Here is a 71,708-nt window from a genome sequence, read left to right as displayed (position 1 = left end):
TTTACCATACCTTAACGATTAATTAGAACCCACAACTGTCCTTGACTACCCAGCCAGTGTTGCTATCTCTCTAATGTTCTCATGAATGCTTTTCTGCAGTTTATTGGTTTGAATAAGGATCCACATAAGGTGCACACATACGTGGCAAGTGCTCCCTGGAGTCTCTAATTCTGTAGGCCATCTCCTCCCCACCCCCCTGCCTCCCTCCTTTTCCTCTGTGCCAGGAAAGATGGCCCCATCATAATTTAAACTCAAATGAAGGTCCTATTACTTCAAGTCATCATATGAAAATTCTTGAGTGATATGTTTAAACACCTGCCCACCCCTGGCCCACAGGCAGAATCTCTTATTCCGAGGATACCCAGAGTACTTGTTTCCTGTTTTGTGCAGCGTTTGTGTAATCTACGAAAACAAACTTACCAATGCCTTTCTGAAGCATGAAAGAGTTAAGGGAACAATCTTCGCACTTACATCTGTGTCACCAAGCATTAAATGCCATCCACTTAATATCACTGACTGCAGAAATATTCTGATTGTTTTTTCTATATGGTGCAATATATGGGAAAACTGGCTCAGAGCAGCATCTGACAATAAGACCCAAACTTCCTGTCATACAAGTGACCTTCCTTGGCATTTTTGACATTTGTGCCCGTCTTTACCTATGGGCCCCGTTTGGGGTCTTAGCAGACCATTACTACCAGTTTCGTTTATTTTAGGTACTCAGGGTCTAACATGACATTTTAAAAAAACACTTCTCCTCATGGAAAATTTTGAACATATACAAAAATGAGAGTGATATAAAAACTTTATGCACCCATGATCCAGTTTCAACAACTATCCAAGTTTTCTTGTTCTTTGCACACAACTTCAAATCAGTGTGGAGAGCCCCATATGGGGTGACCAGGTTGTTAGAGAGTCTACCGGACACTAGTATTTCCCCCTTAGTTTTGCTCATTCTGTGAAAGAACGGAATGGGGCAACTGCGGACAGCTGGCTCTCTGGTCAGAACATCCTACAGAGAGGGGGTGAGAGTGGGAAGTGTTTAGAGAGGGGGAGAAAGAGCTGCCAGGACTGGTTGAAATACTTTAAAAGTTTGGGTAGTACTGTCTTTTCACTCCTAATTACTAAGGGATATGTTTACCTAACCTAACAGTTTTTTAAAAAGTCAAACCGAACAGTGGACCTTCAGATACTTTGCTACGGTCAGTTTTATACAGGTGATATACTGTTACCATAAGTTTTGCATTAAGACTTTGAAGTTCATGGCCAGGTCTACCTCTGGCCTGGAGTTTGAGCTTTGAGCCAACCCACAATGCACCTCATCACAGGCAGTTGCCTTGAATATCTTTCAGTGAAAAAAGGTGCTTTGATTTGGAGAAATCATTTAGCTGTAATAGATTTTTTTCTCCTCCAAGAACCAAAGTGATTGTGGGGGAAAAAGGACATTCATAAACATAAGCTAATTCTGCACACTTTCATGCTGCAACAACTGGGAGAAATAGTTCTTTCCAATTAAAATACAAAAGTAAGACAGCTCCAAATTGAGTCTTCAGAATGGTGGGGTGTCGGCTGGGGGGGTCATAGGAGGAAGGTTGAGTGTTAGGAAGATTTGAGGATGGGATCCAAGATTGGGGCAGAAGTAGTGCTGCTTGCATTACCCCAAAATAAAGAAAGCTGAAGGTCTTACTTTTAGGCCAATCATGTCTTGCTTTGCCCCTTTAAACAGAGTAGGGGAGGGGCGGGGGGAAGGACCAGAAGCAAGATTCTAATCCAGGGGTCGGGAACCTTTTTGGCTGAGAGAGCCATGAACGCCACATATTTTAAAATGTAATTCCATGAGAGCCATACAATGGCCCATGTACGTTACGCATTATCCAGTAAAAATTTGGTGTTGTCCCAGAGGACAGCTGTGATTGGCTCCAGCCACCCGCAACCATGAACATGAGTGGTAGGAAATGAATGGATTGTAATACATGAGAATGTTTTATATTTTTAACTTTATTTTTTTTAATTAAAGATTTGTCTGCGAGCCAGATGCAGCCATCAAAAGAGCCACATCTGGCTCATGAGCCATAGGTTCCCGACCCCTGTTCTAACCAATGGGGCTGGTTATAGACCCGGCCTCGGTGTGGTGGGATGCTGGCCATGCAGGTGCCCTCTGCCCAGCATGTAGCACAACTTCAGGCTCCCAGAAGGAAGCATCAACAAACATGGAGGCACATGAGCTGGGAATGGAGGAACCCCTCCAAATCCAGGTTCCCAACACTAACCTGGCAAGCAGACTTCCCAAGGAAAGCAGTCAAGCCTGCTGGGGTAACTCTTGTGCATGCAAGTCCTCTCCATTTCTTTTCATGATCTGTCCTCCAGACTTCTTAGAGGAGGTGATGCCAGATGTGGTGGTTGACCTCATAGGACCTCCGGGGAGAGATGTCCAGGAGGCACACAATTCTAAAGATGGAGGGAGAGTGGTCTGCCTCTGCACATTTGGAATCTGCCCACCTATAGCCCTGGTTACAGCAGCAATAGCAAAGGATGTGTGCTTGCACCATACGTGCTCCTGTTACTTAAAAGAGACAAATTATTTTCCAAAATGGTTGCTTCATTTTACCTTCCCTGCAGTCTTACACGGGTCTATATGCTCCCTATTGTCTCCAACATCTAGTTTTTATAGTTAGCTGTTCTAGACAGTGTGCAGTGTACCTCATGATGGTTTTAATTTGCATTTTTCAGGTGACCTCTGAGATTGAACATACCGCCAGAAGATTCCACTCTGAAGGCCTCTATGAGGGAAGCTGAGGGCAGCAGGGCCATAGTGTGGGTGGCCAAAGGCTCCTCCCAGCATCTAGGTCTCAGATTACATTCTCAGGCCGGGGTGTAGGCCTTTCCCACTGTTTCTTTGGTAAAGGTATGAACTTGGAGCCTAACAAATAACTGGGTTTAAACCCCCAGGTCAGTACCACTTGCATGCTGGGATCTTGCACACTCAAGTGTCCTCATCTATAAAATGAGAACCATGTGTTTTGTAGGGGTGTCACAAAGATTAATTCAGACGTTGGTCAAGTAGGCAGCTTGGTATCTGGCACATATGAGTTCAGCAATGGAAATAAATAGTAAATACCATTGGTTTTGTTATGAGAACTAAACAGACACTAGAGATCATCTTTATTTTCTTTGAGGAAATGGAGGCTAAGGATTAGTTAAAAGAAGTGTTCAAAAAACCCTGCCAATTAAGAGTTGGAATAAAACCCAAATCTCCTCATTCCCCTGCCTGCTGCATCCTCATCCCTACCACCCCCACCCCCCCCCCACCCCCCGCTACCTGCCTCAAACTTTTAATCCCTCACAGAAACATTGGTAGCAGGCCAAGAGCAGTGAAAACCGTCTTTGAAACACTGAGGGCACAGACAGTACTCACACTGGCACAAATCTCAACCCGAAGCTTAGTCGAGGATTCTCAGGTGGGGAATAGGCTCCTACGGTTTTGTCTCTGCTCATTTAATTTTTCAAAACAAAACAAAACAAAACAGGAAGACTCATGTGTTAACTTCACAGTGCACTTTGTTCCCATTACACACATTCTCTCCTTCCATCCCCCAGTTGAAGGACTGGAAGAGGGAGCTGAAGACGAAGACACAGCAGACAAGGCTGTGGACTCCAGTTTTGTGTTTTGGGAAACCTTTATTCCCACTATTTGCTTCCGTGAGAACTGTGAGGTCGGTTGGCAATGGGGGAAGGTCACATGAGGAACCAGTTCCGGGGACTTTGGCCAAAACCACCCACACCCATGACCGCCAAAAGAAACGGCCCAGGAGCACTTTGAAAAAATCTGTCAGTCAATGAAATTTTGCCATGACCACCACCCTACTGACGCTATAAATTACCCCGGGTGAGGGAAGCTGTGCGACTTCCCTGGCCCGTCTTGCGGACCAGTGAACCTCGCCCAGGATGTGCTCTAAATAAAACATTTTGCTTGTGCACACTTGGTGGCTACGTCTTTCTTTCTTCCACGGCGGAAAATACCTAACACTCAGAGCTATATTCAACACTGCACAATTTGGATCAGCTATACCCCGTGTTTGTCATATGCAGCCAGTTTATTAATAAATCTCCTCTTATTAATAAAACTCCTCAAAAATTAATTTGGACTTGGTGTCTCTACGTAAACCTGGCGGAACGCTACTTTACAACATTTGGGGGCTCATCCGGCATCTGGTGTTCCATGTCACCGGGTAGAGACACCCAGATCGGCTGATCTCTCCGGAGGGTTGCCTGACCCTGCTAAGATCTCAAGGAGAGGCGCCACCTGAGACGTTCCAGGGCTCCCCGTCTTCCTGTGGTGTTCGGACAACTCTTTGGCAGACACCCCAATCTCAAAATTTGACAATTCAGCGGAGAAATCAAGGAGGTAGGTAAAGCAACTATTTTGCTTTACTGAATTCTAGCTTTTTGTTCTGAATTCTAGCTTTTCTGTTTGGAACTAATCAATTTGGACTATTGCGTAGAGGACCGGACGCAGTTGCACTCTCGCAATAGGCTCTCCAAAACCGAGACGTCAGTGGAGAGTTTTGGGTCCTGTCTCGGGCTTTTCTGGGACACGTCTGGTTGTGCTCTAGGAAGACAATTAGTGGGGACTGATTCCTGCCTCGGTCTTCTAGGGACATCTAGTTGTGCTCTCAGAATAAGATATTAGTGAGGACATTTGGTGGTGCTCTCAGGAAGAGACCTGAGTAGGCACTGAGCGAATCAGTCCTGTCTTGGACTTCCAGGGACACTTTTGTGCTTGTTGAGATCTCATTCTTTGCTTTCATTGTTTCTGTCTAAAACCCCTGAGTAATTGATGTGTGAGTAAGGATCTCTGATGCCTGAGCCTAAGCTCCTGTGAAGAACGTGGCTGGGCGAGCACCTGAGAGGCCCCTGATGGGGGAACCCCTTCCTTTGTCTATTGAACTGTGTGCCTAAAAGTCAAGTATAAATGTAAATTAGTAAATTGTCTGTTTTTTAAGTTCTCTTTGTTGGTCAGGAAAATCTCTGGTATAATTTTAATTGGAATAAGTAAAACACACTCATTTAAATTTCTTGATTTGTGTGATTGTATGTGAAGTCTTTGTTTAATGTCTAAATGTGTCTGTTTTTAAGGCCTGAATTAAGTTCTTGCATGGAAAAATAGGAAATTTCTGACTTAAAACCAGAGGGCAAAAGTGAAGGGAAATTTGTAAACTTCATATGAGCTAGTGGCTGTTCGCTGGTGCCCACAAATTCATAGAAGTAAAAATTCATGGAAGTATTAAAAATTCTTAAATGGTGAATTATTCATACTGTAGATTCTCTTTGTTCATCCGAGAAATCCCTCATGACATTTCATGGTATGGGCCTTTTTCCCCGGACTCACTAAATCTCTTTTTTTTTGGATTCAAGACCTCTGGTTTCAGGGCACTCTGTCTGACTTCTCCCCTGAAGAAATTGTTCTCTTCTGTTAGCTCCTGCCTCTTGTCTTGTGTAATAATTGACACCTCTGTAGTCAAACATCCTTTATTCTGAGTACTAATTATTATCTGTCTTATCTTTCTTGCCTTTATTGGTGTGCTGATCCCTGCATTCTCCCAGACAGTTTCAATTTTGTAAATCAGTGCCCTAGCTGTTAAATATGGGAGAAGGGCCCAGTACACGGAAGACCCCCTTAGGTTTCTCCTAAAGCACTTTCAAGAAGCCTATGGAGACAACCGTGGGTACGGGATTAAACGGTCAAAAAGAAGACTTTGCACTCTCTGTGAATCAGAATAGCCCACCTTCGGGGTTGGATGGCCATCGGCTGGGACTTTTAATCCCTGGGTGGTAAAGGCAGTCTGGAATATCATGACTGAGGATCCAGGCCACCCTGACCAGTTCCCTTACATTGATCAATGGCTAAACTTAACAATGAACCTGCCACAATGGCTAAAAGCATGCTCAATACAGAAAGGGAGTTACATCTTCCTAGTCCGGCCAGATTTACATGTAGGACAAAAAGGGGATTTGAGAGAAAGGACGAGGACTTCGTTAAGAAAGAATCAGTGCACATATTGCAAAATGGAGAGGGCTGAGGAATGCGCTCTAGGAAATGTTTCTTCAGCCTCTAGGAAAAAAGGGCAGCAAGTGAGCGATTTGAGTGAGAGAAGAGTAAAAGGCCGGGCCAGGACATGCCATGTGCGGAACGACGGGGTAGGGCTGTGGCCGCAGAGAGGCGAGCGCAGGCCTGCTCCCCCCCTTTGCGCTTGGCCAGGCTGGGGTTCAGCCTGCCTTGGGTTGTGCAAGAAGGGCCAGGTAGAAATGTTTAGAAAATAACAAACCACAGGTGTAGACCTTGTTAATTATTAGTTTCTTGAAATGAATTACAGCTCCACGAAAGAGAATGAGTGATAGGATTATAAGGGATGGGATTGTCAGGGACAGGCCCTCCGCTGCCTCTCCCCTTCCCCTCCCCTAAGACTTGAAAGTCATAGGCCCTCCATAGGAACTCTGGTCGGCAAACTGTGGCTCGTGAGCCACATGCGTATCTTTGGCCCCTTAAGTGTGGCTTTTCCACAAAATACCACGTGTGGGCGATACCTCGATAAGGAATGTACCTACTTATATAGTTTAAGTTTAAAAATTTGGCTCTCAGACGACGTCAGAGAAATGGCGTTGTAAGGAGTGATACCGATAAATCTCCCACAAAATTCAACAAGATCTTCAACCAAAGACAGAAATACCTATCCTTGGAGCCTCCAGAAGTTCCACACTAAACGTGAAGGTATGATTGAGCGAAAAATTGACTAAATATATAATCAACCCCGAAGGCAATAAGGAGGAAGAAACACTCCACCTTCTTCACTAACCTAAATAAGGGCTGCTTTCATTGGGAACTGAGAGTATAGGAACTAAGGCGGGCATAGGGTGTGAATAGAACCAGACTGTGGCACAAACATCCGAACCAGGCTGTGGCACGGACATCCAAGCCGAGGAAAACCTGTGCTTGTGGCAACCCAGTCAACACAAGCTAATGCTTGCGCCAAACCCAGACAAAGAAAGGCACTTGAAACAGCCATCCACCCCGATCTCTTGGTCGGCACACGCAGATAGTAGCGACAGATTCCTCCTAGAGCCCCAGGAGTGGGCTCCCGTGTTACTGGACAGAGGGGCAGGGTCAGAGGCCTTTCTGTGGGCTGAAACCGGAGTCTCGGGGATGCCCCTGCACCCCGAAAAGCAGCGCATGGGGAGTGAGTTGGAGCGAAATTTCCTACGCTCGAACTTTTCTGTACTGGCGGGGCACCTCACTCAGAGTGAGAGGCAGCTGGCCTGATCTCCTGGTCTGTGAGTGCAGAAAGTGGGCGAGAGATTCCCCCGGGAGTGGGTGCCCATGTTTCCAGACAGAGGGGCAGAGTCAGAGGTCTTTCTGTTGGCCGAAACCAGAGTCTTGAGGTCGCCCATGTGCCCCAAAAAGCAGCACGCATGGGGAGTGAGTGGGAGAGAAATTTCCTACACTGGAACTTTTCCGTGCGGGCGGGGCGCCTCACCAGGAGTGAAAGGCGGCTGGCCGGATATCCTGGTTGGTGAGCGCAGATAGTGAGCAAGAGATTCCCCTGGGAGTGGGCGCCCGTGTTCCTGGACAGAGGGGCAGAGTCAGAGGTCTTTGTGTGGACCGAAGCCCCGCCTGATTATACTAATGGCTCTGACTGATTGAGCCTTACCCAGAGCCCTGTGCTGAGTGGGAATAGAGTGGGGATTTTCCAGCTGTTTGAGCCTCTTACTCCAGGCAGAGGCAGCAGCAACCCCATAGCTGGATCATCAGGCTACTAATTGAGGAAGGAAAGACTAGGAGAGAGGCTCTGGGAACACGAACTCTCTCATTGGCAGAGCCTGCAAATGCTAATGAGCTTCGACTGCCAACGAGACTGAAGCCCAATATATGACATCATCATAGAGACTTATCAACTGCAAACCTATACCTAAGCGTGCCACAGGGGTAGAACCCGGGGTACAGAGTCACTGACCAGGAAGAGGGAGAGAAAAGAAAAAGCAAGAAGATAACCTCTCAAAATCAAGAATAATCCACAGACTTTATAATCTATCCCATTTTATTATATTTGTTCGTTTGTTTCTCTTCTTGTCTTGATTATTTTCTTCCTCTTCCAATTTGGTCATTTAATTCTCTGCTGGTCTTACTCTCTCCTCTCCTTGAAGTACACTACCCATAAGTGTTACATCTCCCATTATCTTTTCTTTCTTCTTCCTTTCTCTATGAGGGTTGCACTCCAAAACCCTTAACTCTCTCTCTCTCACTCCTTTTATTCTTTTTTCTTCTTTTTGTGTTTTCCTCTTTCTTTTTTTTCTCCCTCTATATTAGTTTCTTCTTTTCTCCTTTACTTTTCCTCTCATTCAATCCTCAATCACGAACAAATTACTTTATCTGGGACTCAAATTTTTCTTTGTGGCGCTTTGGGGTTTTTTTACTTCACTTTTTTAACTCACTAGCAGTGATTCCAACCCTGGCTCTCCATTTTATCTAGTTCTTGCTCCACTAAATACAGTAGTAATTTTTAAATTTTTTCCCCCTTTTCCTGTTTCCCTCTTATTCCTCTCATCATATCTCTTAGTCAACCATCACCTAAAAGCAAATCATTTTATTCTTGACCCAAATTTTTTCCTTTTTTGCATTTTTTGGGTCCATACCCCCTTTTTTGCCCCTTTATCACTTCTCCCCAACACAGACCCTCCATTATAGGTAGTTTTTGTTCTATTTAGCACGATATAATTCACTGTTCACCGCAAGATTTTCTCAAGAAGGAGGGGAGAGGAGAGGAGAAGAAAAAAAAGTGTGTGGGGGGGAATAATAATTTTTTAAATTCTTTCTTATTTTTATTTTTTTAACTTTTCTTTATTAATTCTCATTAATACTATCAACAAAACCACCCTCAGATGCCATTAAGGAAAAGGAAATAGAATATCATGGATACAAAAGACAGAGAGGTATAGCACAGATAGATGAGGAAAAATCTATGGAGAAAAATATTAATATATTGGAAACCTTGGAGCTAAATGACAGAGAATTTCAAATAGAAATCCTAAAAATACTCAGAGATATACAAGAAAACACAGAAAGGCAATTTAGGGAGCTCAAACATCTCAATGAACACAAAGAACATATTACCAAGGAAACTGAAACTATAAAAACAAATAAGAGATGAAAAACTCAATTCACAAGCTGAAAAACGAGGTAACAAGCTTAGCTAATAGAACAGGCCAGATAGAAGGTAGGATTAGTGAAATAGAAGACAAGCAACTTGAGGCACAACAGAGAGAAGAAAGAGACTCAAAAATTAATAAAAAAAGAGAAAGCCCTACAGGAATTGTCTGACTCCATCAAAAAGAATAACATAAGAATAATAGGTATATCAGAGGAGAAGAGAGAGAAAATGGTATGGAGAACATATTCAAACAAATAATAGATTGAGAACTTCCCAAGCCTGTGGAAAGAACTAAAGCCTCAAATTCAAGAAGCAAACAGAACTCCGAGTTTTCTTAACCCCAACAAACCTACTCCAAGGCACATCATAATGAAATTGGCACAAACCAACAACAAAGAAAAAATTCTCAAGGCAGCCAGGGAAAAGAAGAATACAACATATAAAGGAAGGCCCATTAGATTATCATCAGATTTCTCAACAGAAACTCTACAAGCTAGAAGAGAGTGGACCCCAATATTTAAAGTCCTGAAAGAGAGGAACTTTCAGCCACGAATACTATACCCATCAAAGCTATCCTTCAAATATGAAGGAGAAATAAAAACATTCACAGATACAGAAAAGATGAGGGAATTTATCATCAGAAAACCCCCACTCCAGGAATTACTAAAGGGGGTTCTCCAATCAGATACAAAGAACAAAAAAAAAACAGAGCCACAAGTAAAAGCTCCAAGAAGAACACAATAAAACCAAATTTAAACTGTGACAACAACAAAAAGAAAGAGGGGGAGAAGATGGAGATTAACAGTAGCAAAGGACGATGGAGTGCAAAAGTACTCACAAAATAGTTTGCTACAATGAACAGGGTAGGAACCCTTTTCATTACTTAAAGGTAACCACCATTGAAAAAACCACCACAAAAGCACATGATTTAAAAAAGATAGCAACAGAGGAAAGATGTATGGAATACAACAAAACAAAAACAAAGATAGAAAAACAAAAGAGAAGAATCAAACAAGACACAAAACTGACAGAAAGCAATGTATAAAATGGCAATAGAGAACTCACAAGTGTCAATAATTACACTAAATGTAAACGAACTAACCTCACCAATAAAAAGGCACAGATTAGCAGAATGGATTAAAAAAGAAAATCCAACTGTATGCTGCCTACAAGAAACTCATCTAAGCAACAATGATAAAAACAAATTCAAAATGAAAGGCTGGAAAACAATACTCTAAGCAAATAACATAAAAAATGGCAGGTGTAGCAATACTCATATCTGATAATGCTGAGTACAATACAGCAAAAGTAATCAGAGACAAAAATGGTCATTTCATAATGATTAAGGGGATGCTGAATCAAGAAGACATAACAATTCTTAATATATATGCACCAAACCAAGGAGAACCAAAATATATAAGACAGCTACTTATTGACCTTAAAACAAAAACTGACAAAAATACAATCATACTTGGAGACCTCAATACACCGCTGACGGCTCTAGATCGGTCATCCAAACAGAGAATCAATAAAGATATATTGGCCTTAAACAAAACACTAGAGCACCTGGATATGATAGACATCTACAGGACATTTCATCCCAAAGTGACAGAGTATACATTTTTCTCCAGTGTACACGGATCATTCTCAAGAATTGACCATATGTTGGGCCACAAAAATAACATCAGCAAATCCAGAAAAATCGAAGTTGTTACCAAGCATATTTTCTGATGAATTCAACTGCAAAAAAGAGGAAAATATCCCCACAAAAATGTGGAAACTAAACAACGTACTTTTAAAAAATGAATGGGTCAAAGAAGAAATAAGCGCAGAGATCAAAAGATATATACAGACAAATGAAAATGACAATACAACATATCAGAATCTATGGGATGCAGCAAAAGCAGTGATAAGAAGGAAGTTCATATCACTTCAGGCCTATATAAACAAACAAGAGAGAGCCCAAGTGAACCACTTAACTTCACACCTTAAGGAACTGGAAAAAGAACAACAAAGACAACCCAAAACCAGCCGAAGAAAGGAGATAATAAAAATCAGAGCAGAAATAAATGAAATAGAGAACAGAAAAACTATAGAAAAAATTAATAGAACAAGGAGCTGGTTCTTTGAAAAGATCAACAAAATTGACAAACCCTTGGCAAGACTTACCAAGGAAAAAAGAGAAAGAACTCATATAAACAAAATCCAAAATGAAAGAGGAGAAATCACCACGGACACCGTAGATATACAAAGAGTTACTGTAGAATACTATGAAAAACTTTATGCCACTAAATTCAACAATCTAGAAGAAATGGATAAATTCCTAGAACAATACAACCTTCCTAGACTGAGTCAAGAGGAAGCAGAAAGCCTAAACAGACCAATTAGTAGGGAAGAAATAGAAAAAACTATTAAAAATCTCCCCCAAAATAAAAGTCCAGGCCCGGACGGTTATACTAGTGAATTCTATCAAACATTCAAAGAAGACTTGGTCCCTATTCTACTCAAAGTCTTCCAAAAAATTGAAGAAGAAGCAATACTCCCAAACACATTTTATGAAGCCAACATAACCTTCATACCAAAACCTGGCAAGGACGGCACAAAAAAAAGAAAACTACACACCAATATCTCTAATGAATACAGATGCTAAAACACTAAACAAAATACTAGCAAATCGAATACAACAACATATTAAAAAAATAGTACACCATGATCAAATGGGATTCATCCCAGAATCTCAAGGATGGTTCAACATACGTAAAACAGTTCACGTAATACACCATATCAACAAAACAAAGAACAAAAACCACATGATCTTATCAATAGATGCAGAAAAGGCTTTCGATAAAATACAACACAATTTTATGTTTCAGACTCTCAACAAAATGGGTATAGAAGGAAAATATCTCAACATGATAAAGGCCATATATGATAAACCATCACCTAACATCATATTAAATGGCACAGAACTGAAGGCTTTCCCCCTTAAATCAGGAACAAGACAGGGTTGTCCACTCTCTCCACTCTTATTTAATGTGGTGCTGGAAGTTTTAGCCAGAGCAATCCGACAAGGCAAAGAAATAAAAGGCATCCATAATGGAAAAGAAGAAGTAAAGGTATCACTTTTTGCAGATGATATGATCCTATACATCGAAAATTCCAAAGAATCTACAAAAAGACTACTAGAAACAATAAGCCAATACAGTACGGTCGCAGGATACAAAATTAACATACAAAAGTCCATAGCCTTTCTATATGCCAACAATGAAACATTTGAGAATGAACTAAAAAAAAAAATAATCCCCTTCACGATTGCAACGAAAAAAAATAAAATACCTAGGAATCAACATAACAAAGAATGTAAAGGACCTATATAATGAAAACTACAAACCATTGTTAAGGGAAATCGAAAAAGATACAATGAGATGGAAGAATATTCCTTGTTCTTGTATAGGAAGAATAAATATAATCAAGATGGCTATATTATCCAAAGCAATATACAAATTTAATGCAATTCCCATCAAAATTCCAATGACATTTTTTAAAGAAATGAAACAAAAAATCATCAGATTTATATGGAACTATATAAAAAACCCCGAATAGCCAAAGCAATCCTAAAGAAAAAGAACAAAGCTGGGGGCATTACAATACCTGACTTCAAACTCTATTATAGAGCCATGACAATCAAAACAGCATGGTATTGGCAGAAAAATAGACACTCAGACAAATGGAACAGAATAGAAAGTCCAGAAATAAAACCACATATATATGGTCAAATAATTTTTGATAAAGAGGCCAACAACACACAATGGAGAAAAGAAAGCCTCTTCAACAGTGGTGCTGGGAAAACTGGAAAGCCACATGCAAAAGAATGAAACTCAACTACAGTTTGTCCCCTTGTACTAAAATTAATTCAAAATGGATCAAAGACCTAAATATAAGACCTGAAACAATAAAGTACATAGAAGTAGACATAGGTTCTAAACTCATGGACCTTGGTTTTAAAGAGTATTTTATGAATTTGACTTCAAAGGCAAGGGAAGTGAAGGCAAAAATAAATGAATGGGACTACATCAAGACTAAGAAGTTTTTGCTCAGCAAGAGAAACTGACAACAAAATAGATAGTCAACTAAATGGGAAATGATATTTTCAAACAACAGTTCAGATAAGGTCCTAATATCCAAAATATACAAAGAACTCATAAAACTCAACAACAAACAATCCAATAAAAAAATGGGAAGAGGACATGAACAGACACTTCTCTCAGGATGAAATACAAATGGCCAACAGATATATGAAAAGATGCTCATCTTCATTAGTTATTAGAGAAATGCAAATCAAAACTGCAATGAGATACCACCTCACACCTGTTAGATTAACTATTATTAACAAGAGGTAATAGCAAATGTTGGAAAGGCTGTGGAGAAAAAGGAACCCTCATTCACTGTTGGTGGGAGTGTAAAGTAGTACAACCATTATGGAAGAAAGAGTGGTGGTTCCTCAAAAACTGAAAATAGAACTATCTTATGACCCAGCAATCCCTCTACTGGGTATATACCCCCAAAACTCAGAGACATTGATACGTAAAGACACATGCAGCCCCATGTTCATTGCAGCATTGTTCACAGTGTCCAAGACATGGAAACAATCAAAAAGCCCTTCAATAGAAGACTGGATAAAGAAGATATGGCACATATATACAGCAAAAGGCTGAATTCTCCCCCCTCCACCTCCATATTGGCTATGAAGCTGAGTATTTGCACTCATCTGATACCCGCACTTCACTTGCTTGCTTAAGTTGCTGGAAGCAATTTACGTGCCCTTCCTATTACTCTTTGTTTGTTCTAATGTTGATTGATTTCGCTTATGCATGGTGGGGGGATTCCTGTTTATGCCTTAAGAGAGTTTCTGTTTTTGCCTCAGATGTGTGACTTTGTATCAAAGACTTCCTTATTTGCATATGGCTATATAATAGAGCAAACTGGGGGCTATGTCTCTCTCTCTCTCTGATATTGCTGTCAGCATTGAAGAGGCCTCCCAATCCCATCCTCTTTTTTCAAGTCTATTTTCTTCATTCCTCACAGTTCTCCCTCAAGAACCAGAATTTCTAGCTGCGCTGGTCCGCGCATGTGCCCCTAGGTTACAGTGTTTTGATAAATAAGCTTTACTAATTGCTGTGTAATTAAAGTGCAAGACTAGTGGCTTAAAAACGTTATGATCTGCCATTAATATCTGTCAACACTTTCTTAGCACTATTGAAATAAATTTGTTATTCAAGCTGATATAAGACTGCACAAGGTGATTACAACTGCCGATCCAAATTTCTGACGATATATTAAAAATCAAAAACCTGCTACTACAGGGGGGGGGGGGGGGATAGAGGAACCTGGCAAATGGAAAGCAAAACTAGAAGACTTTTTTTTTTCCTTTTTGGAACATTTTTCACTATATCTTTTTATACTTAACACTTTTTAAAATTTTTTATTAATTTTAATGGGGTGACATTGATCAACCAGGACATACAGGTTCAGAGAAAACATTTCCAGGCCTCCTCGACACTTGATCATGCTGCAAACCCATCACCCAAAATCAAACTGTCCTCCGTCACCCTCCATCCGCCCCCCTCGTGCCCCTCTCCTCACCTCTCCCTCACTTTTTCTCCTTCCCCCACAACCACCACACTCTTGTACATGTTCCTGAGTCTCATTTTTATGTCCCACCTATGTAAACAATCATAGTTCTTAGTTTTCTCTGATTTACTTATTTCACTCAGTACAATGCTATCAAGGTCCATCCATGTTGCTGTAAATGATCCAATGTCATCATTTCTTATGGCTGAGTACTATTCCATAGTATATATGTACCATATCCTCTCCATCCAATAATTTATTGAAGGACTTTTTGGTTGTTTCCATGTCTTGGCCACTGTGAACACTGCTGCAATGAACATGGGGCTGCATGTGTATTTACGTACCAGTGTTTTTGAGTTTTGGGGATATATTCCCAGTAGAGGACTTGCTGGGTCATAAGGTAGTTCTATTTTTAATTTTTTTTTAAACATTTTTGTGTTTACAGTTTCTCCTTGTCAGGGTAGGAAGATCTCCTGAGACTTCATCTTAATGGGACACGCAGCTGTTAGCCCGTTCCTTTGGCTGAGGCTGCCTCCCAGAGGCTCCCTGTGAGGGAGCCTTCTGCTGTAGATGGTCTCCTAGGAAGACTGCCTATCAAGGAGCCATTGCTTCCTCTCGCAGTGCAATCCCAGGGTGGTTCCCAGGTTCCTGGTCACCTGCTACTTAGGAATTTCTAAACTCACCTTGTACAGAGCCAGGGAAGCTACAATCTGATTTGAATCTAGAATCTCTCCTTCAGGCATTTTGCACCAATGAAACCTATCCAAGAAGTGATGACATCTAGCATGATGAGAGAATTAATTAAAGAAAGACTCTAAATGAGGACTTGGAGAATTGAATATTTTTAATTTTTGAGGAACCACCATACTTTCTTCCATAATGGTTGTACTACTTTACATTCCCATCAGCAGTGGATGAGGGTTCCTTTTTCTTTTTTTTTCATTTTTCTGAAGCTGGAAACAGGGAGAGACAGTCAGACAGACTCCCGCATGCGCCCGACCGGGATCCACCCGGCACGCCCACCAGGGGCGATGCTCTGCCCACCAGGGGGCGATGCTCTGCCCATCCTGGGCGTCGCCATGTTGCGACCAGAGCCACTCTAGCGCCTGGGGCAGAGGCCACAGAGCCATCCCCAGCCCTTGGGCAATCTCTGCTCCAATGGAGCCTTGGCTGCGGGAGGGGAAGAGAGAGACAGAGAGGAAAGTGCGGCGGAGGGGTGGAGAAGCAAATAGGCGCTTCTCCTGTGTGCCCTGGCCGGGAATCGAACCCGGTTCCTCCGCACGCTAGGCTGACGCTCTACCGCTGAGCCAACCGGCCAGGGCCGAGGGTTCCTTTTTCTCCGCAGCTTCTTCAACACTTGTTATTACCTGTCTTGTTGATAATAGCTAATCTAACAGGTGTGAAGTGATAGGTATCTCATTGTAGTTTTGATTTGCATCTCTCCAATAGCTAATGAAGATGAGCATCCTTTCATATATCCGTAACACTTTTCAAACCATATAAATGTACAGTATTAACTATTCCAAATGTAAATAAAAACTTCCATTGTTCAACATCATAATTAAATGATGATGAAGTCATTATAATAAAGCATTTCTGTGAGGATTTCTTTTGAAACTGGCCTCTGCTTTTTAATTTTTTTTATTATCACTTGGCTGGGTTGGCGCTTCAGCGAGACCTCCCACGCAGCAGGTGGCGCTGCACGCACCGTTGGCACTTCCCCTCAACACCTTTCTTAGCAAGGGCGGGTGACGGTAGGGTGGTGTGTGTTCTTTTTCCACGGGTGGCCATGCTGAATCCTGACCCCAGGTGCGGACGATTGTTTTAACCCCGTGGGAACTCTGACCTCGAGAAGGGTTAGAGAATAAAATGGAGTTCTCTGTGCATTCTTCCGCGCGAGCTGGTGTGGCGGTGGCAGCGCGGAAAACGTAGGCTGGGGGAAAACTCATGCCGGGCGGCAGGCGGGGCCGTGGACAGCCCCGGGGCGGACGAGGTCCTGGACGGGACGTGAGCCGGCGACCGGAGGAGGCGACTGAGCAGCACACCCGGGCAGTGAGGAGGCGCGGGAGAACCAGCGGGGTCTGAGCCGACAGGTACACTGCAGAGCCGGGCGGGCCAGCGAGCGGGCGGACAACTGCAGGGCGCAGCCATGATCATATCAGCCGGTGAGTGCCGCCGCGGCGGGCGCCAGAAGGGACGAGCCGCGGCGCCGGCTTTTAGCTGAGTCAGGGCCGGTGACTGGGCACCTCCCGCCGGCGCGCCGGCCTGTTTAGCCGCTCACTGCCCGGGGCCCCCTGCCGGGCCACGGGCTGACAGTCCGGGCGGGCCTCTCTGCGGGCCCCGGGTCGCCCTCCGGCTCGGGGGAACCGTGCCAGGTCTCCCACCTCGGCATCCCTCCCTCCATACCCCCATGGCTGCACCTGGGGGGGGGGGCTTCCTGGGCCCTTCTCCGACCCTGAGGTTAGAATCTCTTCATTTCAACCCTCCCGACGGGGGCCACGGGGGCCCAGTTTTCCTCTGCCCGCCCGGGATCGGGATGGGACGACCCCCGCCCCCGGTGCCACCGGCCGGACGGGACAATGAGGGGTCAGTCCCGCGCACATGGCCTCGGTCCTGACTCCGGCCGTTCTCCGCAGAGGAAACCTGCGCTTCGATTGGAGGCTGGTCGGCTCTGGCCGAAGGGGTTCAGGGGGATCGCCCAGCGATCTTCCTGGACTGTGTCGCTTTCTCTCCTACCTAAGGCGCCTGCACATTCTGCTCCATCTTTCTAGATGCCTCTTCCTCATGTTTCTCAGTCATTAGCTGCAGCTCCAATGTTAGTCTTTCCTGATCATTTTATTACAACATGCTGCCTCTCTCCCCCTTAGCTGCCCCCTCCCTTCATCACAGCCCTGTAATTACTTTGTTTACTTGTCTTTCTCTCTGGTAGAATTTTGAGGGGGAGACTATTGTTTTCGTAATTCTTGAAACATTGCCTGTCAGATGGCAGAAGTTCAAAAGTACATGTTGAATAAGGAAATCAGTCCCTAGGGAATTTGTGTTGAGGCTGAAAAAGCCTTGGTGGGAATATAATACAGAGGATTTAAACCTATCAAATATGGCAGGAGTAATGGTTTTTAGGCTCTATCCTGAGATGCTGGTGATAGAGTGAGGTGTATTTGTTACTATCATTTGTTACGTTTACTGGATTATGTATCACTCTCTGCCTCAAATCTTCTGTCATCTTGTTTCCTGTTCCTTGACTCACCTTTTTTAAGGATCTGTCCCAGGTACTAACCAGGCCAGCGACATGGTTCTGATTTGGGTTAGTCTGTTAATTCTTTCATTTACCCATTAGGCACTGAACACACAGCAGTGAATAAGAGGTCAACATATACGTATGTTAAGTTTTTCAAGAGGCTTGACAAAGAAAGGGAGTGGAGAGATCGAGATAGGTGTTTGCTGGAGGGAGATGTGTGACAGAGTGGAATTTTGTTGGTTTGTTTTAGTTTTAACAACATAGGCACATAAAGAAAAAGTATGATAAAAAGCTTTAAAACAATAGTCTCCCCTTCCTTATTACCAGAGGCGACCATTTTCAATTTTGAAGCTGTTTTTTTCTGGAACATACCTCTATATTTGTAAATAATATCCAAATATTGTTACAAATTGATGCAACAGTTTTAGATTACAAGATTTTTTTTAGCATGCTTGACCTTCCCTGTTCCCCCTACCACCATCTAAAGCAGAGTGCTCTGCTGTTTTTAAGATGGGAAGTGTGTGTGAATGGACTGTACAGTATTTGATTTAGTTGTTCCATGAACAGTGGTTTTGTTTCTAAGCCAGGACAACTTTGTAACAAATTAATTAAAAGTGAAACCAAACAGGAGAGTATAGAAAAATTTATCACTTCTTTTGGTAAAATCAATTCAAAACACATTATTGGTTGATGATAGGAAATGGGGTAGCCTTTTCCATGTTTTGATGAAGTGTCTTGCTATTTCCGGTCTGTGCCACATTTAAAGCATCCTTTAATAGTTTATCAGCTATTCTGCATCACGACTTTGCAGCCCCTCCCCACCACCCCCTATTGGTTTCACTCTTTAACGTGTCTTCTCTCCATACTGTTGGTTCAGTCTCTGTTCTGGACTTGCCATACCAACCTAGAGTACCACGAAGCTCTTTTTATCTGCTTTTATGCTTTTAGAATAGTAGTATCCCCTAGTTAGAACCATAGTATTGTTTTATTTGCTAAATTGTATATGCTTTCATGTAAAACTAAGACTGCTGGAGCTGTTTGGCAAGCCTACACTGATCAGTTAGAAATGGCTGTATTTCCTAAGTTGCCTTTACACTTTTTAATTAAATCACAATTTCAACTGAAGAACCATTTTAAGACCTACATGGTGGCCCTGGCCGATGGTTCAGTGGATAGAGCATCAGCCTGGCATATGAATGTCCTGGGTTTGATTCTTGGTCAGGACACACAGAAGAAGTGACCATCTGTTTCTCCCCTCCCCTCCCCCTTCTCTCCTTCTTCTCCTCCCACAGCCAGTGGCTCGGTTGGTTTGAGCGTGTCCTGAGGCACTGAGGATAGCTCCATTGGAGTGCATCAGCTTCAGATGCTAAAAAATAGCTTGGTTCTCCAGCATCAGCTTCAGATGGGAGTTGCCGGGTGGATCCTGGTCCTGGAGCTTGCGGGAGTCTGCCTCACTATTCTCCCCTATCTAAAAAAATTAAAAGACCTACATGGTATCAAAGAGACAATTTGGTTTCCTTTATAGTCCAAAGACAGTTCCCATATCTTTTTTCTAATACTATCTTTTGACCTATGACTGTATTTCAAGGAGAGCATTCTTTTAGAGAGAAGACAGTTTCCTTTACTTTTCAGTGTTAGTGCTTAAACCTCCAGGTCATATGGGGAACACTGTGCTTGGGTAGTTCAAGTCCGAATAAATAAGATTGCTCGTCTAGCAAAGCCTAGGTTACTTATTCCTTAATATAGGCATCTTGAAATAGTTAAAATGTTTTACTAATAAGTTAATGACTAATACTCCTTTCTTAAGTATATAACTGTATAACTGTTGTTATGTTTTGTGAATAATTTTATTCTAAATTGTATGGGAAAGTTTTCTGTTTTGATCAGTAAATTAGGCCTTTGATTTTCTTTTTTTTTTTTTAAACACTTTATTTAATTTAATTTATTTTTATTTTATTTATTCATTTTTAGAAAGGAGAGAGAGAGTGAGGGAGAGAGAAGAGAGAGACAGAGAGAGAAGGAGGGAGGAGCTGGAAGCATCAACTCCCATATGTGCCTTGACCAGGCAAGCCCAGGGTTTCGAACCGGTGACCTCAGCATTTCCAGGTCAAAGCTTTATCCACTGCGCCACCACAGGTCAGGCTAGGCCTTTGATTTTCAAACTATAGTGAGCATCAATATCACAAGGAAGGGTTGCGGCCCCATTGTTGGACCCCGTCCCCACAATTCCTGATTCAGTAGATCTGGGATTGGGCCAAAATGTTGCATTTTTAGCCAGTTCCCAAGTAATGCTAATTTTATTGGTCCAGTGGTCACACTTTGAAAACAACTGAATTAGGCAAAAAATGTTCTATATGCAGGGTTTGATAAGTTAATTCTTAAACTTTGAAATGTAAACCTTTACAGTTATAAAGAAAAATAATCCTTCCTTTAATGAAGTCACCCCTCAAAAGAATAATTATTTTCAACTATCATATGTTTTTTTTTTTGTTTTTTTTTTTTGTTTTTTTTTTTTTAATTTTTCTGAAGCTGGAAACGGGGAGAGACAGTCAGACAGACTCCCGCATGCGCCGGACCGGGATCTACCCGGCACGCCCACCAGGGGAGACGCTCTGTCCACCAGGGGGCGATGCTCTGCCCCTCCGGGGGGTCGCTCCGCAGCGACCAGAGCCACTCCAGCGCCTGGGGCAGAGGCCAAGGAGCCATCCCCAGCGCCCGGGCCATCCCTGCTCCAATGGAGCCTTGGCTGTGGGAGGGGAAGAGAGAGACAGAGAGGAAGGGGGGGGGGTGGAGAAGCAAATGGGCGCCTCTCCTATGTGCCCTGGCCGGGAATCGAACCCGGGTCCCCTGCACACCAGGCCAACGCTCTACCGCTGAGCCAACCGGCCAGGGCCTATCATATGTTTTTGAATAATTCAGTTTCTCCCAGCATATGGTTCATAATTATGATCTAGCTTTTGTCTTATTTCTCTTCTGGATGAAGAAGAACTATAGCTTAAGGTATGAGTTGAAGAAAAATTAACTGGGCTTAGTATGAATACTGTGAAGCTGTTTGAACTTAGTGCTGTCTGTATATCGTCCATCATTTAAAATTGCCATCCTGCCTAGCCTGTACCCAGTCATTGAAATCTAGCTCCAGAAGACAGTGTGTCGAGACCAGTGATTGGTTTTCCCTAAAGTTTAACACAGCTAAGGCACGTAAACCTCAGTGTGGCTCCTGAACAACCCCACCCCTTAGTTTGTCAACAGCACAGAAACTTGTTGCTTCTGTAATACATATTATAAAATTATTTTTATTTAACAGAAGTTTGCAGTATACTTCAAGTAGCTCGAGAGACCTGAATTCATTTATATTCAAACTAGCAACTTAAGTCAGTTTTGTACATTCAAAAAAGAAAGTATTCATGGTATTAAGGAATTGCATGATATGGTCATCTGATGTTTGATGGTTGAAAACAAAGGAAATGTCTAAAGCCAAGAGAAAATATAAGTCAGTTGGTAAATTTTTATATTTGTCATAGATTAAAAGTTTTAGTAAATGTGACAGTTTGGCTCTTGATTTGTTGGAAACTATTTTTTAAGGAAGTGTAATGGTGAGTCTGCCTCAAAATTGAATTTTGGTTTTAACTTCTATAGGAATTTGCACTACACAAATTGAATGCTGTTGTCAATTACTTCTGGGCAGAAATTTCTGAGTCTGTAGACAAAATGTAAGAGAGTACTTTATTTCTATAAATTGGTATAAAGTATATCAACTTATCTGTAGATGTGGGTCATGTGGTTTATAAATTCATTTAGAAACTTACTGCTACTAAATTGAGGCTTGACTATATAAAGTTGGAACTTGGAAGGAAAACCACAGTTTGAACTAGGCCTATACTTGCTATTCTTTCAGAGAAGTTTTGTATGAAATGAAGGTTTCCGGGAGTTGGCAGTTTGCAGCCTTAGTGGCATCTAAAGTATTTTATCACCTGGGGGCTTTTGAGAAGTCTCTGAGTTATGCACTTAGAACGGGTGACCTCTTCGATGTCAATGATAACTCTGAATATGTGGAGACTATTATAGGTTATTACCTTCTGTCTAAGCTTGACATTGTCAGCTTCTTTCTTGCTCTAGTGCATATAGCATCCTTTTTCCTGAATTACTTTTTGATATTGCCAAATTTTATTTTAAATGGAAGTTCGTATCTTTCTATAATAGTTTTACACAGGCTGAATTTTTAGATCTAATTTCTAATTCTGAGACTTACTATTTTTTGTCAAAATGAACAGTAACATTAATAACAGTAATAATGAGAGCACCTCACAAAACATTTTAGGAATGAATCTAAGAAATGACTCAGAAACAGCTAACTTAATCAACACAAAGATAGTTCTCTCAGTGATTATGGTTATCTCTAGCCCAGTGAGCATACTGTAATATTAAAAAATTAAATCAGGTTATTATGAATAACAAATTAATTACATATAACAATTTATAGAGTTGGTTCTAACACAGGAAACCATTATTGCATTGTCTCCATTGTAGTAGGCACTGAGCCAGTCCTGCTTCGTACTGTGGTTTCTTCCACAGCTGCTGTGGGGGACAGGATCTAGCCCCATTTTACAAGTGAGAAAGCTTGGGTTTCAAGAAGGTAAACTGATAGATATATGAATTTACCAGAATTTCCAACTGCCCTTTGGTTGTTCTGCCTGGCTGTCTGACTTCACCCTTACTTACTGGACAATCGCCCCTGAGGCAGAAGAGTTCCAGGAAGCTGGTCAGCCACCTCAAGAAGGAGTTTTCCAGGAAGTCAAAACCGTAAAAGGGAACATACCAGAACTTCTGACTCAGTATCCCCTCAGGCTCTCCCAAACCCTATAGAATTCACCTTATAGTCTGTACCGGTGCCCTTCTCCCCAGAGAAGTGTCCGGCAGGGTTCCTTTCTTCCTTTCAATAAAGCCTGTTACTCTGGTCTTTTCCAACTCCCATGGATTCCAACATAAACATACAAGGCTGGCCTGACCTGTGGTGGCGCAGTGGATAAAGCGTTGACCTGGAAATGCTGAGGTTGTCGGTTTGAAACCCTGGGCTTGCCTGGTCAAGGCACATATGGGAGTTGATGCTTCCAGCTCCTCCCCCCTTCTCTCTCTGTTTCTCTCTCTCCCTCTCTCTCTCCTCTCTAAAAATGAATAAATAAATAAAAAAAACATACAAGGCTATTAAATGAGAGGGTCAGAATTTAAAACCCAGGCTTACTTCAAGATCCATACTGTTTCTACTATTAGCCATTGTTTTCTCATTTGTCACTTTATTTTAAGAGGATACACACAGGAAAGGCTTCTGGTACTCGGATCTCAGCGATTTTCAACCTTTTTTATCTGATGGCACACATAAATGAATTACAATTGTGCGGCGCACCAAAAATAAAATATTTTTTGCCAATCTGACAAAAAAAATAGGTATAATTTTGATTGACTTACAAAAATAATAATCATAATAAAAATAATTAGCCACCCTTATTACTCCAAAGTGACATTTAAAAAAAATCAGGTGCCTGTAAGGATTTCTGGTGCAGAGAATTAACCAGTTAGATGCAACCTTATTATGCAACGTGGCCAATAAGATGCACCCCTATTATGACCTGTATATAATATTTATGGTTCAAGACAGGGCACTCACACCAGAGAGCTAGTGTTGTGTTGGCTAGTGTAAATTTTTTTATTTGACCATCTAAGGGAAAAGAAGTCAGTGCCCTTGCCTAAATAGGTTTGCATATTTTAAAAATTCTTGGAGCACACCACTTGAAAATCACTGCTGTATCTTGTAAATTGAAACAACTTTGTAAGATTTTGTTCACGGGTTTTGTAGCTTTAAAACATATTTGAGGCCCTGGCCGGTTGGCTCAGCGGTAGAGCGTCAGCCTGGCATGCGGGGGACCTGGGTTCAATTCCCGGCCAGGGCACATAGGAGAAGCGCCCATTTGCTTCTCCACCCCCCCCCCCTCCTTCCTCTCTGTCTCTCTCTTCCCCTCCCGCAGCCAAGGCTCCATTGGAGCAAAGATGGCCCCGGCGCTAGAGTGGCTCTGGTCGTGGCAGAGTGACCTCCCGGAGGGGCAGAGCATTGCCCCCTGGTGGGCGTGCCGGGTGGATCCCGGTCGGGCGCATGCGGGAGTCTGTCTGACTGTCTCTCCCTGTTTCCAGCTTCAGAAAAATACAAAAAAAAAAACCCAAAAAACAAACCATATTTGAAAACTTCTGATCTAGTCGATGAAAGAAGGTACTGCATGCCCTTCAGACATGTCTCTATGAAGAGGGAGTTTTAGATCATAGTTACAGGGAGCCTAAGAGTGTGTTCCCTCTGTAGAGTAGTGTAGAGTGGCTGTTTTTTTGAATATTTCCTGATTAAGAGGAAAACGGCATTATTCACCTGAACCCTTAAAAGGAGGAAGTAGGTATTCTCTTTTAGAAGTTGACAAATGACAAGGTGGTCCAAAGGGGTGCCTTCAAATGTCCCTGAAGTTCTAAGGAGGATTGTATTTTCACATTTTTTAAAGTTTTTGCCGTGATGATGTAAACAGATTGCAAATAACTTGACTGCTGTTGGATGCTCATTGAATTAGGGTTTCCATTTGTGGATCCTATGCAGAAACAGATGGTTTTAAAGAATAGACCATACATGTCATTTAAACTAGAGCACTTTTGCTACATTAAGTTCGAGGTGAGGAGTTATGTACACTTATCTCTTTTCTCTCATTTGAAGGATTTTTCTGATGGACGTTGATAATTCTTTCCAGCAGTGCTCCGCAAGTACTTGCAGGGCTGTCATTTTATCAGTCATGGTTTTAAACAGGACTGTTGGTCTGTAAATGGCTGTGAGGTGGTAGATGCCTTCCCTGTCTCTAAACGTTATCACCTTCGCTTGTAGAAAGTGATTGTTGATCATTGCAGGCAAGTTCTGTTTGCTTGTTGTTATGTGCACGTTCCTATAATACGTATCCTTCTAGTATTATAGGGACTGTTAAAATGGGTTATTTTAAGTGTCAGGGATGTGTGAGAGGATATACAAAACAAAAACTGGAAAAGGTTTTCTGTTGTCTTAATATCATAAATAGCACATCCAGAAAATTCAAGGCTAGTAAATCTTTTCCCAGTTATAGTAAGACTTCAGGTTCTGGGATATAGTTATGACATAAACCTGCCAAGAGAGAACACAGATTTAAAACTGGGATGTACATTTTTTCCCTCTCAGTTATAATCTAAGGAAAACTCCCTAAATTCTATAATTCTGAGGTTCTTTAATGGGGTAGGGATAATGTTTTCTCACCTAACTACATTTGGTTCAAAAAGCTTATATTAGGGCCTGGTAAAGATTTTCTGCATCCAGAATTGTTTAAGATCTACTTTATGACTGCCACTTTTTTTTTTGTTTGGTTTTTTTTTTTACAGAGACAGAGAGAGAGTCAGAGAGAGGGATAGACAGGGACAGACAGACAGGAACGGAGAGATGAGAAGCATCAATCAGTTTTTCGTTGCGCATTGCAACACCTTAGTTGTTCATTGATTGCTTTCTCATCTGTGCCTTGACCGTGGGCCTTCAGCAGACCGAGTAACCCCTTGCTCGAGCCAGCGACCTTAGGTCCAAGCTAGTGAGCTCTTTTTGCTAAAACCAGATGAGCCTGCGCTCAAGCTGGCGACCTTGGGGTCTCGAACCTGGGTCTTCCTCATCCAAGTCTGATGCTCTATCCACTGTGCCACTGCCTGGTCAGGCCACTTTATTCTAACTGTACCTGAACCATACAGTTCTACCTGAATGGACCCCAAATGTGGTATATTCCAGTTTATAAAAGTCCTATGCTGCCCCCAAAACATAAATCCATTCATTTATTCACATATTCAGGCATTAATAATTTATTATGTACTGTATAGGGGTGCTGAGAACATACAAGTAAATCTGATATGGTCATCTGGAGATTTATTTTTTACATACAGAAAACATGCATAAATTTGATTTAAAAATATAGATTCTTTATGAGGGTTCTGGAGAAATGGGTACAATAGGAAATATCTCTATATTTATATACTTCTAACACATGTATGAATTTGTGTGTATATATATGTATGTGTGTGTGAGAGAGAGATTAAGGAATTGGCTTATACGATTGTATAAGCTTGCAAGTTCGAAATCTTTAGGGCAAGCCTTCAGGCTGGTGACTCTGGGAAAAATTGATATGGCAGTCTTCAATCCAAAGGGACCTCAGTTTCTTCTTTTAAGACTTGCATCTTATCGGATGAGGCCCTTCCACATTTTTAAGGTAATCTGCTTTACTCAGTCTATTGGCCTAAATGTTAATCATATCTAAAAAAGTACCTGCACAGCAACATCTGGACTGATGTTTGCCCAAACAGCTAAGCACCATAGCTTGACCAGGTGATAAATAAAGTTAACCATCACAGATACAGGTGAACTCAGTATTTGTTTTTGTTTAGTTTTAGTTTCATGATGATAAGATATGATTCAGAATGAGTTACATTTTATTAGATTGTGAATTATTTTAGAAGGATGCACAAATTCCTTATAGTCAATACTTAATACAGGTAATAAAGTCTGATTAACAAAATTAAGAACTTAAAACTGTCATTTAAATAAGAAAATTTGTAATTAATAGAAAATAATCTCAGACTTACCATTTTAGATGGCCCCTTGAATTCATTATCCTCTTAACCTTGCTTCTGCCATTTCATTTCCTGGAATTTTAACTTCTCCATAAGGTGCCTGTTACAAAACTAATCCCTGGTAACTGCTGAACTGTCACTTATTTAGTAGCCTATCAGATTTTGCAAACATAATTGTGATGTGCTGTGAGGATCACATGAGGACACAAGCTATCATTTAAAGAAATAAAATGGCAAGTTAGAAGCAGAGTGATGAATATGGTATCTTCGTTTTATTTACATGTCATGACTTTCTAGCTAGATGGGAAGGTCTGGATCCTTATATCTACAGTGAGTCACGTCGTGTTTTATAACCAGCTGAAGTCCAATTCTGCAAGAGAAATTTAAAACTTTGGAGTCAGATAGACCTGATTTTAAAACTAGCCATAGCTTTTCACTGCCTTTGTGATCTTGGAAGAATACTCTATAAGCACTAGGTTCTTTATGTGTAAAATGAAGAGACCACTATATCTCATAAAGATTAAATATATGAAAACTCCTTCTGTTGAGTAGGTGCCAAATAAATAGCTAGCTACTTTATTAAGAAAATTTGCTAATTGTGTTTGGACTGTCTTTTTTTCCTCAAAGTATCCTTAAGATAATAACTTATCATGCTTCTGCCGTCCAACCTCAAACCTTGCTCCCTGCTTCCTTCTCTGTCTCTTCTCTTCTCTTTTCCATTCCTCTTTCCCTCCTTCCCTCTTTATCTCTAATTTAGGAATAGCCTTCATTTGTAATCTAAATAGACTACCAGATCACAGAGGAATTCTAGTTTGTATAAATCTTGGCTTAAGTGTATATTCCTGTCAGTATCAGTTATTTCCAAATCACAACTTTTATATAACTCTACCAGTGTTTGTAACAGGGAGTGCTGTAAACAAACTTAAGTGTTAATTTAAATTCACTTAATTTTAATGTAGACATAAACAGGGGTGTTTACAAATTTAACAAGTGGAAGAGTAAGACTATTCCTTCACTGGAGTTAGATACCATTGATACAGCCATATTTAATCTTTTGTGAACCTGGATTGATTTAGCACAATCCAGATTATTTATTAAACAGTTGGAGTATACTTCCATTATTATTTAGCAGATTCATTTGACTAAGTTCTTTTTTATTTTTTTTTTGGGGGGGGTTGTTGTTTTTTTGTTATTAATACTGATGGTATTGAGTCCTGTCCCAATCTAGGGAAAAGCTGAGTGAATAATCAGAAGAAAGAAAAACTATTTATGTACATTTCAGTGGTTCTAGGTAAATCTCCAGGTTTATTTTTTGTTGCTGTTGTTGTTTTTGGAATAGGTATCAAACAGTGCTAGTTATATTAACTGCGTCCCTGCTACAGGTTCTGATTTAGCATGTGACATAGAGCTGGGGGCGTCTGAAAGGCACAGCACACTGCACTGTTCCATGTTTCCATCCTAACCAGGGCTGGAATGGCTGGGCTGCCATGGAAATGTAGTGATGACGCTGAATTTGTCAAGATAGAAGTGGAATTACAATATTACAAACTGGAACACCAGTTATGTTTCTCAGGATCTTTAGAACTTATTTTTACAGGGAGATTTTAGTATTTATTTTCTCTAGGCTGCTCATAACATCTGTTAGAATTTTTTAAGTCAAAGCGCAAAAACACAATGACATTTCATTTCAAATACAGTGTTTATATGAGTAATCGTATTAGCCTTCAAGTATTTTTTATCTTTAGAACACAAATGATACAATACTTAAACCTATTTTAGATAGCATTGAAGAAACTATACATAATTTATATACATGGATTTTTCTTATGTCATTTTTTTTTTCTTTTTCTTTTTTTTTCGAAGCTAGAAACGGTGAGGCAGTCAGACAGACTCCCATGTGCACCCGACCGGGATCCACTCGGCACGCCCACCAGGGGGCGATGCTCTGCCCCTCTGGGGCTTCGCTCTGTTGCATCCAGAGCCATTCTAGCGCCTGAGGCAGAGGCCACAGAGCCATCCTCAGCGCCCGGGCCAACTTTGCTCCAATGGAGCCATGGCTGCGGGAGGGGAAGAGAGAGATAGAGAAGAAGGAGAGGGGGAGGGGTGGAGAAGCAGATGGGCGCCTCTCCTGTGTGCCCTGGCTGGGAATTGAACCCGGGACTCCTGCACGCCAGGCTGACGCTCTACCACCGAGCCAACCGGCCAGGGCCTTATGTCATTTTTTGATGCTCAGAATAAATATAATTACTTAATTTTGGTTTTGCTTGGTAATGTACATTTGGCATTTTATTGAGTAGTTACAGTGTCAGGCATGATACTAAATGGTGTTAATGTATTATTTTATTTCATCTTTAGGACAGCTCTGTAGGCATATACTAATAACTCGATGGGTGAGGAAATGGAAGATTTGAGTAGTTAATTAACTAACACAAGTTTACACATTCAGTTGAGTGTCCTAGTTGGAATTTATTTTCAGATATATCTGCCTCCACAGCCTTTGCTGTTACCCTCTAATAAAATTTGCTTTATGCTTTTCTTGCGCAAGGGTTGGTTAAAAATTAAAATTTGACATATCAGAATAATATTCAATAAATTAGATTTGTTTTTGGTAAACTTTTGAAGCCCTTAATGTTAAATTGTGTGAAGTCTTGCTTTTAAACAAGTAAAGATGTAGCAACATAAATTGTCATTAATTTATGAAGAATTTGACCATTTCCTCTTTTAGCTTTTTTTGAAAATTATTTCATTTACCCATGCCATGTTAGTCATATAATTATAAGAATGTACTAAAATCTCCTAAGCCAATAAGAAATAAGATATTATAGGTAAAGACAATAGATTCTGGTGTAAAGAGTACTGAATGATGAATTGGAAAACTTGGGTTCTAGTTGCCCTTGTCTACAGTTAGTTTGCTTTCCTGTTGAATGGGAGAGCTAGACAATACCAACATTTCCAAAAAGTGTATTATGATGCACAAGTTTTATGAAATGATTTATGTGGGATGAGGTGAGGGAGTTCTATGCCTAAGTCATTCTGTGAATCACAGTAAGCTCCCTCCTCATTCTCAGATTAGCAAAGTGTATATTAGCCACATATTAAGACTTCTAGTAGAAGCATGCATTTGGTATACTATTTCCTGTACTTAAGTGAGCCTTTTTATTTTTTTTGTGGCAGACAGAAAGAGAGTCAGAGAGAGGGACAGATAGGGACAGACAGACAGGAAGGGAGAGATGAGAAGCATCAATTCTTTGTTTTGGCACCTTAGTTCATTGATTGCTTTCTCATATATGCCTTGATGGGGGGTGGGGGAAGCTACAGCAGACCGAGCGATTCCTTGCTCAAGCCAGCAACCCTGAGCTCAAGCTAGTGACCATGGGGTCGTGTTTATGATCCCATATTCAAGCCAGCTCACTCCTTGCTCAAGCTAGTTAGCCTGTACTTTTTTTTTTTTAATTTTTAGAGAAGAGGGTGAGAGAGAGAGAGAGAGAGAAGGAGGCGGGAGGAGCAGGAAGCATCAACTCCCATATGTGCCTTGACCAGGCAAGCCCAGGGTTTTGAACCGGCGACCTCAGCGTTTCCAGGTCGATGCTTTATCCACTGCGCCACCACAGGTCAGGCAAGTTAGCCTGTACTTAAGCCAGGAGACCTCAGGGTTTTGAACCTGGGTCCTCTGTGTCCCAATTCAATGCTCTTGTTACCATCAAATTATATGAAAAAAGTATCTTTATAAACCTCACAGTTTCCAAAATAACATTTTGGTTATTTACATCTGACTTCTTATTTTTTAGTGACCAAAAAAGTTGTAAAGAAAGATGCCAAAAAAGTTGTTGCAAAGTCCAACCAAAGAAGAGGCACCACCACCTAAAGGTATTATAATTAATTGATCAAAATATGGTCTTACTACATTATCCTTGATTAAATTTTTTATCCCAAATAGTGGAGGGTGGAAGAAGGTAAGAGTTTTAATGCACAAAATGGTAGCTCTTCCTTCACTTACTTTTCACCCTCTTCTTTGACTCAGTCCCCATTTTCTCTTTCTCAGCTTTCTATTTCTCCCCTATCCTCCCGTGTCTGCCCACAAACCCCATTGGCAACACCAGAGAATTCTTGTTATCTCTGAATGGTATACTGTATAAAGAAGGCCTTGCCCTCTAGTCCAGCAGCTGGTCTTGATCAAATGACACCAATAAAAGGTCAAGGGTTGATGTGAATTTCAGGTGGCTGCTCTATCCCAATTCAGCATCCTTCCTGGTTCATCTAAGGAAATGTCAATATTTGCAGGAAAAAAGAATTCTTTTTTAAGAGGGATCAATTCAATTATTTGAATTTTTATGTATCTTGGAATGTTTTTAGGAAAAGGGGAATGAAATGTCAGCAAATGGGCAAATTTATTTACCCACTGGGGTAAATTTATTTACTCATTGACAGCAACCTCCAAAAAAGAATGAGAATCAAGGATCCCAGGGTACCAATCACTGAGACTTTTTTTCTGAGAGATCCTTGTGAAATATTATGGAATAAAAGAGAGCTCAAAAAACACGTCTATTTCCTGAATTTTACAGTTGATCATTGAAAAAAATTAAACATGCACTAATGTTTACCATTAGACATATTGAATAGTCTTATGTTTCATGTTAATTTAAATTATTTTAAATCAACCTAAAATAAAATAAAATTTCAGATAACCTATCCTGCATTTTCTTTTTTTTCTTTTTCTTTTTTTTTGCATTTTTCTGAAGCTGGAAACAAGGAGAGACAGTCAGACTCCCACATGCGCCCCACCGGGATCCACCCGGCACGCCCACCAGGGGGCGATGCTCTGCCCCTCCGGGTGTCGCTCTGTTGCGACCAGAGCCACCCCAGCGCCTGGGACAGAGGCCAAGGAGCCATCCCCAGCGCCCGGGCCATCTTTGCTCCAATGGAGCCTCGGCTGCGGGAGGGGAAGAAAGAGACAGAGAGGAAGGAGAGGGGGAGGGTTGGAGAAGCAGATGGGCGCTTCTCCTGTGTGCCCTGGCCGGGAATCGAACCCAGGACTTCTGCTCGCCAGGCCGACGCTCTACCACTGAGCCAACCTGCCAGGGCAATCCTGCATTTTCATTAGTATGGCATTGCATAACATTTCTGGTGAGCTAAATTTGGAAATGATGAAAGCACTTTGTATATTAGTAGTAGTCACAGATTATACAAATGACTAACAAGGTTGCACTGGTTTAGTAAGCATTAAAAAATGCATGATATGAAAATAAACATAAGTTTTATTCTTTTTAAATCTCAAAGGTTGTTGAGAAGCCCCTGCCTCCTACTGCCTTAATTTCAGCAAAAGGCAAAGAAAAATAAGTATTTTTATTCTATTTACTTCTAAGATTGGCATCTCTGTTAGGTATTCTTATTTTTACATAATAGGCTTCCAGCTAAAGTCGTAGAGTTTCCTCCACTGTATTAAAACTAGCATTAGAAATGATGGCTATTTCATATTGCTCCAATCCCAGGTAAAGAAACCCGGGCAGATGTTTGTGCAGACCCAGTGTCATAGACACAGGAAAGGAAGTGGTGAGGGCTAGAAGGGGAGGGGAGTTATCTCTTATTGATTTAATTGCAGCTAACACAAATGTTTAGGATCATATAAATAATATAGGCCTTCAAAAGTTTCTAAAAGTTAGGTCCTGGCCGGTTGGCTCAGTGGTAGAGCGTCGGCCTGACAAGCAGGAGTCCTGGGTTCGATTCCCGGCCAGGGAACACAGGAGAAGCGCCCATCTGCTTCTCTACCCCTCTCCCCCCTTCCTCTCTGTCTCTCTCTTCCCCTCCTGCAGCCAAGGCTCCATTGGAGCAAAGTTGGCCCAGGCACTGAGGATGACTCTGTGGCCTCTGCCTCAGGCGCTAGAATGGCTCTGGTTGCAACAGAGCGTCACCCCAGATGGGTAGAGCATTGCCCCCTGGTGGGCGTGCTGGGTGGATCCCGGTCGGGCGCATGTGGGAGTCTGTCTGACTGCCTCCCCGTTTCCAGCTTCAGAAAAATAAAAAAAAAAACCCAAAAACTATATATACATAAATATATATACTCACACAATTATGTATATATATATGTATATGTATACACATGAACACATACACACTTTTATTTAATGTGTATGCCTTCAATGGGACATTTAGTCCCCATTCCCTATTGGCCTTTATCCACCTGCTCTGGACAGCACATTGAAAAGAAGCAGTTGGCTGATGGGACTGCAAATTAGTACAACCATTATGGAAGAAAGTATGGTGGTTTCTAAAAAAAATTAAGAATAGAACTACTACAGTATATGACCCAGCAATTCCTCTACTGGGTATCTACCCAAAAAACTCAGAAATATTGGTATGTAAAGACACATGCAGCCCCATGTTCATTGCAGGACTATTCACAGTGGCCAAGACATGGAAACAACCAAAGTGTCCCTTAGTAGAGGATTGGATAAAGAAGATGTGATACATATATACAATGGAATACTACTCAGTCATAAGAAATGAAGACATAGTGACATTTACCACAACATGGATGGAACTTGAGAACATTATACTGAGTGAAATAAGTAAATCAGAGAAAGCTAAGAACTGTATGATTTTACATATAGGTGGGATATAAAACTGAGACTCATAGACATAGACAAAAGTGCAGTGGTTACCAGGGGATAGGAGGTATGGGGGAGGGGGTAGAGGGAAGGGTGTAAAGAGGGACAAATATAAGGTGGTGGAAAATGATTTAACTGGCCCTGGCCGGCTGGCTTAGTGGTAGAGTGTCAGCCCAGCATGTGGAAGTTCTGGGTTTGATTCCTGGCCAGGGCACACAGGAGAAGCGCCCATCTGCTTCTCCACCCCTCTCCCTCTCCTTCCTCTCTGTCTCTCTCTTCCCCTCCCGCAGGCAAGGCTCCTTTGGAGCAAAGTTGGCCCAGGCGCTGAGGATGGCTCCATGGCCTCCGCCTCAGGTGCTAGAATGATTCTGGTTGCAATGGAGCAATGCCCCAGATGGGCAGAGCATTGCCTTAGTGGGCTTGCTGGGATCCCAGGTGAGCACATGCAGGAGTCTCTTTGCCTCTCCACTTCTCACTTCAGAAAAAAAAAAATGATTTGACTTTGGGTGATAAGGTATACAACATAATCAACAGTTCAAATGCTATAGAAATGTTTACCTGAAACCTATGTACTTTAATTAATTGATCAATGTCACCATGTTAAAGTTAATTTTCTAAATAAAATTTAAAAATTAAAAATAATAATAAAAAATAAAATGTTAAGAGAGAAAAAAAAAGAAGCTGTTGGCCCTAGCTGATGGATCAGCCCAGTGTGTGGATGTCTTGGGTTTGACTCCCAATCAGGGTACACATCAGAAGTGACCATCTGTTTCTCTTCCCTCTCCCCCTTCTCTCCCTCTTCACCTCCTGCAGCCAGTGGCTCGATTGGTTCAAGCTTGGCCCTGGGTGCCTAGGATAGCCTGGCTGGTCTGAGTGCATCAGCCTCAGGAGCTAAAAATAGCTCGGTACTCAAGCATCAACCCTAGATGGGTTGCCAGGTGGATCCTGGTTGGGGCATATGCAGGAGTCTGTCTCTCTATCTCCACTCCTCTCACCTAAAAAAAGAAATGAAAAAAAAGCAGTCACTGAGGTTTTATCCCAGAGAGGCCAATTCCAAGGCCTGGGGGTGGTCTTGGAATCTCTGAGGTTGGGGTTTTGGGTTGGGTTGGAGCTGAGTTTGGTTGGGACGGAGGGATTAGCATTTAGAACCAAGACACTGAGGATCACTATGCTGGCCAAGGCTCCTGTCTCTAGCAGCTTGTGCCTCAGGAGTCCGGAAGAGTAGGGAGCAGGGCCAGCACAGCCATAGAACATTCTTCAAGCCCATCATGGCCTTCCTGGAGAGTCAAGGGTAAGAGGTTCATGAAGAGGGCTGGCCATCAGGTCCTTAGAAGGGAGTTGGAAGGGCAAGCCCAAAGGAGATATAATCACGGACCCTCCCAGTTTCAAGCCACCTGCTGGGTTGGGTAAATGCAGCCTTCATCCCTCTGATGCTCAGAGTCCTCTTTTCACACCCTGCCCACTTGCCATGATGGGAGACCACAGTCCCTGCCTTTCCTATGCCCCCATCCCACCCTGACTCTTCCCATGCTGACATTTTTTCTTTTTTATTAAAGAGTAGCTTGCATACAATAACTATTAGGATATTGGTGTGAAGCTATAAAACATTGACAAGGACATTTAATATGCTTGCTTGATGCCTGTTGTAGCAATAGGCCAGCTTAATCTCCCTGATAAAAAAGAGCCTCAGAGATACCTAGCTGGACTTACCAGCCAAATGCATAACGCCAACTATGTAGACCACCACCATCACCCCTGATGTCAGCACTGGGTGGATTGGGGAGAAAAGAGATTTCTGCATAGCGCAGACAAAATCAGAGGAATGGCTGTTCCTGGTGGCTCTCCTGTTGTGGGTCTGTGGGCTGGGTGTTTTTTACAATCCTGTGAGAAGAAACCAAGAGCTCTGTGCATGAGGCTGCACAAGGTTGGAAGCTCCAGGATGAACTGCAGACCAAGCGCCAATGATTGCGTGAACTGGAGCGAGTTCTGGAGAAGGAGGCTGACCAGGTTCGAGAGCTACAGTGTTAGATGCAGGCTGAGCGCCAGTGGCACCTGGAACAGGAATGGTTTCTAGAGGAGGAGTTATAGATTCATGAGCTCCAGTTTGCCCTGGAAGCAGAATGTTGGCACCGGCAGTTGTTGAAGAAACAGCTGCGGCTTCAAGAGCTCAAGCTTTAACTTCAGGCTAAGAACTGGCAGCCCCAGGAGCTGAAACAGTCGCTGAAGGAGCATCCATGCTGACAGAGTGTCTCTGAGTAGACAGGAGCAGGTGTTTCCAATTCCTCCTCTTCTGAGCTGAAGCTGCCATCTGCAGGCTCAGAGCCCGCCAGTGGTCACCCAAAAGGTAAAAACCCAGCAGCCAAGAGCACCCCAGGGGCAGACACAGTCTCCTCCACAGGTAATGGGGCACTCTGTGGTCCAGCCCTACATCCAGGCAGAACTGATGGAGTTGGGGGTGAAATCCAGGCAGAAACCCATGGAGCTGCTGGCAGCTGGTTACTGAGGTTGTGGGACGTGGGGGTGGATGGCATCATGCTCTCCAGAACAGAGATGGAGAACTGGCCGCCATTACCACACACTCTTCTTGAGGCAGCGTCTTCAGAACTGCCATGACAACCCAGGAAACCATACCCTATTAGAATGGGTGATGGCTGCCATTCAGATGGTCTGGCAGAATGCTGGGGACTTGCCAGGAGCAGTGAGTCAGTGGCTGTGCTATAGTGAACTGCCCTGGGTCCTTTAGAAAGTAAATATGAAGAATGCTGCTTTCAACCCGGGGTCCTGTGGACCAGATGAGGAAGTGTTTACAGCTGGGATATGGAATCTTGTCCTCTGCAGCGCCCCATCAGCCCTTTTTGGGTCACTAGTGGCTATCCTAGGCCCCTATGTGGGACAGCCTATCAACATGGTTACACAGATGGTAGCAGACTTGGGGGAGCTGGAGGCAGCACGGGATCACAAAGCTGTGAGGTCTGCTGCCCGTGCTGCCCCCATGACTAACAAGGGAAACGGGCCTGTGAAAGTTACCTGAACACAGATGTGGGTGGATTTAATTGCAGCTGGGGCAGATAGGGAGAAATTAGATGGCAAACCTAATAAAGTTCTTCTGGAGCTTTGGCAGCAGCTTAAACCAGGACAGAGGTTCCAGCCACTGAGGTGAAGAGCCCCAGCAGCTAGCAGTAAAATGGTTGCTGTGTGGGTGGCACGATTGCAAGATTATATGATGGAGACTGCTGAAGGAGAGGAGGACCCCAAGACCTGCTGTTCCAGTTTGAGTAGGGGGGAGGCTGAGGGAGCTGTCTAATAGGGACAGGCGGGGACTGGAGGCCCCATGTGGAACTGGCTATCCACTGGTCCCCTTCCAATGTACAATGGGTGTTGGCCTTGGTGGATACAGATGCAGAATGTTCCCTCCTCTATGGGAACCCAGAGCGGTTTGCTGAGACCCCAGTGGCCATGACGGTTATGGGGGCCAAACTGTTCAAGTGAAACCAATACCTATTCCATCAGGGATAGGAAGACTGCCTCCTAAGCCATGTAAGGTATATGTATCCCCTATTCCTGAATCTATTTTTGGGGTAGATGTCTTACAAGGACTGTGGTTGGAACCTACAGCCGGGGAGTTCCACCTGCAAGTCCAGGTTGTGAAGGCAGTGTTGTGGGGACACGCATCACATTCCCCTTTGCAATTACCTGTTCCACGGTGTGTGACTAGCGCAAAGCAGTACCACCTGCCAGGTGATTATGAAACAGTCACAGGGACAATCCTCGAACTAGAAAGGTGAGGACCATCCAGCCAGCACACAGCCCTTACAACTCCCCAGTGTGGCCTGTGCGCAAACCAGACGGAACTTGGAGAATGACAGTAGATTACAGAGAACTTAATAAAGTTGTTCCCCTTTGCATGCTGCTGTTCCCTTGATAGCTAACATGATGGATTGGTTAAGACATGAGATGGGGACATAACACTTTGTAGCAGATTTGGCTAATGCCTTTTTCTCTATTGATATAGCTGCAGAGAGTCAAAACCAATTTGCCTTCACTTGGAAAGGGCGGCAATGGACATTTACAGTATTACCCCAGGGCTATTTGCATAGCCCCACCTTGTGCCATGGGCTGGTGGGTGCTGACCGGGCTAAATGGAAACAGCCAGAGGCAGTTCATATGTATCATTATATTGATGACATTATGCTAACTAGTGACTCTTCCAGAACTGGAGCAGTTCCCACCCTGCTATCCCATATGAAAACGTGTGGCTGGGCAGTCAACATGGGCAAATTACAAGGACCTGGGTTATCTGTTAAGTTCTTGGGGGTTGTCTAGTTGGGTAAGTAAAAGGTTATCGCCCTGGCTGGTTGTCTCAGTGGTAGAGCATCGGCCTGGCGTGCAGGAGTCCTGGGTTCAATTCCTGGCCAGGGCACACAGAAGAAGCGCCCATCTGCTTCTCCACCCCTCCCCCTCTCCTTCCTCTCTGTCCCTCTCTTCCCCTCCCCGCAGTCAAGGCTCCATTGGGGCAAAGTTGGCCCGGGCACTGAGGATGGCTCTGTGGCCTCTGCCTCAGGCGCTAGAATGGCTCTAGTCACAACAGAACGATGCCCCGGATGGGCAGAGCATCGCCCCCTGGTGGGCATGCCAGGTGGATCCCAGTCGGGCACATGCGGGAGTCTGACTGCCTCCCCGTTTCCAACTTCAGAAACACACACACACACACACACACACAAAGGGTTATCCGTGACGTGGTTATAGATAAGATCCAAGCATACCCTGTGCCGGCACCGATAAAGCAGTTACATTCCTAGGTCTGTTGGAGTATTGGGGAGCATTCATACCCCATTTGGCTCAGTTACTGCACCCCTTATATCATCTTATTTGGAAGGGGGTTCGCTGGGATTGGACTGAGCAAGCACAAGGTGCATTTGCAGCAGCTAAGAGAGCTGTCAAGGTGGCACAGGCCTTGAATGTGTTTGATCCTGCCTGGCTCTGTGAGCTTGATGTCCATGTAATCTCTGAAGTGTTTGGATGAGGCTTGTGGCAATGGACAGAGCGCCTACGACAACCTATTGGGTTTTGGTCCCAATTGTGGAAAGGTGCTGAAGTCCATTACTCATTAGTGTGTACGCTGCTCTCCTAGACAGTGAGAGTATTACAACCACAACACCAGTTAAGGTCAAGACCACATTCCTGGGCCTGACCTGTGGTGGCGCAGTGGATAAAGCGTCGACCTGGAAATGCTGAGGTCGCTGGTTCGGGACCCTGGGCTTGCCTGGTCAAGGCACATATGGGAGTTGATGCTTCCAGCACCTCCCCCCTGTCTCTCTCCCTCTCTCCTCTCTAAAATGAATAAAATAAAATTTAAAAAAAAATTTAAAATTTTAAGCCTGACCTGTGGTGGCACAGTGGATAAAGCATCAACCTGGAAATGCTGAGGTCGCCGGTTTGAAACCCTGGGCTTACCTGGTCAAGGCACATATGGGAGTTGATGCTTCCAGCTTCTCCCCCCCTTCTCTCTCTGTCTCTCTCCCTCTCCTCTCTAAAATGAATAATTAAAAAATTAAAAAAACAAAACAACAAGACCACATTCCCTGTTGCAGGATGGGTGAGAGATTGGGCAACCTCGTAGTGCTATGGCCCAAACCTCCGTCCTGGCCAAGTAGAGTGTATACTTGCAATAATGCTGTGCTGTTAGCACCAGCCAATTGAGGGCAGAACTGCAGGAAGTCTTGGGTCCAGTTACTTAAGTGACCTTAGAGTCAGGTGCAGCTGGGGCTTAGGGGCAGAACCTGAAGTCAGTCCCTACCAGGAAGGGTGAATGCCCACCCCTGAGGATGCCTGGTATCCTGATGGTTCCAGCAGGGGCCAACCTGCCAAGTGGACGGCCATAGCCTTCCATCCGGCCACTGAGACTATTTGGATAGACACAGGCACAGGCCAAAGCAGCCAATGGGTGGAATTAAGGGCCATATGGCTAGTTGCCCATAATGAACCTTTACCTCTGGTCATCTGTACTGACAGCTGGGCTATCTATCATGGACTGACCCTTTGGATTGCTACTTGGCACACTAACCAGTGGATGGTAATGCACCATTCGCTATGGGGCCAGGCCATGTGGCAGGATTTATGGGAAATAGGACACCAGAAGCAGGTGACAGTATATCATGTCATGGGGCATGCCCCTCTAACCCATTCTGGGAATGATGAGACCTTGGCAAGGGTGCAATGGTTGGAGACTGCCTGCAGGTGATGTGGCACAGTGGCTCCACTGGTGTCTGCTCCACGCAGGACAGAAAACTATGTGGGCTACTGTTAAGGCATGGAACTTGCCTGTGTCCTATGCAGAGGTACTTGCAGCCTGCGAGCAATGTGCAGTGTACTTCAAGGAGCACCTGCAGAAACAACTGGTGTCACCTAGACAGATCTAGAGAGGTAGTGTTCCACTGACATGGTGGCAGACAGACATCATCGGACCCTTGCCAAAGTCAGAAGGGTACCAGTATGCAGTCACCTGTATAGATACTGCCACTGGTCTGCTTGCTTTTTACCCTACCTGTAACCCAGACCAGAGGGCAAGCATATAGGCTCTGGACCACCTGCCTGCCCCAACAGCCCTTCTTAAAGGCCAGCAGTTTCAGTGGACATGGCCCTGGACTGTACAGGCCCCCCATCTACGATGGGTGGCCTTGTTGGCATCGTGGGGTAGGGGATATAGAGGTGCACCTCCAGTTAACTCCCCAGGCAACCAGCACCTGGCTGCCTAAGATAGAAGTGTGTTATCCCTTGAGTGCTCAGGGGGACAGCATTATGAAGGGCACCTCTGTAATTTCCTTATGGCCCATAATGAGTTCTCCCATTCTACTGCACACAAAACCAGCAGATGCTGGTGTGCAGGCCAATAAGGTTTGGTATGCCTGCCCGGGGCAGCCTCTGGTACCAGCTACTGTGCCGTCTGCAGACAACTCTGGCCTGGATTCTGCCAGAAGGGAAAGATCTGCCTCTCTTGCTGCCACTGACCACTCTTATCATTTCGCCCATAGCTGTGTTTTGTAATTCTGTTGCTGTAGTTTGTACTGTTTCTGTTTTTGTAATGTACCTCCCTCCTCGTACAGGGAACATGGTGGAAGAAACCTGTGGCATAGATTGTGAGGCGAGCAACCCCAAAGGGGTGGAAATGTGGGAAAACAGCTGTGTTAGACCTGCTGGCAGGTTTACTGACTGCAAGCACTTTGCCTGATTGGTGCATGGGCGTGTGACACCGCCACGTGTGTGTGGTCTATGTAAGGCTGTGGGTGTTTCCCCTCAGTGGCGATTCTCCCAGATCACTCTCCCGCCACCATGAGGTGCAGTTTTCCCTGTTCCCTTGTCCTTCCTTTGTTTATTAGCTCTTTTCATCTTGTTGTTTATTTGCTCGCCTGTCTTTGCAAGCCTCCAATAAACAGGTATGGCCTAATGCTTTCTGACTCCGCAGTTCCTCTGTCATCTGCCCAAATTCAATGAGAACCTGCCTGGCCTCAACCACTAGCATTACACATTGTCTCTGGGTTTTTTTTCCTGCCTTGTATTCTCCACAAGCTTAGCCTGCCCATTCCTCCCTCCCTCCAAGCACCAGCCCGTCCTCAGACTACCCCCTACCTACCTGTTACATTCTGAGCACTGGTTCTGCAGAGAAATGGCCCCAAGGGATCCACACCCACATCTGTGCCAAGACATAGTTGTCTCCATGTGGACACATATGCATACACCCCAGGAGGACCCATACCAACATGCATGGGCTTACAGAAGAGCACAGGTGCCCATGGGTGTGGGTATACAAACAACCGGTGCCATGGTGTCACCATTTATTAAGACCTACCAAATTCTGGGCAATTTCTGATCAGCAGTCACTGTGGTCCATGTCATACGTGTGTCGTACTGTACTAGATGGTCTGTCCACATGTGAACTCATTCAGTTCCCACCATAGCTCTGTGTGATAGGCAGCATTCTGATGATGAAACAAGCTCAGAAAAGTCACCTGCCCGTGATCCGACCACTCAAACATTCTCCAACATAATGCCCAGAGCACGGCAGCCAGGCCGAAAGCCCATCCTGTGCCTGCCCCTGTACACCCTCCCCTAAGCACCCTCCCCCAGGTGGGGCCTTCTTTGGTTAAGGGGAAGGGAGCCCAGGGCCTCCCAAAGGAAGCTTTCTTGAAAGCCCATTTCCATCCTCAAGTGGGGATGCCCTCTATTTCTCTAGAACACTTATCCTACTGGCCAGAGCTCTTTGTGGGAGGGCAGGGCAGGGGGACAGTGAGCTCAGGCAGGGTCAGGGGAAACATCTGAGACAGGTCCAGTATAGCCCCAAACTTCACTAGACTTCTCCCAGCACCTGGCCTGATGGGTGCTGGAATCCACTCTGAGCCTGGGACCTGGGCCTGACCTTCCAACTGACCAAAGCACGTGCCTGCCCATCGCCTTTCAATCTCCTGTCCCAGGTCCCCACTTCACCTGCTTTCTGGAGGCAGAAAGTGAAGCCAGAGAGAGGCTGGGATTTTCCTATTCAGTCAGAGGTCCAGGAAAAGTCAATCTTTTCTAAGGGTCACTTCAGGGCAGTTTTCCCCTAATTGGATTTAGTCAGAGCAGGGACCGGGACAGCCACCCATTTAGCCAGTCCTGCTGCCAGACGTCAGGGAGGAACCTGGGGCCAGGCTATAGTCCAGGCTCAGCCTGGAGGAGAGGGTCTGGGAGGCAGCTGACCTTAATCTCCAGCATCTGATGGGCTCGGGGAAGGAGCTGGGGTCAGGAGCTGGTGGGCTCTGTTTCAGAAGAGGCCTCACCAGACAGCTCCTGTCTCAGCCACACAAAGACCTTTGGGACGGGACAGGTGCCTCCCACCTCTGTAATCGGGGCACATTCTGTGGGGCTGGGCAGAGGTCAGACCCTTAGGTGATTTTCCCAGCTCTGCCCCTGTCCCTCCATGTGACCTGTGTGTGAGAGGTGTCTCCTTAGTTTCTTAATTCAGACAGGGTAGCAGATATGAGCTCCAGGCCCCAGTGAGATCCTCAGGATGGGCTGGTGTGTGTGGGGAGAGCGGTGGGGGTATTAGAGATGAGCAAGACCTGGCTTCCCTCCCTGAGGAGAACACTGCCAGTGGGAAGACCAGCCGGACCCCAACTCCCAGCGGTCTGGGGCAAAATCAAGGGGTGAGGCTCAGAAGAGAGGGAAAAGGAAGAGGGATCCGGGAGTGGGTGGGGTGAGGGGGGCCAGGGCTCAGCCAGTGGGGGGTGGAAATTTAGTGAGGGTAGACTGAAGAATTTTGAAAGGCTTGGGGAAGGGAGGGAGACAGAGCAAGGAAGGGACATGCAGGAGGAAAGAACTGTGTGCAAAGGTCTGGAGGTGGGAATATGGGCAAATGTGGGGACTAGCAAGCAATTCCTCTGGGCTGGGGTGCGGGGATGAGACCACAAAGGGTTCAGGGCTTCGATCATAAAGGGCCTTGACGACAGGAATGGAAGAAGACATGGCCAAAGTCACTGACAGTCCTGGGCCAAGGACAGCTTCTGGATTCTCAGCCTGGTAGTTTGTTCAACTTCAAAAACTATGTTCATGCCTGACCTGTGGTGGCGCAGTGGATAAAGCGTTGACCTGGAAATGCTGAGGTTGCCGGTTCGAAACCCTGAGCTTGCCTGGTCAAGGCACATATGGGAGTTGATGCTTCCAGCTCCTCCCCTCGTCTCTCTCTGTCTCTCCTCTCCCTCTCTCTCTCTCTCTCTCTCTCTCTCTCTCTCTCTGTCTCTCTCTCCTCTCTAAAATGAATAAATAAAAAATTTTAAAAAAAATTAAGAAAAAAATAAAAGGTTTAAAAAAAAAACTATGTTCATGTATTATTTTGATCAAAATACAAATTGAAAATAAGAACAGGTAGCGTTTAGATAGGAAGTAGGCTGAGGTGAGAAAGGGGAGCTAATCACCCAAAGTTTCGAGGGCAGAAAACACCACAAGCGAATCCGCGCTTGGGTCGGAGGCCAGAAGTAGAGAGAGCTCAGGTGACCTCGTCCAGACTATGGACTTCACCTGTGGGATGCGTGGCTCACCAACTGCCCGTGAAGCCTACAAAAATGGGCCTCTAGCCCAGAGGGCTGCACCCCATTCTTCTGAGAAGGGAATGATGATAATACTGACAATGCTGGGACCTAGGGCTCACTCTAGGAAATATCACTCTGTGATATTTCCACAGCAGCTGTCGGCCCCATTTCCAGGTATGAACACTCCGAGGGGCCTCGCTGTGCGTGAGTGGTGGAGCCACACCTCAGGCCTTGCACTGCCCCAACAGCTACTGGCCTGGACTGTAATCTGCAGATTACATACAGATACCATAAACGTTTTTAGTGAGGAAATGACAAGTCCAGGCCTGCATTCCAGGAAAAAAAAGAATTTGTGTCTGTGACAAGTGACACTATAAACAAAGTTAAAATACAAGTAAAAGACTAGAAAATAAATTTGCCATACATATTGCACAGGATTAAAACACAGAATACATAAAGTGCTACCAATCAATACTAAAAAGATAAAAAACAATGGGAAAACAGACAAAGACTATAAACAAACTTTATAGAAGGGAAAATAAAACAATTATTAAATAATAAAAGATGAATCAACAAAATGAAAAGGCAACCAAGGGAAGGGAAGAAAATATTTGCAAACTATATCTGATAAGGGGTTGATATCCAGAATATTTAAAGAACTGGTATAACTCGATTGCCGAAAGTGAGGAATCCAATTAAAAAAACATGAGCAGAAGACATGAACAGACATATTCAAAGAAGACAAATAGTCAACAAGTGTATGAAAAGAAGCTCAACATCCCTAATCATCTGGGAAATGCAGATCAAAACCACAAGGAGGTATCTCACACTGTCCCCCTGCTCACCTGCTCACACGCGCACCATCTCTCTGGAGGAAACACATGGGAGGTTTCTGCCCTCTAGCGGCCACCAGCAGCCAGGCCTCTTCTCTCGGCTCCTGGACCTCAAGACAGCCAAGTGGCCCCTCTACCTTCTCTACTGCCTGCTGCACAGGAACAAGCCCATTTCACAGGGGCTGGAACTGAGGCGGTCCCAGGAATCTTAATCTCTGACCACTTTCGATCCCTTAGGGCCCTGCTTCCAGAAGTGAGCCTCCTAACCTGAGGCTCTGGGTGGTCCTAGGGTCAGAGGGTCTGAGTCCACTAAGAGGGAGACCTGACTGTGCCCAGAATAAGGGCACGCATGGACAACGGTTAACACAAACACTACAGAAGGAGGGAGACTCTTATCTACAAAGTAGGGATGTGCTTCTACCCAAGCCAGGGTGCTGCCCCACCCAGCCCATCCCCTTTGCTTCCCCCTTACAGGCCACTCTTGGCTAGGTGTTCCATGATCTGTCATCTTCATTTTAGCTGCCATTAGGCCTGGCTGGTATAGGCCTCCTGTCGGATTATGGCAGGGGAATCTTGCCTGGACTGACCTGAAAGGTGGGTGGGCAGCCAGGCCTGTCTGGAGCAAGCTTCCCAGCAATGCTGAAGTGGCCTGCAGTTGCTGAGTCCATTTCTAAGAAGGGGATGGTGAGTTGGCAAGACCACTTGAGGGACTGTGAAGGACAGGTGGAGCTCTGGCAGGAAGCCCCAGACTCTGAGCCCAAAGGCTGATCAGCTTCTATTCAGCTGGGCGTATCCCACCAGAACCCTGCTCCCTGAATCTACTCCCAGGGCAGGTGCTGAAAACAATGCTAAGTTGGGTCCACCTGTCTGACAGTCACCAGGCCTTCCCAACCACCCTGAAGGACAGAGGGCCTACTGGGGATCAGCCCCATCATGGCTGCAAACCTACAGAAGTCTTCCTCATCTTTGAACAAAATCAACAAAGAGTGCAGAGGCCTTGGAGAAGGCAAGGTCCCAGCTCCACAGGAGAGCGTTCCATTTCCTGGCTTCCCCAGCTCGCCAGTGGGTTTGAATATCGGCTGCTTCACTGGTTTGTGATAAGGATTGATAGAGGTAGATGTAGAAATAGCCTGGAAACCAGAGTGTCGCTGAGGGCAAAAGGAGTCTGTGATGGGGGATGTGCTGCCCCTCTGAGCCATTTCTCTCTGAGCAGATTGGCAGTAGGAGCATGAACCCAGGCATATCCCAAGAAGAATGGGGGAAGTGTGAGCTGCAAACCCAGAGTGCTGTTTCCTCTCTGTCCCTCAGCCTTTCACAAGGATCAACAGCTCCCTTCCAGTCCCACCCCAACTCTGGGCACTTGTACGTTGCCAGTGTGCACAGAACCTGTGACAGAAAGACAGACAGAAAGACCTCTTTCTGCTATCACAGCCTCATGGGTGATGGCAACCCCTGTATGGGAATGAGCATGGCTGACAAAAGGGAGAGGACATGGTTCCCAGCAAGACCTCTGCTGGGCACTCTTCCCTGATGGATGTTATTAAGGAGCTTAGATGTAGTTAATGCATTAGCTCGTTTAAACCTCTGAGGTAGGAACTGAGACTACCTTCATTTCTTAGGGGTATGAAAAACATGGCTCAGAGAGGTTAAGTGACCTACACAAGGTCACACAGCCAAATTCTAACTATGTCTCTACATAGTTGGAATTTGAACCCAAGTTATTTTTTTCTCTGCAGTTAGATTGCCTGGGAGCCCTATTGGCTTGAACTAGAGGAAGCTTCAGGTTGGACTCACTGATATTCAACCCCCTGTGACCCGTCCAGGCACTGGGCTGGATGGACACAGATGACCAAGGGTATTTGATCCTTACAACAGGTACCATTTTTATCATCAACCCACAAACAAGGAAACTAACATCTAGAGAAGTCAAGAAACTTGCCAAGGACACTCAGCTGAACCTGCAGAACCAGAATGGAAACTGAGGTCTCCACCTCTGGCTGACTCAAAGGCCCATGTCTGTACCACCATGACAGTGGCTCTCAAACTCCATACCCTGGGATTCTGCAAGTGAGTACCTGTGGGCAGGAGGGCTTCTAAGCCACCCACCCTTGATTCAACAAGGACCCTGTACCTTTATGTTTCACATACCAGGGTTCTGTGTAAGATCTAATTTGACAAATGGGTGTGTGGCTTAAGGGTTTTTGAAAGTCTGTTCTTGTGGGGCTACCTGGGGCTACCTGGCAAACAATACCGTGGATGCTAATAACCCCAACAGTGTTGGCTTCTACCTTTTTGGATCAGTCACCTGATGTGACTCCCTCTGTGTTCCTCCAGCTGTCGGAGGCTCCTCCCTCCAGTGAACATCTACCCTATTATACTATGTAAACACTTTTCTCACCTGCTGGCTGGGCACGAGGGCCAAAAATGCAGGAATTTTCTAGTAACACTGATCTTTGGAACCTTGCCACGGGACTGACACAGGCTTTGCACACACAGGATAGGAGCCTAGAGCGTGTTTGCCTAATGACTGACTGACTGAAGGAAGTAAAGGGAGCAGTTGATCTCTGTAACAACTTGTCAGATAGATGCCACAGTGCTCTGCCAATTTATAGAAGGGGGCACAGAGGATCAGAGACTGAACGTAGTCGCGATCAGGAGAGGGACTGGGTGGACCAGAAGCTAGGCTCCCTTCTTGCCTGTGTCTTCCACAGGAGATGGGGGAGGGGAGAAAGGGTGGGGCCCCCAAAACCGGTCTGGTAAATACAGGACTTATCGGCAAGGTTGTTTAAAAATGCGCCCACTCCTTTCCCACTTGCCAGGGCTCAGGAAACGGCGCTCAGAATCGTGAGCAGGGATGTGGACCTCCGGCCGGGTGGGTGTCCTCCTGTCCACTCGCCCTCTGCACCGCTCGCCCCGCCAAGGCTCGGCCCCACTGACCTATCCGCTGCACCGCTCAACGTCGCGTCCCTTAGTCTGTCTCTAAGAGGGAGTCTGAGTCCGTTGCTAACGGGCGGGACCATCGGCTCCGTGGGGCGGGAGCTTTCTTCGGAACCTGCCGAAGTCTTCGTCAGCCTCCCCCCCACACTCCGCGACTTGGTTCCTCCCACCCCTTCTCGTAGCTTCCCCTTCCCGGGCCTGAGCCAACCTGAGAGCGGCGGGAAAGGGTCAGCCCTCTAGGTTTTCCAAGTCAGGTGCCATAATCCCTTTCCCCTCCAGACTGTTCTGGAATAAGACCCAATACAGCCAAATGCAGTGTGAGAACTTTGATGGAATCTTTCTTTCTTTCTTTCTTTTTTAGCTATGTAAATAATTTGGGGAGAATAATTGGGGAATTTTACAATTTGGAAATTCGTATTTAAGCCACAGCTATAGGACTGATGGTAAGGTCTGCCGAAAGGGTGGCTTCTGGTACTCTCTGTGGGTTCAGCGTAATAGCCACACCCACCCACTGGGCGACAGTTCCTCCTCCCCATCCTCATGGTGGCAGTGGGTGCGCCTGCACCCCCTCCCTAGTTTCAGGTGCCCATCGCTCCAGTGCCCTGCCGTGGGTTCAGGCTTTTATCCTCCTTCCTGTCCTGGCTATCGAATTGTGTTTTGTTTCCTTAGATGTGATAATAGTATTGTGGTTATAGAGGAGACTGTCCTCCTCTTAGCTGACACAGACTGAAAAAATTCAGTGAAGTGTCAGGAGGTCTGCTGCTGCGAGTTCCTTTCAAATGGTTCAGCCAAATGGCTAGATGAGTGTAGGTAGGAGGTAAACAAAAGCAGTCCAGTGCGGACGATGAAGGAATCTGAGGGTTTACAGGTGTCCACTCTTCCAGTCCTTCCATTTTTCTGTAAGGTGGGTTACAAACCAGAAGAAAATTTAAAAATCACCCCACCTCAACCTGAGAACCCCTGCCCAGAGCCTTCTCAGAATTGGCCCCATTTCATAGGTGGATACACTGTGCACAGTAAGATAGGCTGGTGTTAGAGGAGGGAGCAGGACCTGAAGCTCGTTACATAAATGTCCTATTTTATTTGGCATTTTAGTAATGCTGGCTTGGTGTCAGACCTGTGCTGGGCACTAAGTGTTCAGATTTGAACTGGACCCTGTCCTTCCGTAGAATGCGTGTTGTGTAGGAGAGCCGGGAAGGCAGGGTCCGAGGGTCTCGGAGGGAGGGCATGTACTGTGACTGGAGACAGTGGTTTGGCCTTTGCACAGGCATCTGCTTCCTTTGTCCAGAGCAGCTCTCTCCACCAACTCCTACTCCTGGCCAACTCCTTTCCATCCTTCAGGACCCTGTGCTGGCGCAGCTTTCCTAAGCCCCAACAATGGTTTTATTTGCTTTACTTGTTGAGATTCACATGGTAGGCACTCAGTGATCATCATGGAAAGAAGAAATGTGAGGAAGACTGGAGGCAAGGGTGGCCAGAGCTCTTCCAGGGGGTGGAGACCACCGAAGCCTTCATTTGGGCAGCCTGGCCCTAGCTCCCTCTGTGGATCTGGGCATAGGTTGTGTACCCCATTCAGTCTGTGAAGACGTACTTGCTTCCCTGCTTTTGCCTGGCACTTCCCACACTTGGTAAAGCTGTCCAAAAGCTGCAGTACCCATCCAGTTGCCAGGGCAACATCAGCCCATGGCGGGACATCAAGGATGACAGGGGCAGAGTGCTAATCCTGAAAAGTTGCCAAGCAACGCAGTGGGTTGGTGACGTCACAGGAACCATGGCTGTTGGATTTATGAACAGGCCACTGCAAAGAGGATCCATACTCAGGAGGTTCAGCTCATAGAGTAGCTCAACCTCTGCTATGCAATAGTCATTGTTGTGCCCCTCGACTGGAAGGACCAGGATGGGGCTGCTTCTCCCAGCAGCCCTGGCAGCTCCACCTCACACTTCTACAGGTGTGAGCAGTGGGTGTGGCTGCCTCCCTCTCTGGCAACATGCTGTGGTTCAGTCTGGGTCTTAGGTGCCCACCCTCTAATGCCCTCATCTTCGCCAATGGTTGGACATGGGATCAGGCTTTGATGTCCCTGCCTTGCCCTGGAGGCTCCCATATCTACTTGTTCCTTAGAAGAGGAACAAGGGGCTGAGCCACGAGCCCACCCTGAGTTCCTGAGCCTCCTGTGGTGGGAGGACAGTCTCTCACCCTGTATGGGCTGAACAGGAGGTCAGATTTACACTTGCCGAAATGAGGGGAGAGTGGGTTTCTGCCAGCGTTTATAGAGGGGCAGTTCTCTGCCCATCTCTGGTGGGCTGGCCAAACAGACTGCCTAGGGTGCCCTGGCCCAGCCCATGCCTTTCAGGCAAGGGGTGTGAGGGCATAGCAGACCTGTGCCCCCTCTTCCTGTGTGTTCTTGCCGGCAATGCTGAGGCGAGAGCACTGCTTCACTGGCTGTGAGATGAAAGCCCAAGTGAATGGGCGACAGAATGGACTCTTTATGTGGCTGGCTGGCCGGCTAGAACAGAGAGCACTGGGCATGCAGACAGGGTGACTGGAGCTACCCACCCCCTGCCTGCCCCCAGCCAACCTCTTGGGTCCTCAGGATCTCCCTCTGGTTTGCTAGGCCAGGGGCTCTTCTGAGCTGCTGCCAAGTGAAACCAAGCCATAGGCATGGGGGGTGTGAGAGAAGGCTGGGTGAGGTCTGTGGTTCACCCTCTCCTCAGGCCACCCCTGGCCCTCCAACCTTCTCCACTGGCCAGCTGGCCCCAGCAGCTCTCATCAGAATTTTCTTTGATGAATAAAAATGGAGACAAATTGGCCCTGGCCAGTTAGCTCAGTTGGTTAAGAGCGTCGTCCTGAAACAACAAGGTTGTGGGTTCGATACCTGGTCAGGGCACACATGGGAAGCAACCATGAAGTATACAACTGAGTGGAACAACAAGTGCTTCCCTTCCCCTCCCCTCCCCCTCCCTCCCTCTCTCTGTCTCTCTAAAATCAATTAAGAAGTAAGCCCTGGTTAGATAGCTCGGGTGGTTGGAAGGTTGTCTTGAACATGGAGGTTCCAGTTCGATTCCCCAGTCAGGGCACACACAGGAGCAGCTTGATGTTCCTGTCTCTATCTCTCTTTGACTCTCTCTAAAAAAAAAAAAAAGAAAGAAGGAAGGAAGGAAGAGCTGAGAACCACTGGCCCATGAACGCTCAGTTCTCATCCCAGCCTCCAGCCAAAGCCCATTCGACCTGTATTCATGTGGAGCTTCCAGGCTGAAATCTCCTCCATCTTTCAGTTTTTCTACAACCTTCCATCCCATTTCAGGCTATCCCCCCTCAGGAAGCCCTCTTTCAGCCCATGGAACACACTCATACTCTCCTCAGGCCTCCCAGAGGACCACGGTCAGTACCAGTAGGTAGGCAACCATACAGTGGTCACTCTCCTCAGGCCTCCCAGTGGACCACGGTCAGTACCAGTAGGTAGGCAACCATACAGTGGTCACTGGAAGGTGAACTTGAGCAACAGGACCAGAGGTTACTGCTTTTCCCAGCAGCTCTGCCCCTCCATCAGTCCTAGAAAGACCCTTAGGAAATGACGAGGAGACAGAGCAACTCACATTGCAGCCACTACCCTGAAGACGGTGGCCGCTGACAGCAGCCCAACTGCACGTGACCCCTCTTCCTCAGTCTACCTCCTACTGACCACGCCAGTGGACAGGGTCCAAGATGCTGAGGCTCTGCTCCCCAGAAGCAGCTGCCAGGAGAGCACCTGTCGGCCCCTACCTACCAGGGCCAAAGCTCCAGTGATGGACGACAAGACAGCGATGTCTTCCCAAAGATATTTCAGTGGGGCCCTGAGAAGCTGCATGAGAGCTGGCTGTTCATCATAATTAGGCTCTAAGTGTCTCTGATTTCCCTTTGACCTCAAGGAGCTTGGTGAGCATCGGCTGAGTGATCTCTTGGCAGAATAAGTGGCCTCATCAGTTCAGCCCTGCACCTCACCAAGTGCCCACCCCAACCCTTCAGGGAGCCTAAGTTTACTGAGTCTGGGGACCAAACTGCCATTCTGACCCTTTGCCTTCCCCTAGATAGGGCTAGGCCTATGAACAGGACAGGAGGCCTGGGTCCTGCTGTGACTCACTAGGCAACTCTCTTCCCTTGCTAGGCCTCAGTTTTCCCATTTGCACAGTGGGGAGCGCAAACCTTGCCCAGCCCTGTACTTGAGCCTCCTGTACAGAGTGGCCAGAGAGCACTAGGACTTTTACCCTGCCCCCAAATACCTCCATTTCTGGCCAAAGCTTTGCCCTCACCAGACCTCTGTGATGGAGTGTGGTTTGTTCAAGCGAGGGAATTCCTCATTTTTGGAGGTAGGGCAGCTACAGTGGCCCACATGCGATAGACTGGAGGCTTTCAAACAGCTAGGGCAGCAGCTGGCGCTACCGTCCCCTTGATAATCTGCTCCCATCCTCCAGGTCAGCAAAGATGGCGAGGAGGGACGGGCCTCACCAAGGTCGCAGCAGGGTAGTGCAGGAAACTGGGGCTGTCCTGCAAGGCTTAGGGAGCAGCTAGGATGTGGACCAGGAGACAAAGACCAGTTGCCATGGGAATCCCCTTCCCATTCTTGGAGGAGGAGGGGCATCTGCCAGGGCCTCCCATTTCTCCTGCCCCCTAGTGTTCCTTCCCCACCTGGTGGGGCGTATCAGAGAGCAGACATGATAGTTCCTAGAATCTCAGTTTCCCCACCTGAACTGAACTGTTGGATCACCAGAGACCCCCCCAGGCCACCCTTTCACAGTAGTCACTCTCCCTGTGGGAGGTGGGAGGGGTCCCTGCCCCAGTGCCCTCTCCTTTTCCCAATACTCCTGACATACCACTCAAGAACCTGGCACTGATGGGTCCCCTGTACAGTTCCCCTGTGCCCTGAGGGGCCTCAGGAAATGCTGTTGCTTCCCTCAGCAGTGATTATTAAGTATGCAGCAGGGTATCGGGTCTCCAAGCAGTCTAACAGGTGGGCTTGAGACAGCCCCTTCCATCTTCTCTTTGCAACCTCACTGCCCATCCTGAGCCAGCTCTGGGAACATCTCAATCTCAGATCTCCTTCCAAGCAGAGGGAAACACCTCTTGAAGGACCCGAGGGAGGGAATGGCTACCCCCATTTTACAGGTCAGGAGACTGCGGCTCTGAAGTAAAGGTCTTGTCAAGGGCACACACACTGCTGGCCGGGCAGAGCTGGCTTGGCAGCTGGTCCCTTTGCTTTGCTGGGTCCTCCCAGCTACCCATCCTGGTTCCACAGCCCCTGTTGGCTGGCCCTCAGAGAAGGCAGCTGGGCCTGAGGATCGGAAGGGATTGCCTTGGGGAGGGTGCCTGGGCTGGGGAGCAGGTGTGGTGGTGGGGGGTAACAGGTGCAGGATAATGGGGCCACCGGGGGAGGCCCAGGGAGCAGGTGCTGCCATGGAGGGGGCGAAGCTGATCGGCTCTGGAGGGGAATCCCTGTGAGCGCCTGGGCCACCCTGGCTGATGCTCAGAGGTCGTCCAGATGCCTGCACTCAGGCACACGGCCATGCCCCTCCCCTGGGCCCCAGCAACCACTAGGTTGTCATGACAACCAGCACTTTCATCCTTATCCCTTTGTCTGGTCACAGTCCAGCTTTTGTGAACCAGCCATAATTGGGGGTGTGGAGAAGGGGGCCTTGCCTCAGGACACGCTCAGCTGGGGCAGAGTTGTGAGTGGCAGTAGAGGGGCTGGAGGGCAGGTGAAAGAAAACTGGGGACCAAAAGGGCTGGGCTTTGCTGGCCACTGAGCCTTGCAGCCTCCTCCCCTACTGGCTGACCACACCCTCAGAGCTGGGTCTGTAGGGCTGGGAGTGACCAGGGCCCAGGTCCTCCTGTCCCCTTTCTGAACTTCATTTTTCCTCCTGTAAGTGGAGCTGTGAACAGCCCCTCTGCCCTGGGGCACTGTGACTCTGGGAAGCAAAGAACATGGGCCAAACCAGAATCAATTGATTGATTCCCCATATAATTGGGGAAACTGAGGCAAAGGGCAAAGCTGGGCCTTGGCTTGATTGCACCATAGTTAGCAAGTGGCAGAGCCAAGCCTGCTGGGGGTCAAGGCATTAGTGCAAATTGAAGCCCCAAGGTCATCCCTCCTTCTGACACCTCCACTGGGAGAAGCCTCGCCTGTTGGCGTGAGCTGCTGCAGGATCTGCCATGCTCCGGGGAACTGGGGCTCTGCAGAACCCTCAGGCTCAGGACTGTGTGCCAGACTCCGCATGGGCACACAGACATGTTGGAGTCTGGTGACATGCCCCGGAAAAGCCTCAGGCAGACATCTCAGTCAGGGAGGGTCTGCATCCCCCGTTCTCAGCCACCACTGGTTCCCCTGAATGAGACTTGGGGAGCAGGGGGCACTGTGAAGGGGCTGAGGCTGTGCCTGCAACTGGAGTGACTACTGAGCAGAGAACTGATTTAAACAAGCAGGGCGGTCCCCACATCAAAACTTTGGGCCATCTCAAGAGAATGTCACTTCCTCTTCCCCATGACCATCTCCCTCTGGGATTAGCTCTGCATCTGCGCTGGATATAAGAGGGGGCAGCAGTGGAGCCTGGTACTAAGCCTGAGCTGGAGCTGCACCACTGGGCCAGGAGGAGGACAGTGTCCACCTCTGTAGTTATTCATTGTTATGGGTTAATAACCCATTATTGAAGAATTAGCATATGTCACAAGGTTTATGTACATTATGTCATTTAATCCTAGCACCAGCCCAGAGAAGTTAAGCTGTTTTGGGAAAGGAGATCAGCAGATTCACCTGAGGTGTGAGGAAGAGTAGCAAGCAGAGCTGAGGCCACTGTTAGGTAGAAGATAGTGCAAGGCAGATCTGGGCTCAGGGGAAAACTTCTTATAATGGCGCAAGCCAAGGCTGCTCAGGTGGCAGGGAGCCCCTTCTCATGAGTCATGTAGGAGAAGCTGGATGGGTATGGAGTACCTGCCCAGAGCGTGTATGACCTCAGGCAGTGCTCCCCAACCTTTTTTGGGCCACGGACCAGTTTAATGTCAGAAAATATTTTCACAGACTGGTCTTTAGGGTGGGACAGATAAATGTATCACGAGACCAAGACAAGCATCAAGAGTGAGTCTTAGACGGATGTAACAGGGAATCTGGTCATTTTTAAAAAATAAAACATTGTTCAGACTTAAATATAAATAAGACAGAAATAATGTAAGTTATTTATTCTTTCTCTGCAGACCGGTACCGGTTCGCGGCCTGGGGGTTGGGGACCACTGACCTAAGGTATCAATCCCAACACCAACCCAGCCCTGAAGGGTACAGAGAAGCCAGCACACTCCAGCAAGGGTCTGAAGGACAGTGGGGACACTGCCCAGAACTATCCCCCTGTTGCCCTGTCTCCAGGGGTGGCTTACACTTTCTGAGATGTCTTTCTTAGTGAGAAATCTCAGAGGACAGGGACATAGTACAGGTGGGAACACAAGGCTGGAAGTAAGCACCTCAAATTTTCTATCCTAGGCACTTCCCTTCCCTCACCCTAGTCCCAGCCCTGTGAGGACATCTCAGAGCCCAGCCCCCAAAGCCCCTCCCTAGGGGGCTGATATTAGCTCTGCTAAACATCCCGCACACTCAGCTGCTCCTCTACAGATCCACAGCAGCAGCCCTGGCCTCCCAGGGCCAGTTACCAGTCCCCTTTCTACCCAGCAGCCCTGCTTAGATCCTCCCGGGCCGCCTCAGTCCTGCCTGATTTGGGCCTTCATTTTCCCCACTTGGCACCTGTCCTGTCCTGCAGCCAGTGTGAGGCCTGTTTAGTTCCTGCCGCTCCCCAGGGGCCTGCCCCCCTCACCTGGATCGTATTCACCTCAGCACAGACATCTTTCCTCCCAGGCCTGCGCCAGGTCCCCTGTGCTCCCACAGCCATGACAAAACTGTATCGTATGGCCAAGACCATTAGGGTGTCTGCCTCCTCAGAGAGACCAAAGGCACCAAGGGGCAGGCTCCAACCTGTTTTGTCCAGCCTGGGTCCCTAGCGCTGGCCCAGCTTCCCGGCACAGAGAAGATGCTCAGTGAGTGACAGCTGAATAGATGGATAAACAGGAGTATGACCAAGGCTGGGAGGACGTCCCACACAGGCGGCTTGTCAGGATCAGCTGGGTATAGAAGCTGAGGCAAGAACTGGGTTTGGGGAGCCTGACCAGGCGGTGGCACAGTGGATAGAGCATCAGACTGGGATGCAGAGGATCCAGATTCGAGACCCCGAGGTCGCCAGCTTGAGCGCAGGCTCATCTGGTTTGAACAAAAAACCCACCAGCTTGAACCCAAGGTCGCAGGGGGTTACTCGGTCTGCTGAAGACCTGCGGTCAAGGCACATATGAGAAAGCAATCAGTGAACTAAGGTGTTGCAATACGCAATGAAAAACTAATGATTGATGCTTCTCATCTCTCTCTGTCCCTGTCTATCCCTCTCTCTGACTCACTCTCTGTCTCTGTAAAAAAAAAAAAAAAAAAAGAACTGGGTTTGGGGAGATGTCTGGAGCAAGAAGCGATCGGACCAGCAGGTCCTCTGCGGAGACCCCAGACGTGTGAGGCCGCACCACTGCCTCTAGTCACATGTTCCCTTTCAGCAACGTCCTTTTACCGTCTCCCTGGGGGCCGAGACGGGATGTGAGAGAATCCAAGTTCCAGCCTCCCTGCTCAGCCAGAGGGGAAAGATGCCTTTTGATGGTTTTGTACAACCCCCACCCCCACCTCTGACACCTGTGCAGAGAGGAGGGAACACATTTGAGTGCAGTAGGTTTCCCTGGGCCTGGCTGACCTTGAAGCTCCACACCCCTCCCCATGGGTGGCCCCTGGCCTGCTCAGCTGCTACATTCCCCTCCCAGCTGAGTGCAGCCTTCTGAACTCCCTGGATGGCTTCCAGGCCTTTGCCACCAGCATCACTGTCACGGCCACCACTGCTTCTGTGAAAATGCAATTACAGCAAACAGCCACTGCCTCACTTGAGCCTCGCCGTTCACACCTGGAAATAATTAACTTATTAGGCCTTAATGAGCTACACTGATCGGAAGGCCTATTTTTACTTAATTATCTCCTAATGTGCTTGTATGGAAGCGCGCGGGTCCTGGAGGATGGCTGGCAGTGGCAGTGGCAGCCATCTCTAGTCCCTGGCAGAAAGGACACCCAGGAGTGATGCCTGTCTGCCAGAAGTAGGCCCCAAAAGAGCTGACAGTCTGTGAGTGGGGGGTGAACAGGGGCCAAGGTCCATACCCATGGGAATAGCACTCTCCTCCCCCCCCCCCCCAAGCACCATAATTCCAGCTGCTCTGCATCAGCTGGAGCTGAGGCCACACTGGGCTGTGCTGAGGACGTGGCAGGCACGACCTGGCTGGCTTTTGCATCCACAGACCTCTGACAGGGGAGGAGGGACTCAGAGAGTTATTCCCCAACTGTCTCTGATGGATAGCCAGGCTCAGAAAAGTAAGGGGCTTGCCTGAGGACACACAGCTGACCTGTGGTGATGGAGATCCCCAGACACTCTGAAGAAGACTTTTAAGCCCTGACAGGGTTCTGTCAGGGTGGGGTCTAGCCCTTCCCACAGTGGGCCAGGTCAAAGTGGGCAGAGGAGCACCTGGATAGTTGGCCTCCAGGATTTCCATGGCAATACCTTCGACCCGTAATTGGGCCTTCGCTCAGATAAGCCAAATTTGTCTGATCAGCTTTGGAGCAGGGTGAGGTGGTCTCGGCTCACTGTGGGCTATGAAGGAGGCATGAGAGTGGGGTCCTTTCCACTTGGCTCTGGCCTTGGCCCTCCTGCAGGCTTCTAGATGCTTTGGCTCATTTAGATCTCTGGGTTCCTGGGACTGGCGGGGGACTTTGGCTCTTGCATGTATGCTAAAGATGGATCACCCTCTCTCCCTGGAGAGCAGTCCTCTCTCTGGAACTCCAGACATAAACCTGACAACTGTTTGCTTAGTTCCTCCAACCCCACCTGGCCCTCAATTTCCCTTTTACTGGGCAGCCCTTTCCAGCATTCCCTCTTCTGAGAATGGCCACACCATTGGCTGATGTGCTCAAGTCTGGAACTGAAGAGCCATCTGACAACCCCACAGCCAACTGGCAGGAGTCCTGCTTCCAAACAGCACCCTGGATGCCAACTTCCTCCCGCATGCCAGCGGGCACTCCAGCCCTGGCCGCCATCATTTTCTATCCGACAGCCCTGCCCTGGTCTTGCAGCCTCCACCAGCCAGTCTCCACACAGCTGCCACAGTGATTTTTAAAAATCACTCTCAGACCTTGCCTGGATAGCTCAGTTGGTTAGAGCATCGTCCCGAAGCACAAAGGTTTCTAGTTTAATCCCCAGTCAGGGCACATACAGGAACAGGTCAATGTTCCCGTCTCTCTCTCTCTCCCTTCCTCTCTCACTGATCAATAAAAATAAAAAATAAATAAATAAAAATCACTCTCAGTTCAAAACCCTCCAATGACTTCCTGTTCCACACAGCCTGACCTACAGTGCCTGCCTACCTCTCTGGTCTGATCACATCCTTTCTTTGCAGATAGTCAGCTCTCTGGCTTAGTCACTACTACGGAGACCTCTCACACCTAGGGGCCCCTCCAGGCTGCAATTCATCGTCAGCCAACCAGGGATCACACAGGGAGCCGATGCAGTGTCTCTGGGGTCAGGGTGAATTTAGGTGCTGTTTCTCTTAATAACTTCCCACCCTACCCACAGGTTATTAGAGGTTTTAAACCACCATGCAGCAGCTGCAAATGTCAGTGTGCTTGTGGTAGGAGGGCTGGGCAAAGAGGACCAGAACATCTCACCCACCCCCCTTGGAACCGGCAGTCCCTGTTTTGGGATGGGAGGAGGGCAGTTGGGGTTAGAAGGCCTATTTTGTATCTTGAGAAAGGCAATCCTCCCTATCTGAGGATTTGACTTGTGATGGAAGTGTCATTAGCAACTCCCATACTAATCTCTAAACCCAACAGGAGTACACCTTATGAATAAGCTCAAACAGATGTGTTTAGAACAACTGAACAGCAGTAAATATCGTGCATCTCAAAATAGAAGGAGGCTTTTCACTAGCCATTCTCAAGCTTCCAGTTCTAAGGGGTTATAATCTTCCTTCTCAACCTGCTAACCAGTGCCCTCTGGTGTTTGAGAGCAAAACAAGAGGCATATGAATAGACAGGGTAGGAGCATATCCATCAATTTCAGCAGCCTCTGAATGTGGAGTCTTGAGCCAGACACCATGAGGGGAAGAAAGGTTAATAAGACAGACAGGCCCTGGCAGGTTGGTTCAGTGGTAGAGCGTTGGCCCAGAGGTGGAGCATCAGGTTCAATCCCCAGTCAGGGCACACAGGAGAAGGAACCATCTGCTTCTCTTCCCCTCTCTCTCCTCCTTCTCTCTCTCTTTCCCTTTCACAGGCAGATTGCACATCCTCAGACGCTGAAGACTGCTTGGTTATTTGAGCATTGGCCCCAGACAGGATTGCCAGGTGGATCCTAGTTGGGGCACATGCAGGAGTTTGTCTCTCTATTTCCCCTCCTCTCACTTAGAATAATAATAATTGGTCTGGCCTGTGGTGGGGTCATGGATAAAGCACCAACCTGGAGGTTGCTGGTTCAAACCCTGGGGTTGCCTGGTCAAGGCACATATGGGAGTTGATGCTTCCTGCCCCCCCTTCTCTCTCTCTCTCTCTCTCTTGCTCTCTCACTTTCCCTCTCTCTCTAAAATGAATAAATAAAATGTTTAAAAACAAACAAACAAATAAGACAGACAGGTCCCTCCCATAAAGGGCTTCCAATCTAGTGGGAGACACAGAACCACAACTGTAGGTGGAGAATGATGTGGGCTATAACAGGGATATCAGTAGGGTCCAGGGATGAAAAAGTGGACCTTATGCTGGATTCAACGGGCTGAGGCTGGAGGTTAGGGCTCTTCAGATTGTGAAGCCCACACTAGGGTCCCAGTAGTCCAGGGTAGCCAGGGCAGAGGTCCAGGGGTGGGGTGTCCTAAGAGATGTAGCTGGGTGGGACCATATTTGTGAAAGCTCTGGATGCCAATCTCAGAGGGGGCCATCCTAAGAACTAACAGATGTTTTATGACAATTAGCAGAAAGGAAAAAGGGGTGGATGCATCCGCAAAGCAAGTGGACATGGAAACCATGCAGAGAGAAGGCTTTTGCTGCAGTCCCGCGCAGCACGGGTCTGAGCTGAGCACTGGCAGTGGGATGCAGAGGAAGGAAAACGTGAAAAACAGTCAAATTGGCAAGAAAGAAAGTGGTTGAGCATAAAAGGAAGCAGAAGGAGATTCTGAGGTTTTGGCCTTAGTTTATGGTTCCTACAAAAGTATGAATTAGAGGAAAGAGAGCAGCTGCTTTGGAAAATCTTTATTAACATCTATTTCCACCCTCCACAGAGAACTATTTGCTCTAGGTCCTAAGCTACAAAATAGTAATTTATTCTAATAGACACATCATTTGTGAAAACAGTTATTTAAAATATACAAGATGAGCCTGGGGCATCTTGAAGTGCCAAAAAAGTAAAGAAGTACTACTAAAAAAACCCACAACAGGCCCTGGTCGGTTGGCTCAGCGGTAGAGCGTTGGCCTGGCGTGTGGGGGACCTGGGTTCGATTCCCGGCCAGGGCACATAGGAGAAGCACCCATTTGCTTCTCCACCCTCCCCTCCTTCCTCTCTGTCTCTCTCTTCCCCTCCCGCAGCCAAGGCTCCATTGGAGCAAAGATGGCCCGGGCGCTGGGGATGGCTCCTTGGCCTCTGCCCCAGGCTCTAGAGTGGCTCTGGTCGCGGCAGAGCGACGCCCCGGAGGGGCAGAGCATCGCCCCCTGGTGGGCAGAGCGTCGCCCCTGGTGGGCGTGCCGGGTGGATCCCGGTCGGGCGCATGCGGGAGTCTGTCTGACTGTCTCTCCCCGTTTCCAGCTTCAGAAAAATACAAAAAACAACAACAACAAAAAAAAAAAACCCACAACATAACAACACAATAATGAGGATATGTGAAGAGGACACAGGCGCCCCCAATGGCCAAAGCTAGAACAATTTGAGCAACAAAATATATTCTGCTCACAAATATTAGGGCAGTGGTTCCCAACCTTTTTTGGGCCACAGACCGGTTTAATGTCAGAAAATATTTTCACGGACCAGCCTTTAGGGTGGGATGGATAAATGTATCATGTGACCAAGACAAACATCAAGAATGAGTCTTAGACAGGTGTAACAGAGGGAATCTGGTCATTTTTTAAAAAATAAAACATCGTTCAGACTTAAATATAAATAAAATGGAAATAATGTAAGTTATTTATTCTTTCTCTGCGGACCGGTACCAAATGGCCCACGGACCGGTACCAGTCCGTGGCCCAGGAGTTGGGGACCACTGTATTAGGGGATATTTTATTGCTTCATATTCATTTTAAAATATCCCCTAATTTTTGTGAGTAGAATAGAATTCAATTATAACCCAAAGTATATTATACATATCTAAGAGTCCATTCTGATATAAACAAATGATTGAAAAAATAAATAACTGGGAGAGAATAGGTAAATCTCCTATGCAGAAGAATTTTAAATAATTTATGTAGATACTCTGTCCTTAAGAAACGGGGGGGGGCCTGACCTGTGGTGGCGCAGTGGATAAAGTGTCGACCTGGAAATGTTGAGGTCGCCGGTTCGAAACCCTGGGCTTGCCTGGTCAAGGCACATATGGGAGTTGATGCTTCCAGCTCCTCCCCCCTTCTCTCTCTGTCTCTCTCTCCTCTCTAAAAATGAATAAATAAAATAAAATAATAAAAAAAAAGAAAGGAGGGGGAATGGGAATAAGACCCATTCATTCATTGTGGGCTACACAGAATAACTTCCTTCCAAAAGGTACAGCATGGGGCGGGGAGTGACTTTACAGTGCAGAAAACTGATAAACACTGCAACATCAATGGTGGTAAAACATGCTGATGGTATGTAACTTCAGAAAAAGGCATGTTACCTGTGTGGTCTTTCTTCCCAAGCCCATAACCTAATCATAATTAATCCATAATAAAAAACATCAAACATCAGACAAATCCAAATTGAGAGGCACTCTACAAAATACCTGACCAGTTCTTTTCAAAACTGTCAAGGTCATCAAAACCAAGGGAAGTCTAATAAACTGTTACAGCCAAGAAGAGCCTAAGGAGACATGATGACAACTCAGTGTGGTATCCTGGATGGGGTCCTAGAACAGAAAAAAATACATTAGGTAAAAACTAAGGAAATCTGAATAAAGTACGGGTATTAGTTAATAACAACATATCGATATTGGTTCATTAACTGTTACAAATGTACCACACTTATGTAAGATGTTACTAATAGGGGAAACTGGGTTTGGGGTATATGGGAATCCCTTGTACTATTTTCACAATTTTTCTTTAAAACTATCCAAAATTCAAAGTTTATTTAAGAAAAAATTCCAATTATTTAGTAGAGAATGATTGATTATTAATTAGGTCTAGATAAAGAATAGAAGATTTCAAAGCTGGAATTTCCAGTCTATAAAAATGAGGTTGGCCCTGACTCGATAGCTCAGTTAGTTGGAGCATCTTGAAGCAAAAAGGTTGCTGGTTCAATCCCTGGTCAGGCACATACAGGAACAGATTGATGTTCCTGTCTCTCTCTCACTCTCCCTTCCTCTCTCCCTTTAAAGCCAATAAATAAACAATACATTAAAAAATATTAAAAACATGAGGTTGGCTATTAACATAACATCCATGGAGAGTAAAGGTGTAAGATTAAGAAATATTTAATAGAGGTGTGTGTGTGTGAATGCACACACACCAACTGCACATAGAGGTTGGACGACCAAATGTCTGGTAACAAAAAAGCATCCCTTATCTCCACTAGCCCTGCTAGAAGCTCCACATACAAATGAACTCTCTTTAAAGGAAAAGATAGTACCCCAGATGTCTGGGAATATGCCTGGAGATCCAAGTTATAGAAACTCTAGATTAAGAAACTAAAGTCTTGCCCTGGCCGGTTGGCTCAGTGGTAGAGCGTCGGCCTGGCGTGCAGGGGTCCTGGGTTCGATTCCCGGCCAGGGCACACAGGAGAAGCGCCCATCTGCTTCTCCATCCCTCCCCCTCTCCTTCCTCTCTGTCTCTCTCTTCCCCTCCCGCAGCAAGGCTCCATTGGAGCAGAGATGGCCTGGGCGCTGGGGATGGCTCCTTGGCCTCTGCCCCAGGCGCTAGAGTGGCTCTGGTCACGACAGAGCGACGCCCCGGAGGGGCAGAGCATTGCCCCCTGGTGGGCAGAGCATCGCCCCCTGGTGGGCGTGCCAGGTGGATCCCGGTCGGGCACATGCGGGAGGGGAAGAGAGAGACAGAGAGGAAGGGGGGGGGGTGGAGAAGCAAATGGGCACTTCTCCTATGTGCCCTGGCCGGGAATCGAACCCGGGTCCCCCGCACGCCAGGCGGACGCTCTACCGCTGAGCCAACCGGCCAGGGCCAAGTCTTAATCTTGAAAAAGTGTCTTTCAGTCATGAATGATCACTGTAAGAGTTGATTCTTTAGGATAAGCAAAATAATGTTTTTGCGATGAAAATCCACAATGACAAACTCTAATCGCTTGCAAAGCTCTGACAAAGTGTCCTTGAATGCCCAGGTTAGGAAGCACAGTACTGAGTCAGCAAACTCATGGGAGACCAAATGAAGAAAAACAACCTAGTCATGGGGAAGCCTAGGATGGTAGCTGTGTTGTAGGCCCAGGAAGCAGCCAGCTCAGGAATAGGCTCTCAGAGGCAGATCTTCCAAGAAAGAAGTGCATCCTGAGTTAGCTAACACTGAGTGGTTCCTGAAGTTCTACTATCTCGTGGACACGACTGAACATCTGAACCAGCTCAATTAGAAAATGCAAGGTGTTGGAAATACAGTCTTATCCCTTCAAAAAGCAGTGTTTGCATTTGAGAACAAGCTAGAACTCTTCATCTCGGAGATTGAAACAGGTCGTTTACTGCACTTTGAAAAACTGGGAGAGTTTAAAGATGCATGCACAGCAAGTGACCCTGCTCAATCAACATCTTGATCTCCAGCAGCTAGCAGGCTTCACATCTAATCTCCTGCAGTCATTCAAAGCACGCTTTGGAGAATTTCGTGAGCACACTCGTCTTTTTAAGTTCATCACCCATCCACACGAGTGTGCAGTGGACAGCGCAGACCTGAGTTACATCCCCGGTGTCTCTGTCAGAGATTTTGAGCTACAAGCTGCTGACCTGAAGGCCTCAGACATGTGGGTGAATAAGTTCAAGTCACTGAATGAAGATTTGGAAAGACTTGTACGACATCAAGCAGAGTTGGTGAGCAAACACAAATGGGGAGAAAGGAAAAAACTTCAACCCGTGGACCAGCTGATTGTCAAAGCTTGGAATGGGCTTCCTGTCACATACCACACACTGCAGCATGTGAGTATTGCTGTACTGACAATGTTTGGCTCTACGTATGCATATGAGCAGTCTTTCTCACATCTAAAGAATGTTAAGACCAACCTACAATCACGTTTAATGGATGGAAGTCTCAACGCCTGCATGAAGCTTAACCTCACCATGTATCAACCAGACTACAAAGCCATCAGCAAAACCATGCAGCACCAGAAGTCGCATTAATGGTAAGAAGTACTTTATTCATCATTGGTTAGCAACAGCATAACAACGTTATTAAAAAGAATTCAGAGACTTATTGTACTTTAATAGTGTTGGTCTTACATAAAATGCACACATTTACTTGTATTTAGTGTTAAACATATTGTATGGCTCTCATGGAATTACATTTTAAAATATGTGGCGTTCACGGCTCTCTCAGCCAAAAAGGTTCCCGAGCCCTGCTGTAGAGGTATGCTGAAGACCACACTGCCTGGAGTCAGTGGAGTCCCTTCTGCCAGGCCTCAGGGAGACTGCTGCCTATTGAGTCCAGGGCCCCAACCTTGCAACAGTGGCCTGTTTTCAGTCCCGTGTGGACTCCTTTGCTGGCTCACCTCCCTAATGAGAACCTGTGTGTTTATTTGCACAATGATGGAATCTCTGTCCCTGTAAAGTTGATTTCCCTGCAAACAGCTTCCCTCCAAAGCAACATGTCTATGGTTTAAATGGAAAATTCTACATGAGTCACTAAATTTTATAGTATTCCTTTTCCCTCACTCGACCCTCCAGATTCCTTACTGTGCTAGAGAAAATCCAGAGTAATTTATAAGGAGACACAAATGGAGAGAAAGCTTTTATTTGCATAACAAATATGGGGAAGTAAGAAGAGGCATATGAGAACCAGATTAGGGTGGAAGGATCTGGTGGAAGAAGAGAAGACAGGGCTCTCTGGGAATCAGGCAGAAAGAGCAGAGGCGCATCTGGACTGCTCTGTCCTCACGCTCTCTGGGACTTCTCTTCCTTGGCTCATAGTTTCAGTGCTGGCCCCTTTCCTGGTCTCACAGTCCCAAAGTGCTCCCTCCCCAAACTCAGTGGAGGACACAGCTTTGTACCCAAATGTGCTTGGCATTTGTATTTTTTTAATGGCGTTTATTGATTTTGACACCCTTGGGCCCCAGGAGTGGCCCCTCCTGCCACCAGAGGACTCTGGCTTCTCTGATGAGGAACGTCCTGGCCAATCAATCCAAGACGGGCGCAGGTTCTTCTCCAGGTGCTTAGGATCGGGAACGTCCCCACCCCGAGGGTAAGGTGCTGCTGCAGCAGGGGATGTCACCTGAGTTTTCAGGTGCGTAGTCTGTGGTGAAAGAAAGGTGGGAGAGGAAAACTCAGCCCTCTGTTTCTCCCAGGTGCAGGTCTTTAAACCCCTCCATAGCCACTTTCCTTCCCAAACTAAAGGTACCACGGAATCCCATCTGGTGGCCTGCCCTCCTCCTTTCCCAGGCCCCACAAGTGCCCCTCACCCCCAGCCCCCAGGTTCTTAGTCCAGACCATCCCTCAGTCCCACCTGTGACTTCACGCGAAGGCGCACACTCCTCACACTCCCATTTCTTACTGCTGGATCTAAGAGAGGAGCAGTCCCTGTGGGTTCCATGGGATCCACATGTAGCACACAGAATAAGGCTCCACCTCCTATAGCAAGACAGGGAAGGGTTGTGGGCACAAATATAACACTAACTCCATCTCAGGATGTTCACTACAAGCTGGGCATTTGCTGAGGGCTTCTCAGGCATTTTTTCTGTACATTTTACTCATGACAAATGTGTGGCTGTGTGCTGATCCCAGGACCCCACAATCAGGCAGACATTGGCAAGGTGGATTTGGAAAGGAATTGGCCCTGTGTGTCTCTCCACTGCGCACCAGGAGAAGCAGAGTCTGCAGAGACCTGTTCACGTGGGTGTGAGTCTGTCCTGGGCTGCTCAAAAATGGGACTTAACAATTATGTTTACCCTGAAGTCTGCAGGCAAAAGTGAATTACTTGCTCTTAAAAACTGTGCCAAGGTCTAACTCTAAGATAGCACTGATGAAGATCTTTCTAACCAGAAGTCTTTCCCTACCCTTCGTCCTCAAAGCTGTCTCTGCCTTGTTCATATAGACAGATGGGGCATCACAATGCTGATAGCGCTGATACAATTCTGAGAGAGCCCCTGGCTCCAGTTCCCAGGCTGCATCTCTGCAGTGGGAGAAGAAACAGTGAGTAAGGGACATGTAATTGGTTGGGGAAACCTTTGTCTACCTGGGAAGAACTAGGAAGACCTCAAACTAGCACAGCAAAAGAGTTCAACAGGCTGCCTGAATTTCAGCAAGGCTGGGTGGGTGGCCTGGCAGTGGGAAAGGGAAGCAGGATGACTAGAACATGGGGATTCCTTGTTCCACACTGGAATTCATGACCCTACCCTAACCCAGGGAATCCTGATCTCCAAAGCTCACTTTCCAAAAATGCCCCAACCCCCCCACCTTTTCTTTAGTGTGAGAGAGACAGACACACAGACAGAGACAGACAGGCAGGAAGGGAGATGAGAAGCATGAACTTGTAGTTGTCACTTTAGTTGTTCATTGATTGCTTCTCATACGTGCCTTGACGGGGGGTGTGTGTGGCTCCAGCCAAGCCAGTGACCCCTTGCTCAAGCCAGCGACCTTTGGGCTCAAGCCAGCAACCATGGGGTCATGCCTATGATCCCATGCTCAAGCTGGGATCTTGGGGTTTCAAACCTGGGTCCTCGGCATCCCAGGCCGACACTCATTCCACTGCACCACCACCAGTCAGGCCCTCCCCTTTTTTTTTTTTAATTATTTTATTTATTTATTCATTTTAGAGGAGAGAGAGGGAGAGAGAGATAGAGAAGGGGGGAGGAGCAGGAAGCATCATCTTCCATATGTGCCTTGACCAGGCAAGACCAAGGTTTTGAACTGCCGACCTCAGCGTTCCAGGTCGGTGCTTGATCCACTGCGCCACCACAGGTCAGGCCCCGTCCCCTTTTATTTAATAATTGAAAAGCTCTCCCTCCACCCCTTCCCTCTTTACCAGATAACAATGCCTTGGCTGATTCTTAATTTTCTAAACTGTCCTCACACTCTCCTCCTTTCTAGAAATCTAAGCAACCCACTCCCTGGCTCAATTCCTGCTTTTGAACTTCGTGGATTAGTCTGCGGGCCGCACAAAATTGTTCGGCGGGCCGCATGCGGCCCGTGGGCCGCGAGTTTGAGACCCCTGCTTTAGAGTTTCCACTACCTGTCTGGAATATGAATTCCCATTCTTAGCATTTCTTGAGGAAATTCTTCTCGATTGTTACAATGTGGACATTTGAAGAAATGCTTTGCTGATGTGTGGGCATATTTCTGTAAGAAAAACAATGAAAAACTTTCTGTTTGTAAAAACACTATGGCTGACTACCTTATTTCCACCCTCACCCTCACCTCACAAAGATGTTGCTTAAAAAAAATAACTTGACTGGGGCTTACAGGAAAAGGAGTTTGGATGGGTTGGGTGAGGGCTGCACATTCTGGTGTCAGACCAGGGGCCACAAGTGTGAGAGAGTTCCCAGGAGCACCTTAGCTGTCATGGTGCTCAGGAGTGCTGACCTGGTATATACATGTTTCCCTTTCCTTCCACCCAAGGAAGCAAGGCTGATTTAGAAGCTACCTGGCTCATTCTAGGATGAGTTCATTTGTTCTAGTCTTCCCGAGGATTTTGCTCAGTCTAAATTTCATCATGAATGAGGTCCAGAGACTGGGCTGACTTTCCTCTGACTGCCTGGAACCAGCTCTGCATACAGGCCTCCAGTCCAGATTGTCTGAGCATTCCCAAGGTGTCCGAGCTGGAGCAATAGAGGAAGGTCCCAGGGCAGAGGAAGCCTCACCTGTATGCACTGGCGGTGGTAGATAGTTTGACTACAGCATGGGCTCTGGATGTTTTCAACACTTGCTTGGGATAAGTCTTCACAACATAAGACACAGCTTTCCTCCCCCACACTCCCCCACTGGATGTCCTGTGTTGGGCGATGTTTTTCACAAAATGGTCTGTGGCAGAGTAAATAGCTTGGTTTTGATTTGATGGAGTTTTCCAGCTGCTTGGCCTAGGGAGGGCAATCACCTGCTCAAGCTAGTGCCCAGCAAACTTCTGTGCTCCAGCGTGGAGAGGGGGATGGGGGGGGGGGGGGAGAAGGAGAAGGAGGGGGAAATTGAAGGATAACCTTCTCATAGCTGCTCTTCCGACCAAAGCTCCCAAGACTATCTCCACAACCTCTCTCTTTCCTGAAAGCCCCACCTCATTCTGAGCCGCTAGGAACCTCAGCTGTTTGTAATTTAAGAAGGGGACAGGACGCAAGAAGTAAACCCCGTGAAACTGCCAAGTCAAGACACTATTTCTCATTATGGAACGGAGGGGACAGAGTCAATGGTGAATCAAAACAGGCCCGTGAGAACTGGACTCTGATTTGATTAGTGGCTAATTAATAGCAAGTTGCAAAAGGGCAGCCGGACTTTTCCCCTTCATTGCTCACTTGTACTCTCCAAAAAATTGTGAAAGGCAACCCCTTTCTTGGCCACAAGGAATATGGAAGTTTCTGACACAATGATCCTTCTGGCAGTTGATGGCGGCTCCCTTTTTCTTGCACACAAAGCAGATCTGCAAATGAGATCCCAGGCAGTGCTCAGGGCCTCGGGGAAGACAGACACATCATTCTCTGAAATGGAAATTCTGTGAAGCAACAGCCATTCCCTTTCCTCGGTGGACCAGAAAGCTCAGGGGCTTCAAAGAGCACTGAATTCTTTTTTGTTTTCCCAGGATGTTGCTCCCTCTCCTCACTTAGGATACTACACCCCAGAGAAGCGTGGAACTTCAGGACCAGTGGGGAGTGGGGTGTGGTAAGGAGGTGGGAGGAAGGGTGTGAAGAGAGACAAATATAAGGTAATGGAAAATGATTTGACTTTGGGTGACGGTTATATAACACTAGAAAGCCCGGCGGTCATACGAAATGACCGCTGTTCTAGATATTATAAATTGTAATTAAAATGATTTGTGCAAAGGTGTCTGCTAATTCAAACTGAATTACCCAGGGCAGGCGGCGAGGACGTCCCTTTGCTTAGTGCCCCACGGGGTTTTCCCCTTCTACTTGCTTAATTGCTTAAAGTAGAGTGCAATGAAGGAAACCACTGGCGGTACATTTCTTAAGAGCCACCGCTAGCTCAATAAATAAAGGTGGTTTAAATAATAAAATGTTAATTCACATGTCAAAGATCTCTTTGTACACAACATTTCTTGTGTAGATCTTTCCATCATTTTTAAGCTCGCCTTGCAGAGGACCATCAATTATTTTTAATTTTACGTCCATTCTTTCACGAACTCTTAAACAGGCAACATAAAGTTGACCGTGTCCAAATGCAGGCTCAGGTAAAAAATGCCAACACGCTTAAGCGTTTGGCCCTGAGACTTATTGATGGTCATAGCAAAGGCAAGTTTTACAGGAAATTGTCTACGTCTCAATTGAAACGGCAACCTTGTTTGAGATGGAGCCAAATCAATTCTTGGAATGACATGTATTTCACCTTTAGAGGAGCCAGTCAAAGACTTAGCTATTATGACATTATTTTTCAATTGGAGAACCTCTAGTCTTGTACCATTGCAAAGACCCCTTCTGTTGTTAAGATTTCTTAACAGCATAATAATTGCTCCAATCTTTAACCTCAATTTGTGAGGTGGCATGCCAGAAGGCGGGACTATTTGAATGCCGTGGCAACTTCACCCCATTGGCTAGTACAGTTACGCAAGCAACCAATAAGCTATCAGCGACAAACAGACACTTAAGCCGCATATAATAAAGATGCTCAGTAAAGGTCAGCTATTGTTGCTGATATTTTTAGTTCCCAAAAAACCCTGAGATTTTACGTGGAGTTGCATTAAATTTATGAATTAATTTAAACAGATCAAATATACTATAATATTTCATTTTCCCAACCAAGACATGTACTATCTTTCAATTTATTCAAATACTTTAAAATTCAGACAGAAGCCAGTTCTCTTGTTGACTCCAGCCTCTCTCCACTGCTCACCTTCATGACCCTTGAGGAACCGGAAGAGCAGAGAACCACAGGGAACAGTTGAAGACTATCCTTTGAGAGTCCGCCTTGTGCCAGGCTGATGTGGGTGTGTGTGCACACGCATGAAATCTCCTTTAGCCCTTGCAACATCTCTTGGGGTAAGTTATGGCATTCCCTGTGAAAAAAGAGCAACCTGGGAGATTCTAGGTCACCCTTAGTAAGAGGCAGAGCTAGACCACAAACCAGGTATACCAGCTCCTCAACCACTTTGCTACTTGGAAATTCAGGGTGGGAGTTATTCACAGAAGAGGCACACCCCAGAGGAAGATGGAGAAAACTAACTCCTGGTCATGTCACACCTTGCTTAAAAGCCTGCTGTGGCTTCATGTTGCATTTTCAGTAAGTACAGAAGACTTACTCCGGTCTATGAGACTGGCCCTGCTCACCTCCAGTCTCACCTGTTGTTACCTCTCCCCTGCCTTGTTTACTGTGGTTCAGCTGCATTTGTCTCCTTTCCATCCCATAAGTATACAAAGCTCCTTCCCACCTCAGGGCCCTTTCACACACTGTTCCCACTGCCTGGCACACACTCCATCCCACCTTCCGCACCCACCTTCATATAGTGGGTACTTTCTCACCAGTGGTGAGATACAAATAATTTAACAATGGTCTAATGACCATTTCAAGTATTAAAAATTATATTTCAAAAGATAGCTTATTATTTCATGCATTTAATACTTAAATAAGAATAATAAAAGAAGTACACAAAACTAGATTATAAGAGTTTTACTATAGTAACGAAAAAATATTAAATAATACCTGACAAAAAACAATAAAACTGTTATACAAGGTATTTCCATATTGCTTTTTTTTTTTTTTTTTACAGAGACAGAGTCAAAAAGAGGAATAGATAGGGACAGACAGATAGGAAGGGAGAGAGATGAGAAGCTTCAATTTTTTTTTTTCATTATGGTACTTTAGTTGTTCATTGATTGCTCTCTCATATGTACCTTGACCGTGGGGCTACAGCAGACCAAGTAACCCCTTGCTCAAGCCAGCAACTTTGGGTCCAAGCTGGTGAGCTTTGCTCAAACCAGATGAACCCGTGCTCAAGCTTGAGACCTCGGGGTCTTGAACCTGGGTCCTCCTCATCCCAGTCCAACGCTCTATCCACTGCGCCACCACCTGGTCAGGCTCTGTATTGCTTCTTCTTCTTTTTTTTTTTTTTGTACTTTTCTGAAGTTGGAAACGGGGAGGCAGGCAGACAGACTCCCACATGTGCCTGACCAGGATCCATCCGGCATGCCCACTAGGGGGGTGATGCTCTGCCCATCTGGAGTGATGCTCTGTTGCAACCAGAGCCATTCTAGCACCTGAGGCAGAGGCCATAGAGCCATCCTCAGCGCCCAGGCCAACTTTGCTCCAATTGAGCCTTGGCTGCAGGAGGGGAAGAGAGAGACAGAGTGGGAGGAGAGGGGGAGGGATGGAGAAGCAGATGGGCGCTTCTCCTGTGTGCCCTGGCCGGGAATCGAACCCGGGACTCCTGCACACCAGGCCAGTGCTCTACCACTGAGCCAACCAGCCAGGGCCCATATTGCTTCTTGACTGACATTCTCACTTGCAATTTTCTTTGATTTTATCCGAGCATCACTGGCTGTGTGATTTATCCGTTTTTTTTTTGTTGTTGTTGTTGTTTTTTTTTGGCAGAGACAGAGAGAGTCAGAGAAAGGGACAGACAGACAGGAAGGGAGAGAGATGAGAAACATCAGTTCTTCATTGCGGTTCCTTAGTTGTCCATTGATTGATTTCTCATATATGCCTTGACCGGGGGCTACAGCAGACCGAGTGACCCCTTGCTTGAGCCAGTGACCTTGGGCTCAAGCTGGTGAGCCTTGCTCAAACCCAATGAGCCCACACTGAAGCTGGTGACTTCAGGGTCTCAAACCCGGGTCCTCGTGTCTCAGTCCAATGCTCTATCCACTGCGCCACCGCCTGGTCAGGCTGATTTATCCTTAACCATCTTTTCACTGTAGGAGTAGGACACCATTCTTTTACCTATGGACAGAATGAACAT

General features: G+C 46.2%; 1 long non-coding RNA gene and 1 pseudogene across 1 annotated transcript; one reads left to right on the top strand and one right to left on the bottom strand.

Moving 5' to 3' along the window:
- The first annotated feature begins 16,670 nt into the window (after window positions 1-16,670).
- On the top strand, window positions 16,671-34,136 carry LOC136403083 (uncharacterized). Its single transcript, XR_010751094.1, has 3 exons — window positions 16,671-16,999; window positions 30,516-30,594; window positions 33,623-34,136. It is a non-coding gene; the product is annotated as an uncharacterized lncRNA (long non-coding RNA).
- Window positions 34,137-34,537: 401 nt separating this feature from the next.
- LOC136403309 (PHD finger protein 7-like) lies at window positions 34,538-69,652 on the bottom strand (annotated as a pseudogene).
- Window positions 69,653-71,708: the final 2,056 nt, after the last annotated feature.

This window comes from Saccopteryx leptura, chromosome 4 (assembly GCF_036850995.1).
Source record: "Saccopteryx leptura isolate mSacLep1 chromosome 4, mSacLep1_pri_phased_curated, whole genome shotgun sequence".
In the NCBI taxonomy this organism is placed as follows: Eukaryota; Metazoa; Chordata; class Mammalia; order Chiroptera; family Emballonuridae; genus Saccopteryx; species Saccopteryx leptura.
Note: the sequence above shows the minus strand (reverse complement) of the source record. Positions and strands in the feature narration are given on the sequence as shown.